Source organism: Panthera uncia (genome assembly GCF_023721935.1).
Source record: "Panthera uncia isolate 11264 chromosome B3 unlocalized genomic scaffold, Puncia_PCG_1.0 HiC_scaffold_1, whole genome shotgun sequence".
In the NCBI taxonomy this organism is placed as follows: Eukaryota; Metazoa; Chordata; class Mammalia; order Carnivora; family Felidae; genus Panthera; species Panthera uncia.
Window position 1 is genome coordinate 17,941,504 of NW_026057582.1, and position 72,089 is coordinate 18,013,592.

At 36.9% G+C, this 72,089-nt stretch overlaps 1 long non-coding RNA gene across 1 annotated transcript; it reads left to right on the top strand.

The window, feature by feature from the left end:
* Nucleotides 1-2,287: 2,287 nt before the first annotated feature.
* LOC125908979 (uncharacterized) lies at nt 2,288-11,179 on the top strand. Its single transcript, XR_007453514.1, has 3 exons — nt 2,288-2,654; nt 5,311-5,369; nt 10,836-11,179. It is a non-coding gene; the product is annotated as an uncharacterized LOC125908979 (long non-coding RNA).
* The last annotated feature ends 60,910 nt before the right edge of the window (nt 11,180-72,089 follow it).

Genomic DNA, 72,089 nt, shown 5'->3' on the forward strand with positions numbered 1-72,089 from the left:
ATGCCGTGATTTTAATGGTACCGCTAAATAAAAACAGTGCCTCCTTTTTCCATCATTATCATCATATAAAATGTTTCATATAGGTGAATTTTCCATATACACAGTACAAAACTTAACAATAAAAACAGGAGACCTTTCCTAAATATTTTGCATAATTTCTTTATAATTTAAATTTATCATGATATCATAAACTTGTAAATGTAACTATCCATTATCGTTATTTTCTAAGATACTACAGGACTGCCCTTTTGAAGCCAGAGATGCCTGTCCCTGTTTTAACAAGTCCCAAACCACTTATGTATCTTGAAATTTTGTTTTTATTTTTTATAGTTTTTTTCTGTTTTCCCTTCATTTAAAACACATTTCATATGTTTCAGATGTTTGCATTTAATATGTTTTATATGGATATAAATATATGTTTTATATTTATATTTAATATGTTTTTAGGATATACATACATAGTGTCATACATTGGATAAATATTATGCAGATTGCATTTATATATTTCTACCAACCTGGCTATAATTTCCTGCTAATCTATCTGTTATGGGATGAAAGAGCAGCAGATCAGTATGAATTGTGTTAATGATAAGAATCTAAAATGAGTGCAATTTACTCTCTGAAAGGCTTTCTGGTATGTAATGAACACAAACGTAGGACATGGTCTAAAATGTTTTGTACAAATAGTCTGGTCTTTTTAGGCAAAGGGAGACCTTATGCTTTGTTTCTTATTTTTGTTTGTATAAGGAACATGATGGAGAAATAAGTCATAATTACAATATTATTGATCCACTTTGATCTTTGTTTCTCTCTCCTTTCCTTGAATATATCTCCATTTTAAAGTAAAAACTGAGCATGTAATTTTTGCTTTTTAGGCAAGGGACTATTTTCCTCTCCTACAGCATATCAATAAGATTAATGGGGTTTCTTTTGCTTGTTTTTGTTTTTGTTTGTTTATTATTTTGTTGTTGTGTTTTACAGAATTACACTCAGGTTTGACATTTTCAGTAACATTCTTCCCTCTCCCTCACTTACACTGAGCTATCCTTAGGTCTTTATCTTCCTATTTTCCATCTTTCCTTACAGGTTTTTGTTGTTATTGTTTTAACAATGGCTATTTTCTTTTCAATTGTGAATGAATGCCTCCTAATTCTGTCTCCGATATTTTTTTTCTCCTGAAAACTGAGTCTTGATCATCTTCCATCAATACCTATCCCTCTTATTGTAAAAAATCACCTTACTATATTATCTGAAAACTAAATGATATGATCATTGTTGTGCCAAATTAAAAATTTTGGTAAACGTACAATTACACTCCAGGGAAGAAATTGCATTTCACAGACCTGTTCTAACTTCCTTGACCCATTTCCCCTCTGTACCATTTCCCTTATCTTCTGGTAAACCTCATTCTATCTATTACTACACATTTTCCTCCAGAGAAGTCCTGATGTCAATTATAAATTGTTGGAAATTTAAAATAACAATTTATAAAACATAAACTAAGTACAAGGCACTCCTGTAAGCACTACACACACATTATTAACTTACTGAGTTTTATTATTATAACACATCTAAAATAATCCTATAAATATACTCCTTGTCTTATATATGAGAAAACCACATCACAGAGACATCTACCTATTGGTCAAACATTGTTGAGTTGGATCTTACACTCGGGCAGCCTGGATCTGGAGTAATGTTCTATAAGGGGCAGAAACTAACTTCAATGTTATTGACTCCTTACTGCCCATCATGCTATGAATTAGTGATTGCAGTATTTTTAAACTTATCTTCTTCCCTAATCATATAATGAAAACTTTTGCCCTACTTTAAAAGAATTGCAAGCATCAAGGACCTCACAGGGTGGTATTTGTGGAGAAGAGCTCTGTTGATTGCCTAATATTAGATCCCATATGAGTCTACTTGTACAATGCCAGGCTTAGGTACATTTTCTAATTATTCCCTACTGCAGTCTGTGCCTGAGACAAGAAATCAGGGGTCTGTGTTTGATTCACCCATTATTCCTTCATTCATGTGTGCATTTACCTGTTCACCATTACTCCTTTATTCAGAAAACATACATTGAATGTTACCTAATCTCTAAGTACTATGGTTGTTTCTGATTTGATTAAGGGAGCTCACAGCATTTGGGAAAGCTAGAGACACAAATAGCTAGAGTGCAATTGGTAAGAGTCACAATATGAATAGGATAGAATAGAATAGAATAGAATAGAATAGAATAATAGAACAGAATATGAACAGATTGCTATGGAAACATAAAAGCGAGAGGGACTTGCTCCACTAGTTGTCTTGTTGCTCTATGGGGAAGGCAAGAGGAGCAAATCTTGTTGAATATGTTGGATTTCAGCACATAAAAATGGGATATGTATCGTATCAAGTATGCTCAGAAGCATGTAGGGCCAAGTATGTCCGGGAACTAGAAAGTGTTTAAGTGGCTGAGGTACAGGATAACTAAAGTTTAGGATACTTGATGTGAGGTGGGGCAAGTTAAAAAAGACAGGTACCAACTGCAAAGAGCTTTTGAGCAACCTAAGAGCTCTAGAATATTCCTTGTAGAGTGGGCATGACATGATCACCCCAACTCCAAGCTGTATGAGAAATAAACAGGAGCCGCAGAAATCATACAGGAGGCGGTAAGTTCCAGGGCTCACGTAGAGGTGGTGGGAATGAAAGGCAGGGAACAAATCTAAGAACCATTTAGGGCCAGAATGGTTTTAATGTTTATTTTATCTTAGAGAGAGAAAGTATGAGTGGGGAAGGGAGAGACAGAGGGAGACACAGAATCCGAAGCAGGCTCCAGGCTCTGGGCTGTCAACACAGAGCCCAAAAGGGGCCTCGAACTCACGAACCATGAGATCATGACCTGAGCAGATGCTTAACGGACTGAGCCACCCAGGCGCTCCAGAGCTAGAATTAACAGATGTGAACAGGTGTGAGGAATGGGGCAGCAGTAGGAGTGTAAGTTCTATCACATGGATTAGGAAATGCAGGGAAAGAAGGCTTTGAAATGAGATGAAGATGTGCTTAATACTTACAATGTTTAACTGGAAGCACTTACAAGTATCCCAGATACAAGAGTGCAATGCATTTCAGTCTGGAGAGAAAGAGAAAAAAAAAAAAAACAAAACGGGAATGGAAATATACATGTGAAGAGCTGTAATCAAATTGGTGATACTTGAAGCCAACAGAAATTGATAATTGCACAGAAAAGAGTACAGAGAGGAAAAGGAGAAGAAAATTGATGACACTTTGCTAGAACTGAAGTGGCAAATTGAATTTGTTTCACCAGTGACAAGTTAAGGAACATTTACCAGAATGCTTGATAGATTTAAAGGATAGAGTTTCTTTTAGTCGCACATCTTGAAATTTATTTTTCTTTACCACACTATTGCTACTAAAATTTTAAGTCAGCTATATAATAGCCTTAACATTTATTTGCTTTTGTATGAGTACCCCTCCTCTGAATATTGTTCTTTGAAGCAGGGCTCTATGAATATAAGATCTATATGGTTTAAAGCTCTCTGTTCTCAGGATGTGTTGGGAAGGAAACTTATTTTGCAATCAGTTTCAGGCAGAAAAGGAGGTACTTTTTATTAAAACAACAGCGTATAATTTTTTTTTTGAAAGCTTCTTGGACTGGGGAGAAACTTGAACTAGGAATTAAAAGACTTGCAATTTTATTCTGCCTGTGTCCGTAACTTTGCGAAGCTCACAAGTCATAGCACCTCTTTGAATGGTGCCCACAGGGGCTGTAAAACAATGTAAGCCATGACAAAGATCTTTCAGATGTCCTCGACTCTGTATTTCTATGATAATCTTTCTCCATCTTGAAATTTTGCCAGCTATTCTCCATGTTCCCTTTTCTCTAAACTTGGCCTTTATGTAGCTATCACGACACTGAGACCCTAAAAAGAATTAACTTAGCTCTGCCTCCTGCAGTTGAGTTTTAAGACGTGGCTGGCTGGTCTAGATTTTCTAATTACAAGTCAAGTTAAAGGCATGAATGAAGCTTGCACTGGTTACCGATATAGAAAACAATGTACAGCCCAATGCTCATCGTTGAGGAGTTTACATTGACTGAGACAAATTCTGTCTATGGTCTCGTGAACGACTCAACAATAAATAAAGGCCAGAAGTTTTCTCTGATCATGAGTTTAATCAATCATGATCTCACTTGATTTTAATCAGTTTCATTACTTGCCTGTAAAAGGAAGGTGGGTTAACTTGCAGTAATTTTTGTCATGTGAAAAATGCACATTTAAAACTGTTGTGTTGGAAGTTAATAAGGGAAGAACCTGGTAAGCATTTACACCACCACTCATTTTGCTTTATAAAATTTTTTAATGTCTGTTTCTTTTTGAGAGACAGAGAGAGAGAGCGCGAGCAGGGGAGGGGCAGAGAGGGAGACATAGAATCCGAAGCAGGCTCATGGCTCTGAGCTGTCAGCATAGGGCCCCAAACAGGGCTCAAACCCATGAAACATGAGATCATGATCTGAGCCCAAGTCAGACACTTAACGAACTGAGTCACCCAGGCACCCCTACTCATTTTGCTTAAATCTCACTATCTATGCCTATGTTTGCATTTGACAGGACTAGACTAAGCCTGAGCTTCGTAAAGCCCTTTAGCTTGTAGAAGACAATGGTAATAAGCAGATGTGGTAAAGAATTATACAAGGCAGGGCACCTGGGTGACTTGGTTGAGCATCCAACTTCGGCTCAGGTCATGATCTCACAGTTCCTGAGTTCTAGCCCCACATCAGGCTTGCGGCTATCAGTGCAGAGCCTTCTTTGGATCCTGGGTCCCCCTCTCTCTCTCTGCCCCTCCACCTCTCTCAAAAGTAAACATTAAAAAAGAAAGTAATTATATAAGGTTATGACATTGGGTATGATCTATAAAACTTTGCAAAAATATACACTATGAGCCAATTTATGAGTCATAATTACTGATCTTTGCTTCCAAAATCACCTTAAATATTTCAGGATCAACCAAATTTGAATTGACACTAAGCCCTTTGACATCAGATATTGTGTCTTCTTTTTTTTTCTTTCTTTTTTTTTTTTTTTTTTTGTATCTCTAGAATCTATTCCAGTGGGCAAGATATTCATCAGCATTCAAAAAATTTGCTATATTATAGAATATTAATGCTAAATTAGAATTGTTCATACTTGATTTTTCACAGATACTTATTCACTCAGTATATATTCATGTGTATTTACTATGTGTCAGGCACTAAAGATTATGCATGGGGGAGACAAAACGTAAACAGCAGAAATTTATTTTTTACAGTTCTAGAGCCTGGAAGTCTGAGAAGAAGGTGCCAGCATGATGGGATGAGAACCTTCCAGGTTAAAGATTCTCATTTTGTCCTCACATGGTGAAAGAGGGTAGGGATCTCTGTGGGTCTCTTTGTGGCACACTGATCCCATTCATGAGGACTCTACCCTTATGCCCTAAGGACCTCCCAAAGCCCCATCTCCTTATAGCATCACATTGGGCATCAGGATTCCAACACTAGAGGGTTATGATAGACCACAGCACTCACCCGCTACATTGACTACAATGTCCTAACGTACCATTATAACTGTTCAGTAATGCGATAGGTCATGAATGAGTTACATATACCCTGAAACACAAGTCTTGGTTCCAGTTGTTTTAATACAATGTGAAAAAAAACACAAAATTGTAAGAAATTAATAAAAAAATGTACTTTGTGAATCATCCTTAGGATAGACATACTGGTAGGTATCATGTCAGACCGTTAACTCCAAGCTGAATACCCATGTTTGGCGATAATGTTGACCCAAAAATCTCAGAAGTTATGCAAGGAAAATGTATATAGACAGCAACACCAAAATAAAAGTTTATTTGGGAGGAACTCCAGACAAGATAGGGCTGCTTTATACAGACTTTGTGAACTGTTTATAAAGCAATAAACATGCTTTTATTTTTTGATAAAGCAGAAGTAGTGACTTCTCAGGGGTGTGTGTGTGTGCGCGTGTGTGTGTGTGTGTGCGCGTGTGTGTGTAAGTGCATACGCACGTGCACGCAAGCATATGTGTTTGCTTCCTGTGGGAACTGGAGCTTTCTTGGTAGAGCCTCAAAATTAATTTTCCAGCATCAGGGGTTGTGATCATCAAAGGCATGTCAGGTTTATGGGCTTCTCTCATTTTATTGATTGGTTCAAGTTACACTATTTTTAAGGATTTTATTTGCATTCATAAGGAGAAGGCAAGAGTGATTTAGTTTAAAATGTTTTTATTTTTATAAAGTAACTCTGAAAAATATTATAATATTTTACTTCAAATATCATTTCATGTCTACAGAATTAGGATGAACTTTATAAATAATACAAAGATACAATATAACCATCGCAGACCTTGAAATTTTCATAGCAGGAATATCATATGTCATATATTTTATCCTCTCAAAATAGACTGAGTAGAAGGAAATCTTTTGACCGGTTGGCTTTGTAGTTCATATGCAGAATGAAACTCAATATGGGATAGATCCCTGTTCGGGAGAAAGAATCCCCTTTATACCCTCTAATAATGTAGTTACTCCAACTTAGTAACTTATGCCTTGAAAAGAAATTTAATAATGTAGGATGTCTAGTCCTCAGCAGTAGGCTACCATCCCCTATTCAAAATAGGTGAATATTTGACTAAATGATAAGAAACACAGCCAGTAAAAGTACGTGAGAATCAATTGGGTCATTTAGCTGGACCACACGTTCAAAACAAACTCCAAACCTATGTGTTGTGTTTGACTTGGTTTGTTTTTTTCCACGTTTCAGTTCTTCCAATGTACTTAGGATCAACTATAGCTGTACATCAAAGCAGAATCTCTCTTCAATAACCCAGGCATTTTTCCAAAAGTGAAGTTTAAACTTATTTTGGTGTAATCTGTTTTATATTTATACATCTTAACTTAGAAATCTCTTCCTAATAATCCAATGGAGAAAAAAAAAATGTCACTTTGACAAATGGTGTTAAAGAAAGTGGCTATCCCTACGTTCAGTAGAAGCAGTGGAAGGAATGCCCCAAGGCAGAGTCCCAAGTCCTTGAGGGGGAATGCTAGTGACGTGAGCTGGAGGCAAGGATAGTGATACATAGGTTACACATTAGCAGCCGGGGGCACAAGACGCTGACCTTGTGGCTTCCAAGACCTTGAGGCTGACATATCCAGAGCCACAGGTGCAGGGCGTGTGCTCTTTTCTCCCACCTCTGCCCCAGGGTGACTCCTACACTCCTTATAATGCATTTGCCTTGCAGTTATAGCCCCCTACCCCATCTGAGAAAGGCTGCCTTGACGGTTCTGGTACAAACATCGTAGGGTCAAAAACTCCCGCTCCCAACCTGTGGAGAAGTCCCCCAAATGATTGCAAGCTGCCTCCATTTAGAGACCACCCCACTGTGAGTCTCAGCTCCTCCCAGCCCAGAGAGCTATAACAGATACCCAATCCTTAAACAACTTAGGGCCAGTGCCACCTCCTGGAACTTGCCTGCTCTCCCACCTTGAGAGTGTACTTTTGCTTTACTCAACTGCTTTGTGGTTGCTGCTTTCCCTGTGGCTGTCTTTGTTCCAGTGGGATTGTTGGGTATTATCTTTTCGTGGGAAATCCAAGAACCCAGACCTCCATTCACACACTGCAGACTCTCCTGCTGGAAATACACATGCAAACTAAAAGTAAAATTAAATCCCTATCAGCACTGTATAAAAAAAAAAATATTGAAGATGGTTCAAAAACACAAATATAAAATTATAAAACTTCCAAAAAAAGAAAAAACAGAAAAAAACATGGGAGAAAACTCTTGGGATCTTGGGTTAAGCAAAGATTTATCAGCTATTACAACAAATCAAAGTCTATAAAAGAAAAAACAGACTACATCAAAATTAAAAACTTTTGGGGCACCTGGGTGGCCCAGTTGGTTAAGCGTCTGACTCTTGATTTCAGCTCAGGTCACAATCTCACAATCTTAGGTTGTCAGATCAAGCCCTTCTATGGCTCTGTGGAGTCTGTTTAAGATTCTCTCTCTCCTTCTCCCTCTGCTCCCCCACTCCCACCGCTGCTCACTCATGCAGCTACTCTCTCTCTCTCTCTCTCTCTCTCTCTCAAAAGAAAAAAAAATTAAGAACTTTTGTTCTTTAAGAGACACTGGTTAAAGGATAAAAAGACAAGCTGCAGATTAGGATAATATATTTGTAAATCACTTATCTGATATAGGACTTGTATGTACACTACATAACAAATTTCCAAAACTTAATAAGAAAACAAACAACTCAATTCTAAAAAATGGATGAAGGGTTTATATAGACATTCCACCACAGAAGATAAGTGGATGGGAAATATGCCCATGGCGGGAAGTTCAACATCATTTGTTACTGTGGGAATGCAAATTAAAACCATGATAAGGTACCAATATGGTGTGGTATGAAAATGGCTTAAATTAAAAAGACTGACCATACCAAGTGTTGGTGAGAATGTGGAGGTATTTGGACTCTCATACATTGCTGATGGGAATGAAAAAATCATACACTTTTGAAAATCATTTGGAAGTTTTATAAAATGTAACATTCACACTTGCCAGATGAACCATCCATTCTACTTCTAGGTATCTACCCAAGAGAAAAGAAAGCACATAGCCAAACAATGACTTACATACAAATGTTTATAATGGCTTTATTTGTAATAGCCCAAGGTTGGAAACAACCCAAATGTCTGTCAACTGATGAATGGATAAACAAACCAGTACATTCACACAATACAATACTACTTGCATTAAAAGGAATGCACCATTGATTCATACTATAACATGAATGAATCTCAAAATAATTATGTTGAATACAAAAAAAAAAAGACAGAAAAAGAGTACTTATTGTATGGAACAATTTGTATATAATTCAAAAAAATAAATATTAACGAGAGTAAATAAGTGGTTACCTGAAAGAGAGGAGCTTGAGAGACATTACGTTAAGGCATGAGGAAACTTTTTGGAGTGATGGGTAAATTCATAATTTTGATTGTGGTGATGATTTCAAACTTACAAAATTGCATATCTAATGTATGCAATGTAGGTATATCCATTGTACCATAACAGAGTTGTTTAAAAAAGTCTTGTCAAGAGTCTCACAATCAGGAAGTCTCTGAACTTCTCAAGTTCTAAAAGTGACTTTATTCTGAGATTTTTTTTTTGAAGCCCACTCTCTACATTTATTCATATTAATATTTGTCATATCCATGATATGTTTCTGTATAAATGGGGGTGTGTGTTATATTACATATATATCATTATGTACATATGTCATTTAATTTATAGACTACTCAAAACACATGGTTTTGACTAGCTGCTGGTTATTGACTCCTTTTTATTTCTAACTTGATATTTTTATTTATTTATTTTATTTGTTTTTGTAATCTTTATTTATTTTTGAGAGAGAGATGGAATGAGAGTGGAGAAGGAACAGAGAGAGAAAGAGACACAGAATCCGAAGCAGGCTTCAGGCTCTGAGCTGTCAGCACAAAGCCTGACACGGGGCTTGAACTCATGAATGGTGAGATGGTGACCTGAGCCAAAGTCGGACGCTCAACTGACTGAGCCGCCCAGGCGCCCCTCTAACTTGATATTTTTAAAAATTTTAAAAAGAACATAGTGACTGAGGCTTCTAATCACTATGTGGGGGCTATTTCTCTCCTTTCCTTCTATCCCTGGGAGAAAATAACAACTCAAAGGCCATGATCATGAACTCTGAAAAAGACCTTTCCCTTTCCACTACATGGGCCAATATCAGAGAAGTTTCATACCCGTATGAGGCCAGGTGTTACGCTGGCTACAGGATAGCAGTGGACTGGAATTCAGTTTTGCAACCCTGAGTTGTATCAAGAGTAAATGATATTAATGTAGCAAAATCTGAAAAGTAAAGATTTTGCCAATGTATACAACATAAAATTATTATGAAGGAAGCTGAGTGAAATTGTAACTGATTTTTTTCCTTTAAAAAAATACAACGATTAGATCACTTCAGTTTCATGAGTGGCTCTTAATCAGGGGTGCCCATCAAATTTATAGGGGGAGATTTTTCAAAATGCACATGCCTGAACCCTCATTTCACACCCATTGATTTGAGGAAAGGGAGACAAAACATGGAAAAGTCCCAAAAGTCATTTTGATATGAACTGCCAGTAGCAAACATTGATTTAGAAGAAAGAGATTAAAACAAAATGTGTCTCTATAACTAGATAATGGAAGGACCACAATGATCTCATCAGCTCCCATTCTGACATTAAAATAAATAGCATAACCTTGGCCATGGAGCTGATTATGCTCCAGTTGATTCAAAACTATTTAGTGTATTGACAAAGTTGTATCCCAGCCAGGTAGGAGGGAAGGTGTAAAGTATAAAAGTGCCTGAGATAGCAGACAATTTCACCAGCACTGTGTTTTTACATATTCTCAGAAGCTAGATATCTTGGACTTAAGTATTTGAGTGTTTCATTTTGATTTCAAGGAGGTTTCAGTTCTTATATGCCCTGTGAATCATTGGGGTGGGTGTATTCGATTCTGGTAAGCTCTGATATGAACACATTGCTTTCAAACTTCAGTTGCCCTGGAGGTGTAGGCCTGTGCAATGTATTAAGTTGTCCAACACAGAGATGTAGTAGACAATTTTAGAGCTTGAGAGTATTTTATATGTTTTATCTGTAATAATGTTTGCTCTCCATGGGGTGTATAACTTGACTGATAATCTGCACACAAAGTTCTATGGTAAACATGTTATTTTAAATATATTTTTTTTCTCTTTGATGTTCACAGCAGCCCTGTGAGGTATGTGTTATTAACCCATTTTAAACCTGAGAACACCGAAGCATAAGAGAAGACCAGGTGATGTTAAAGAGGAAACAAGAATGGCTCTAGCTTAACATTGGAAGGGACTTTGAGCAAGAACAAATATAATAGGGCAACGATTTTCCCATTGTTTCCATACAAAGTACTCTAATAAGAGTTTAACTCAGATGAAGTAATCATCACCGTCATCATCATCCTGGATTTTTGAACATCTGGCACTAGAGGGTTTTATTTATGAATATCTGTAATGGTTATGTGTCAACTTGAATGGCCATGGAGTGCCCAGATTAAACACTATTTCTGGGTGTGTCTGTGAAGAGTTTCTGGATGAGATTAGCATTTGAACTGATGGATTCAGTAAGGTAGAACCCCCTCCCCAGTGTGGGTGGGTGTCATCCAGTACACTGAGGGCCTGCTTAGAGCAAGAGCCTGAGGAAGGAAGAATTTGCCCTCCACCACCACCCCCCCCCCTTTTTCTTTCCTGCCTCACTGATGGAGCTAAGATAGCTCATCTCCTCTCTGTCCATGGACTGAAACTTACAACATCAGAGTTCCTGGTTCTTGGGCCTTTGGACTCAAACTGAATTACACCACCAGCTATCCTGGGTTTCCAGCTTGCAGACAGCAGATCATGGGGCTTTTCAGCCTCCATAGTTGTGAGCCAATTCCTATAGAAAAATCTCATAAAATATATCTGATATATAGATGAATCTGTTATTTCCTTGTGACTGCAAAGCATCGTCTGATTTTGTTGAGGAAGATGTCTCTATCCCTAAAGGTCAATTAAGGTGGATTAAATCTACCTAAAGGTAGATTAATGGCTAACAGTCACGTTTCTGGTATGAGAACTCTAAGGACCAACTTGGTCTTTAGACTCTAATAAAATGTGGTCTAAAGATGTCATTTCTTTCTCACTGTTCTGATTAACTGCTCATATGGATAGCTGATTACTACATTGTCTGAAAAATTAATCAGCAGCCAGTTAAACAATACCTCTGATTTGGTTTAGGAGCACTTGGCCAAGAATGAGGAAAAAAATGTGTCAAATACCTACTGGTAACCAAACCCCCATGGTCACTGCTGAAATCTCATCAGAGATTGTTTTGACATTGTCCCAAAAATCAGATACCTGGAACTTAAGGAAATGAGGTTATTTAATCTAGCAAGTTCTGTATCATGTTTCCAAACAGAGTTGGTATGTTGTATTCTGTGGCAAGAAGTCTCCTGCAGGACTGGATCATGACTGGGGGCAGATTGTGTGAGAAAATTCAGATAAAAAGAATGAGGTGGATATATAGCAATTTCTTTTTTAGCTGCTTCAATGACAGCACAATTCTCCTAGGCAGATCATGGCTTGCCTCCTGTTTCAGTTATAAATTGCTATGTATAGAAACAATCCAAAATTTAGTAGCATAAAACAACTATTATTTCTCAGAAGACTTTGGGTTGTCTAGAATGTTCTGCTGTCTCTGCACCACCCCTCTTAGGTTACTTACGCGTCTCCTCTGACCTAGTGGGTCTGTTGAGGACTGGACTCAGCTATCGTGCCAGGATGGCTACATATGTCTCTCATTGTGGTCTCAACATCTTTCTTCACACATGTTCACTCATCACTCAGGAGCCTCAACAAGACATCTAACATAGTGGCTAGGTTGTAAAACGTAGTATTCTAAAATAATTAGGACTCCAGATGTTCAGCTTGCATCACACATTATAAATGTCCCATTGGCTAAGGTAAGTGACATGGGCAAGACAACAGTCAACGTGGAAGGAAATTACACAGGGTGTGAATAGAAGGAAGTATGGTTCACGGTAGGCCACCTTACACCAATCTAACATACCTCCTGAGTGGCAGCTCTCTGGACCTTGAGCCAGATACTAAATCTTTTTGGCATCAGTTTCCTTTTTATGTAGCATAGGTTTAAAAATAGCACCTGTTTCAGTGACATACAAATTAAGTGAGTTAGTAAGTGTAGTATTTAGAATGGTGCCTGAAACACAGTAAGAGCTGTAAAAGGTTTTGTCCTTACTATCATCACCATTGTCATCATTGTTATTGTTGTTGCTGAACTTTTTGTGCAATATTTTTACCCTGTTATAGTGTTATATTATACATTAGTTCATCTATAGGGTCTCCAACCCCTGAGACATAATTCTATCTTGAGGGATATGACTGTCTAAAGAAGATGGCACACAAAAATACAGAATTCTAATACAAGATGATTTAAGAGGGATTAGAAAAAGGTGCTTTAAGGAGCAAAGGTACATTTTCTCAACTTCCCCTATTTAAAATTTTACAACTGTCACAAACTAATGCACATTTATGTCATGCAATAGTTTCACACACAAGCATAGAAATCAATTCTAAATGTGTCTAAACAAGCATACCAATATTAAGTTAATTATCAATACCTTTACCCCTTCATTTAACATGTCAGATTTCTCATGGCTCATAGTTCAACATTTCAATGTATTGGAATGAAATCTCACTCTCATTCTGAGTAAAGGTCTAAACTAAGAAACCAGAGACGACAGTGCCTCCGATCTCTAAGCAATTTGATTGTATCAGTGCTGTTAAAATCTTCCTACCGTGTCCTGGGAACAATTCTTATAATGTGACACAGGGTCTGGCCTACATAGAAGGAAATGATGAAAATAAGAGTGAACATTTATTCAACCTTGTCATGTGTAGGCTTTATCCTCAGTTCTACATGTGATTCTTATTGAGAACCCTCTGCCCTGGAATGTGGTCTTTTTTTCTTTTCCAGCTGATCGTGGTTCATTTTATTGGTGTTCACAGATCTTCACTCTCCTATCCCTATCGTGGGTATGCATTCTCACCCCAGTCTACTCATGTTGGGTTCAGCCAATGGAATGTGAGTGAACACAGCACACACCTCATCCCAAGCAGAAGGTGTACTGTCACTGTCACCAGGTGGTTGCCTTGTCTCCCTTTCTCCTTCCCTCTGCCATGAGAATGAGAGCGTACTAGATCAGGGCTGCTCCCTCAGCTTGAATCTCAGAAAGAGTAGACCCCATAGCCTGGCACTGACCTGCAGCTTAGAGCTGCAGCAGCTGTTTTCTACCTTCATGCGATATTAGCAAGAAAGTAAATAGCTGTAGTTGAAACCTCTATGATGCAGGAGTTGTTCATTAGCAGCATTACTTAAACTGAGGTTGAAATGTTGGTTCCCCTGAGTAGATTATTCAAAACTAGCCTCTGTATCTGGGCTGTACCTCTTTGAACAATGGTACTGAGTTGTAGCAGTTTTGATTTTTCTCCCCAGGACTTGGAGAGAAAAGGATCTATCCTAGTCTAACATAGCCCCTCTCCCATGAAAGCATATCTAGAATAAGGAATTTTTACAACTCAGTTCTAAGGAGACAACCCATTTTTTATTAATAGGCAGAAAGTGAAACAGGAATAACACAAACGAAGATATACAAATGACCAGTAACCACATAACCACGGGAAAAATGCTTAACATCATTAGTAATCATGGAAATGTGAATTAAAAGTACAATGAGACATAAATAGAAATCTATTCAAATGGCTAAAAAAAGAGAAAACAAACAAACAAACCAAACCAAACAAAAAACAACCTTATAATTGGAGCACCTGGATGGCTCACTCAGGGAAGCACCTGATTCTTGATTCTGGCTCCTTTCGTGATCCCAGAGTCATGGGGTCAAGCCCTGTATCAGGCTCCATGCTGAGTGTGAAGCCTACTTAAGATTTTCTCTCTCTATCCCTCTGAACCTCTCCCCTACTCGGGCTCTCTCTCTCTCTCTCTCAAAAAAAAAAAAAAGTGGTAAATTAGCTCATAAAGAATAAAGAAAATTAATCACAGATTTTTTTTAAATCCCCCAAATTGTCAAATATGTGAAATACCTGAAACTCTCATACACTGCTGGTAGGTGTGCAAAATGGAAATCTCTGAGAGTCTCTTATAAAGTTAAACATGCAGTTACGCTATCACCCAGCAAATTTACTCCCATGTATTCACTTAAATCAATGAAAATAGAGGTCTACAAAAAACACGTACAGCAATATAGCAGCTTCATTCATAGTAGTGACAAGCTACAAACAATCCAAATGTCCATTAATATATGAACTGATAAATTAATTGGATTATAGTCATACAGTAGAATACTACTCAGCAATACAGAGGAACAAAGTACTGATAGATGTAACGACACAGCTGTATCTCAAAACCACTGTGCTGAATTAAACAGTCAGACAAAAAGGACTACTTACTGTGTGATTTCATTTATATAAAATTCTAGAATGGGCAAAACTAATCTTTAGTGACAGAAAGCAGACCACTCATTTTTCTGGGGCTGGAGCTGGGCTCCTGACTACAAGGAGGCAGAAGAAATCTCTCTGGGATGATGGAAAGAGTCTTAGTTGTAGCGGCAGTTACACCAGTGCATAGATTTTTCCATAGGTACATTTAATTGTGTGTAAACTGTACTATAAAAAAGTAATTTAAACATAAAATAAAATAACATGGTTTACCAGAATACCAGAATACTGCAAACCGAAATAGCCATCACTAACTCCTAAATCTTTGCTGTGTTCCATTGACTAGGATGAATCTCTCCTATGACTAAATTGGCCATGCTCTCCATTGTCACTGAGTAAGTGAATATATCTGATTCTATACCCCCCTTCCCGCTCTTGTTCTGCCTTGTCCTTTTGACATTAATTAGGCCTTACCTAAGTATATCCTAAAAAAGTGTGGTTTTTGTTTTTTGTAGTACTTGGTGAAGGTTAAGGAAGACTCATGTAGCTCCCTATAGGCCAAGTCAATTCTGGCAAACAATGTAGTATCCAATATGGTGGTCTTCCTGGTGTCTAGTACTTCTTAATAGTGGCAGAAAGTTAAATTTCCCCATTTTCATTCAATTACCATTCTCCTCCACTTACGCTGATAGGCCCTGTGAAGTGGTTATTGGTTATCCACTTTGATTCCTATCCAGTTCATAAATTATTTATGAATAATTTTTAAATGTTCTATTTTTTTTACTTTGATGGAAGTGTTTTGTGCCAAGTGACAAATCAATGAGTTCCCATATATTATTTGTTTCCAAGTTGGCATTTTAAAGTTATAATTACTATACTAGAAAAAAATACATTTAAAAGCAGAATTCTAAGTAGAACTCACATTTAGGTTTAAAAAGCAACCACTACATAAAATAAATCCTGAACTCTCACTGAACCATAGAGAAATGGTACTTTTTATAAGGACTGCAATGTAAAATCCCAGATGATTGTATTTATATACTTATACTTGATATATATGGACAGAAGCAAGAGAACCGAAGCATTATTTTCATGGGCAACAACATTACTCTTGGTTTATGACACAAAAAACACCTACTAGTAATAAAAACATTTCAACCACAAGGAAGTATTTTTTTTACTTCATCAATCTCTAGTGAAAACTATTGGTTTCTCATTATTGATTGGAGGAAGAATCTATTGTTTTGGAGGAAAGGAAGTTATCAGCATTGGTTAGTAGAAAAAGAGTGTGCAAGTCAGTGAAAACTGATTAAAGGTTACAATATAAGGTTACAATTATAAGGTTATAAAAACATTAGGGGGAGAGAAATTCATAAGACATTCTTTGATTATAGATAGGAAGGAAAGCAAAAATCCAGTTGGCAAAGGAAAAAAATGGAATGGAGACGCTAATTTAGGTTTCACTTATATTGTGTTCTCGGTAGTCATGAAAATAGGGAACCCTTCCTATGGTAAAAAGAATTCAACAATGTAAACATACATTAGAAGTGAAGTCAGGAGGTATTTGTACTTCGGGCAGTTTCCCATCTTTGGGAAGGAGGGATATTAGGAGAAGTTTGGGAAGGGTTTAGGATATTATCAAAAGGAGTGAAGCAATGAAGGGAAATGTTATTACTATGTAACTGGCATTAATTTGAGCATGTGTACTAAAGAAAGCTTATAGTTACTGTTGACCTATTGTTCTTCCTGTTAAATTGATGGGGTCAGTAAAAATAATAAGTTATATAGTGGATATTCACTGTAGTACATTGAATCATTACCACCCAAATTTATGTCCATCTAGAATCACAGAATGTGACCATATTTGAAATAATGGTCTCTGCAGATGGGATTAAGGGGAGAATCTTGATTAGCATATGTACCAAATCCAATGACAAGTGTACTTATGAGAGACAGAAAAAGGGAAGACACACAGAGAGACACAGAGGGAGAAGGCCAAGGGATGTTGGTGTCAGAGATGGGGGTAGAAATACAATTACAAAGCAACAACTCCAGGGATTGCTTAGAAGCCACCAGAAGCTAGGAAAGAGACTTGGAACAGATTCTCCCTTGCAGGCTCCAGAAGGAAACATCCCTGCTGACATCTTTGATTTCAGACTTCCGGCCTTCAGAACTGTGATGAAATAGATCTGTTGTTTTAAGCCACTGACCTTGTGATAATTCATTACTCAAGTCCCAGGATACTAATACCACTTTTTGGTCATTCTTAATCTACTTCATCATCCCTTGTAAGGGTGCTGTAAAAAACTACATTAAGATTCATGTAAATACGGGATGCCTGGATGGCTCAGTCCGTTAAGTGTCCGACTCTCAATTTGGGCTCACGTCATGATCTCACGGTTTGTGGGGGCTCGAGCCCCGCATCAGGCTCTTTGCTGACAATGTAGAGCCTGCTTGGGATTCTCTCTTTCTCTTTCTACCCATCCTGCATGCTCTCTCTCTGTCTCTTTCTCTCAAAATAAATAAGCTTTAAAAAAAGAAAAAAAGATTTATGTAAATACATGGAAAGCATTTGGTCAGGGTTTGAAGATAAGAAGCTCTTGATAAGTCTTAGTCACTGCTTCTTTGGTGGTAAGAGCACCAGTATGGAATTAGTATTATCGTGATTGCTAAGAATTATCTGGTCAATGTATTCTAAATAGCAACATCACTTTGCATGAGAAGTTTTAGTGAAATCACAGAACTTAAGGAGGCCACCCAAGCCCTTATGTGTAATTGCAATGTTTATCTGCTCATACTCTATCTTTCAGACTTTTCCAGTGAATAGTCAATGAAATTGTGATTCTAGGAGCAGGTTGAAGTTGTCAATCAAAACTGTAGCAACACAGACCTGTCTGGTGAAACCCATTATATTGATAATGGCTGCTGTGACTTCTGCTTCTCCAGAAATATTCATTGTTTCTGAATGCATTACATAATCTCTCAGTGATTCTTTAAATTCCACATCTCAATAGTTTTTAGTTGTAATGAAATACAGAACTCAATCCACCCATTAATGAAAACCCTAACTATAGTATATGCAAATTAATGAAAACAAGGAAGAAAACAAATATGTTTTCTCCCCCATTGCCTTAAAGGGTATGTATGGGGAAAATTAATCTGAATTATTTTGAATGGATATATCTATAATAGAAAAAATAAATGGGGGTGCAAAGGAAGAACATACGATCGATGGAATAATGAACTTATAAACAGAGCAAAATTACCTCCTCTAACCACAAATAAATGCAGAAAATATTACAGATAATTGATAATCCATTTCATAAAGCTTTTTCTTGCAAACACAATACGGTTAATATGATGTCAACTCCCTAGTTTGATATACAGCATATTATAATTTTAAAAGCAATGTTATTATAAAAAATTCATTTGCTGTAATAATCAATAAATTTTCAAAGAAAAAAACAAATATGCATTAAAAATAATTCCACAGGGCCTTGCTCTTCTAATGGAAATGCTAAATACAATACAAGAAAGATTTGCTAATTAAAAGCCATTTTTAAGCTTTCAATTTCATTGTTTTCCCTATTTAATTCAGTAGGAAGCGGAAAACAGTCAAACAGTATTTTTAAAAGGAGGAACTTTAAAAAGATACCACACTTAAGAGACCACTGCTGCTGATATATTTGATGTTCAATTATTTTTCTATTTTTGTTTTCACAGGGAAATTGGATTGCATAAGCACACACACACATATATAATATATATAATATATATATGTATATATATATGTATATATATATATATAATTTAAAATTAAGTTTGTTTTGTGCTTAATTAAAGCAGATATAGCTTATATTACAAAATGGTGATTAAACTTTCTGCAGAGTCATTATGGGATTGAGAAATAACCCCAGACCTCATGTAAGCGTTTTAAAAGAGCTTTAAATTTCAGTGGCTCATGGTACTTCATCTTTTTCTTTTTTTAGTATAGCTTAGAATTCAGTCCTCCCCCCCCCCCATAAAAGCTGTTCTGAGACTACTGAGTATGGTGCAAAGAACATGGAGTTGGTGATTAGTTGGACTAACCACTAATCAAACTAATTTTATCACTAGTTTGCTCTAGGTCATTCTTGACAAAAATCAGAGAGATCAGGGCTCTGATAAATTATGTATTGGGAGATAAAACCTACTCTATAAATTTCTAGACTTATTTTAGAATAAACTGAAGGGAAAAAAATATATATGCCAGTACTTTACGAACGTGAGGTCATAATAATCCTGGTCTGTTAGGAATGAATAAATACATTTATCAGGCCGAGTTCAATCAGGAAATTGGAAATTATCCTAAGTATGTGAAGAGAGTGATTTAAACAGTATTAGAGGGTTGAGGTTTGTTCTTCAACAAGGGACTTATTGAGGCTAGGGACATAAAGGTCAAGAAAGCCACCAGTACCTTCAGGAAACCAGTGGGTACTGGAATCAGAGGAAGCTACTGGTTCTGGGCTGAGGCACATGCAGCAGTAGAACAGGTTGTCTTACAGGAGGACACCTAGAATCTCCTGGCCAACATTCTCTTCTGCTCTCAGCTCATCTGGTAGCCAGCTTCTGCATTCATTAGGAGCAATCAAAGATGGCCTCCACCTCTATGCTGCCAGATCACTGGGAAGTAACTTTCACTTTCTGAATCTAACCCAGAACCCACTGCCAAGCATTCTGGGAATGTAGTTCCCAGTCTTTTCACTGGACCTAGAAGAACAGATACAGGAAAAATAGTGTTCTGTTAACAATGAACAAGATGGCAGAGGATAGTAAACCTCATGAAAAGTTAATGATTTTGTTTTCAGCACATATCAGCAGATAAAGAAGGATTCATTGGGGCTTTGGTCCCCAAAATTACTCTGTTTGTATGGATATGGGGCTATGCTAATTTTTCTTAAGACTGAATCTATATTCTGAGTGTCTGTATATCTACTGTACTATCTTGTTGTCTCTTGTCTTCAGCTATGAATGACCTCAGAGATAAATATTACTGAAAATGTGTTTTAGCAGAACATTGCACCAAACTATGAATGGCGATGTATGATTATGCTGAAAGAACTTTAAGAGTGTTTGCAAACTTTCAAGATATTAGGCGTGTCCATAGTTTCTGACTGCTCCCAGTCATAAATGTAGCTTAGGAGGACTTCTGGTGCACTTGAGGGCCTAATATGGGCTGTAAACTTAGGTTACAAACAGGCTGTAAACTTAGAATGCTTCAGGAAGTACAGTAGAATAGTAAGAGCACAGCATCTGGAGCCAGACCACCTTCATTTAACACCCAATTTCAGGGGCGCCTGGGTGGCTCAGTTGGTTAAGCCTCCAACTCTTGATTTCCATTCAAGTATTGACCTCCTGGTGGTGGGATTGAGCCCCATGGTGAGCCACTCACCAGGCCCTGCTCTGAGTGTGGAGCCTGTTGGGGATTCTCTTGCTGTCTCCCTTTGCCCCTCTCCCCTGCTCACACACTTTCTCTCTAAAATCAAAATTAAAAAATAAATAAATAAAACCCAATTTTAAAAACATATTAATCATGTGATCTTAGGCAAATTTCTTAACATTTCTGTGCCTCAATTTTCCCATCCATTAAATGGAATGAAAACATTACCTAATTCATAAGATTTTTGTGGGATGAAACAGTTTAATACATGATAAGCACTTAAAATATGACTTTAGTGATTTGTAGAATATTGTGTCATTTTGTATTTATTATGCTTAAAAGAACATTCTAAGGGCTGTAGTTACTGTTGGTTAGACTTGTTATCATAACACAGCATGACAAAATGCAGGTCAGGTTGAATTTATATTGTGCCTACCTGTACAAGACACCACACTAATCTCATTCATTCATTTTTATTTAATTCATTTTCATGTACTGTCCCTCCCACCCATTTGTCTCCTGACCTGCTTTCACAAGAGTATGGTGGTTAAGGAACATGTCTTATGAAGCCAGATTGCCCTGTTTAGATCCCAACTCTACCACCTACTAGCTGTGTGATCCTGTACAAGTTACTTAACCTCTCTGTCTCTTCATATGTATATTGGAGATACTATTAGATACTAGTCTCTTTGCATTGAAAGTTAAAATAGAGCACCTAAAGACATGAACATAGTTGGCACAGTGTTAACTGCTCTTATTATTGTGTCCAAAATGATCCATATCCCGTACTGATATAGTTATAACTCCTAGCAATTAAACGTGGTTAGCCCAGATTTTACACAGTCCCTTGTTGACCAGTATGTGTTTGTATCCAAGAACATGCCCACTTTCCCGCTGGTTGCAAATATTTTTTTTTTCTGAAAAGTTTGTAAAAGAAAAAAAAATTAACACACAACTACACACTTTTTTCTTTTCTAATTATCTATCTTTTCTAATTTATTTTTTCTAATTATCTATATATTTGAGTGAAACTTGAAATACTTATTTATAAGATTTATAGTTTTGACGTCACTTCTGTGAAATAGAAATGAGAATATAGTCTTTTTTTTTTTTTTTTTTTGCTTCCCTTTACTTAAGCCTCTGTCTAGGTGAATTCACTTCCCATATCTTTAAATGTAAACAACACATACAAAATGTAATGCATCTAGGAATGATTTAGATATTTCCCCGTATTGTAAGGAATGCGTTTCCAGTCTCTAAGCAATATTTAAATGAGTCCTGGGAGTTCTATGAATAATTTCCTGGATTCCTTTTTTTATGGATGACTATAACCAAACCCCTTGCTAGGGCCCTAAACTCTATTTTCTCAGCTTTAGTGGTTTAATTAAGCATTAAGTTGTTTATAGTCAGGAAGCCCCAACACAAGAGGTTTCTTTCTCAATCTGTCTCTTGAAGAGAATCACTGGATTCAATCCAATAGTAATAATAAAAAATCACTAGTTATACTAATTAGCATTGTTTCTGTCATGAAGATTTTAAGGCTTGGAGTGATGCCTTGAACTTGAATAAAGTAAGATTTTTTTTTTCTTCATTGCATGTATTATTACTCTGGGAAAATTATTACAAAACCATAATCTGATATGTAGACTTTCTTGGTTAGAGAAAGGAATGGAAAGAAAAATATAACTTACCGTCTCTTCATTTTGTGGTCTATGATAAGCATTTTCCTTTTTTGGGCAGATGATCAACTAATATCATTGAGTCCTTCAATGGTGTTTAGAGAGCCTTGAATCACTACCTTTACTGATTCGTATGCTTGGCCACAAAAACTTCCAGAATTTGTAAAACTTTCCTAATAGTTATAGAGATACATTTTATTAAAACAACTCACCCTGCATGTAAGACAATATTAAATATACAGCATATTGATTAAGTAAAACCAATTGTTACTCCAGAATATCATGAAACTTCCACATATCATTGATCAACACATGTCCCTGAACAACTCATTTAATTATTAATATATATATTTTTTAAATTTCTTCAATTCATACATCAATAAATTCAACCCTTTTTGCCATAACATAAATTTACTTGCAGACTCTTGTTTTTTAATGTTTATTTTTGAGGGAGAGAGAGAGCTCAAGCAGAGGAAGGGCAGAGAGACAGAGGGAGATGCGGGGGAGAAGGGAGGGTGCAGGGCAGATAGAGAGGGAGACAGAGGATCTCAAGTGGGTTCCCTGCTGACAGTAGCAAGCCCAATGTGGCTCGAGCCACCAAGGCTCCCCAACTTGCAGATTCTTAATAGAGGAGCCTTAAGAATCCCAGTTCATGAGAAATAGCCTCAAATAATATGCTTGGGGCATTTTGAGAAGAGAACTTCCTGTGTTCCATTCATATTAGCTTCCTCTCTTTCCTGGTGGAGACACTGGGTTCCCTCCACGCTGCTCTCTCTCTGCAGATCGCTTCCCTCCACCTCTCCCATGCTTTGCTGGCTCACATTTACATACAGATACCCATGTGTACACATACTCGCACCCTACATTTTTTTTTTCTTACCAACATTTATTGGAGCTATGCCTTTATTCGTTTATTATGCATCTCCATGTCTGGACTATTAACAATGTGATGACCTAACAAGGACTGTATCTGTCATCAACTCCTGGAATCAGTTTATTTCCTGTCATTCATAAGGTCAGGAAACATTTACGTAAGAGAGTCTCTGGCTAGGCATGGATATAATAAGCGAATAAAACAGACACTGTCCTAATGTTCATGAAACCTAGAATATAGATATTTATTTTTAAAATCAGGAGAGCCTGGCTGGCTCAAGTGGTAGAGCAAGTGGCTCTTGATCTCTGAGTTATCAGTTCAAGGCCCATGTGGGGTGTAGAGTTTACTTTTAAAAAATCACACATTTCTAATAGATATAAATATAGATACGGATATAGATATATGTAGATACAGGTTTTAGTCAGATCTGGCTGCCATAACAAAATACCACAGACTGGGTGGCTTAAGCAAGATTTTATTTCTCATGGTTTAGTTCTTCAGCAAAGTCTTTCCTCCTGGATTGCAGGTAGCTACCTTCTTACTTGGCTACATTGTAGAAAGAAAAAGAAAGAAAGAAAGAAAGAAAGAAAGAAAGAAAGAAAGAAAAGAAGAAGAAGAGGAGAAGAAAGCTATCTGATATTTCTTCCCATATGGGGACAAATCCACCATGGGACCCCTACCCTCATAACCTCATCTAAACCTAATTACCCTCACAGCCTCCATCTTTAAATACCATCACATTGGAAGTTAGGGCTTTAACACAGAAATACTGAAGGGACACAATTCAGTACTTGGCAGATATAGATGGACATTTAGATTGCATGCTAAAAAAAAAAAAAAAAAAAAAAAAAAGCTTCTTTATGGATAATTACAAACTGGTAGTCACTTTAACCAAAGCAGTGACATGGTGTAAACTTGATATAATTTATATTTATTTTTTATAGTTTATTTATTTTTGAGAGAGACACAGAGCATGAGCAGGGGAGGGGCAGTGAGCGGGAGACACAGAATCCAAAGCCAGACCCAGGCTCTGAGGTGTCAGCACAGAACCCAAAATGGGTCTTGAACTCCTGAACCGTGGGATCATGATGAGCTGAAATCAGACTCTCAACTGACTGAGCTATGGAGGCACCTCTGTAATTTATAGTTTTAAAAAATTATCCTGATGAGGAATTCATCAGGGACATAAATCTGCGAATGGGAAGCCAGTTAGAAAACACTAACAGCGTTCTTGTGGCCACAGCTGGGGGCTGGAAATAGGGCTGTAACTGTGGTGACAGAGAACAATCAATTTAGCTAGCTGCCAATTGCCGAAGCAATGGGCCAGTTGATGGATCAGAGGTGGAGATGATGATGCAACAGGAACCAAAGTTGAATCTCACCTTTATGGACCGATTACCTTGATAGAGAATAAGTCGTATTATGAAGATGAAGAAATCAAGAAAAGGGGTTTAGGGAACATGTTCACAAGTGCAGTTCTGATGTGTGGGATTTGTGGTGTCACTGAGAAATATAAACAGAAGAATCAAGGAAGCAGTTGGTGATATAAGAACTGGCCATAGAGGACAGGTCAGCTCTCGAGATACACATTCCGAGATCATTCAATACAGATACTATTCAAGGCATATTGTAGATACATTAGTCAGACATGTATTTTAAAAAAGGAAGGGAGTACAAACCAGAGACATGAGGAACTCCAAAATCTAAAGGTAAGAAGGAAGAAGAATAGGGCAGAGGCAACATAGGGTGCTGAAAACTCAGGAGGAAGTCCTAAAATTTGACGTCATGTAGGTCAAGTGAAGATGTATTTAAGAAAAGGGGAGTGACCAGTTTTAATGCATTTGAAAGATGAAGAGTGATGAGGACCAGAAAATAGGCATTTAGCGACATGAATTCCATGGTGGCCTTGACAGGAACAGTTTCAGTACAACAACAGGGGACAGACACCAGCCTGGAGTGGATTGGTTTAAAGGGAGATGAAGAAGTACATATGGATCCTGACATTAATTGAATAAGTTTGGATATAACAGGAAGTAGAAAAACAAAATAATCCCTGGAGAGGCAAAATATTCACATTGCGATGATAATGATCCAGAAGAGAGGAAAGAATAAATGATACGTATATACAAGAGATTTTGTCAGAATAAAGACATCCAGAATGTTATTCAGGGCACACATGGACAGTTTCTACTGGCCTAAAGAGAAAGACACTTCCTTTATTTTAACAAAGGTGAAAAAAAAAAGCTGGTGATGCTGTTAGGTTTGTTGATTTCAAAGTAGGGAGTTAAAAGGATGCCCATTTAATGGTATCTCTTTGCTCAAGACAGATTTATCACCTGAAAGCAAAGCAGTGGGGAGGAATGGGGAATGTGAGGAACAATGAGAATGTGTGAATGATCACTACAGACAGAGTGGAGTTGGAATGATAGGCTGTGACAAGTGTTTAAATAAAGCTAATGTCACCTATCCCCTAGATTGGTCTGCAATAGCATTCAGCTGAATTTGGGCCCAAAGAAAGTATGTATGTCAGTTCTTCCAGGGGTTAGGGCAGGTGTCAGGGCATTGGAGGTGTGTTTCTATCATAGGAGACATTGGAGTTAAAATACAGTAAAACCTTGGTTTGGGAGCATAATTCATTCAGGAAACATACTTGTAAACCAAAGCACTTGTATATCAAAGCGATTTTCAAGACCCATTGGCTCAGTTGTGATCACGTGACATTCGGCCTCATGTACTACTTGTATTGCAAGACATGGTTCATTTATCAAGTTAAAATTTATTAGAAATATTTGCTCGCCTTGTGGAACATTTGTAGAACAAGTTACTCACAATCTGAGGTTTTACTATATTTTCAAATAATTGTAGTAATGGATTGCAAAGCTTGAACTGGATTTGAGAAGAATACAGTAGGAGGGAAAAGTTGGATAGGTGAATGTGGTGAGTCAATACATAATGAGTCAATGGGTTGAAGGCCTTCACACTTCCTCTCCTGACTAATTAATCCCTTGTGGCACCTGGGTGGCTTAGTTGGTCAAGTGTCTGACTCTTGATTTCAGCTCAGGTCATGATCTCAAGGTGCATGGGTTCAAGCCCTGAGTTGCGGCTTCTCTGCCTGACCGTACGGAGCCTGCATGGGATTCTCTCTCTCCCTCTCTCTCTGCCCTTCCCCTGCTGGTGCTCCTTCCCTCTCTCTCTCAAAATAAACAAATAAACTGAAAAAATATTAATCCCTGTCTCCAATCAGTTGTTTCCTTTTCTGGTTTAATAAAGAAGTTAATGAAATTACCGTAGGTGTCCTGTGGTGGACATAGAGATATGATGCCCAGATCACGTCAGGGATGGACTGGCCACCCAGTTGTAAAGAATGTCGTCATCATTTGGCTTTGGCTTTCAATTGTCAGCAGCTTCAGGATCTTCTCAGTTGTGGACAACTGCTTTGTTCAAGGTTATGTCCTTTCCAAGGCTGTCTGCATCCAAGTTCTGGCCATTTTAACACAGTGTGGGACACTCACTCCAGAGGTCCCTACCATGTTGACTTTTCAAGTTTGCAAGTGCTTTAACTTTCTCCATCTTCTAATGTTTCCTCCCTGTTATGGATTGAATAGCAACCCCCCTCCAAATGTATATGTTGAAGCTTTAAACCCCAATGTGATTTATTTGGAGATAACACCATTAAGGTATTAATCAAGATTAAATAAAGTCATTAACGGTAGAGCCCTAATCCATTAGAAATGACATCATTATGATGATGAAATCTCTCCAACACAGACAGAGGAAAGGCCACATGAGAGACACAGAGAGAAGGTGGCCATTTACAATACAAGAAGAGTGAATTTGCCAGAAACTAACCCTGATGGCATGATGGTTTTCTATTTCCAGCTTCTGAAACTTTGAGAAAATTAATTTCTGTTGTTTAAGCCACCCTATCTGTATATTTTGCTCTGGTAACCTGAGCCGACTCCTCATTCCTTTATAGGTTGATCCCTAATAAAATCTTGTACCCTAAACACTCAGTATCTGCATTTAGAGAACCAGAGCCTTCTGGCTTCAACCTCACCCTAAATAGCATCACTTGGCTAGGTCAAGAGCATTATGCTATTTCCTGTAGCACCCTTTCATAGGCCTACATGGTGAATCATTATTAGTTGGACATCTTCAACTATACTGCGGACATCTTGATGGCCGAAAGCGTGCCTTGATTTGATCTTGAAGACCTAGCACACTAAGAGTCACAGAATGACAAGAGCCAATACTTAGTGAATGGTTAAGGGGCCTTGTCTTCATCATGTCATTTGTTTGCAAATGATTTTCCAGTGCACATCCACCTCTAAACTTTTGAACTTGAAAGCAGGATTTGCTTGACCACCGATGATCTGATCCTCAGTCTTATTTCTGATCATGGTGTGTATATCTTGATTTGAGTTTGTTTTAATTTTTTATGCTACATATGACCGTGAGGTGGTCCTTATCCAACTTTTTTTTTTTTTTTTGTAAGCTGTCCTAGTCTTGCTTGGGTTCTCCAATCCCTAATAGTCTATTTGATCTCCATATCCCATGCTGCCCTCACAGTCCAGCCCCTTAAACTAAAGGAATTTCCTTTTAATGTGAAACAAGGTATCTTTTCACATGGTTGGTGAGGAAATTTTGAATTCGAGTGCCCCCAGTTACTTCTTTGGTCTTCCCTACCTAGAGAGGACAGGAGTAGTGTGGTCCTTAGGTTTAAAACAGAATTAAATCTAAGATGTTAAGAACTGTGAACTACTGGGGTGTATCTAAGTTTGGTAGGAAAGTCATTTTCAAATAAAAGAAGAACTTGGTAACATGGCTTGATCAGCAGGCAGTTACATGTGAGGAAAATTAAATAGTAGTTTCCTAATCTATTTTTTAAATATATATAAAAGACTGAACAACAAATCACCTCATATCTTCTGTCTAGTTTTCATGCATGCCCAGAGAGCTGGATAAGCATATCCTGCTAACTGATGTTTAAAGGAAATGCTTAGAACATGTTTACAAAGCTTTAATCCTTTCACTGACCACAGGTCCATAAAAACAGGATTAACTTCTCTGATTAACATTTTTTTTTTCTCTCTGCAAACGAGCATGTAGGTCTTTCTCCATATCCTGCAGGAGTTAAGTTTTATATCAATTTTGACAACATGCGGCTCTTTTCTTTGTATTGCATGTTGTGTAAGTGTGTTTCCACCTTGAGGGCTAAGAAAAAAAAATCAACAGGATGCTGACATTTATTTCCTGTTTTTCCTTGCCCTGCACATTAATATAAAAAAATTAATGTAATTAACACATCCTTGCTGCCACTCTCACTGCTCAGGGCATGAATTACTGTACCACAGGCTCTCTGAAATAACCCTCAAAGACCTGCGGTCCTTTGCATTCATTAAGCAATTGTCTTTCTCAGTGAAGGGGGATTGTGACAGAATACTTGAATCAGAATAGTGCCAATTACTGTAACAGAGCATCTGAGTCTTTTCAAAGTTCCATTAGGATATTTGATTATTTTTTATATATTCAAAGAGGTGTTGTGATTTACTGCTAGTGTTTAGCTCCTTTCGAAAAGAAATTACTCAAAAGAATAATTTTTTAAGGGGCAAAAGGTACTACTGTGTGATAACTAGCAAAATGCTCGTAGTTAATGTCTTCCTCTTTCTGAGATTTATTCCACAGATGGTACTTTTTTTTTTGTCCCCAAGATGATGCTGTATAAAAAGGATACGAGATAAGTGGGGGGAGGGGAAGCAGGACAAAAATCAACCTCAAATTCTTCTTTAATAACGGACCATAAACTCTTTTCTAAAACTTGAGCAGATTTTGGGTTGCAGTGACCATTTGTGACCTATTAGAGAGCCTAATGTCCAACTGTCAGTTCCTTTATCCAATAAAATATTTACATGTTATATGTAAAATAAAGTGGAATATGAATGTACACCTAGGAGTGTATAGGGGTTTATAGACCTTGTGAAAATAAGGTTACTGACCATGCTTGCTTTTCTAAATTTATTTCAGTGCCTGCTGCTACTAAGATATTGAATAGATTTGCCCAACGAATGAATGGAATGGAATGAGTTTTTATGGTTAGTGAATCTCTACTTTTTATGACCATATTTTTTCAAAGCCAAAAATTTTGCAAGCAAAATTAGCAGTGTGATGATGGCAAGGCATTATTAGTAATATCTCGGTTTAGATTTTGTTAGTATACTAGATAATATACTAAAGAATCGGTTTTGGGTGGGAGCATATCGGTGGTCTAAAGACAAGGGGCTGGTTGAAGTAAAAGAGACAAAGCTCACCAACGGTGATGTGCCCAGTCTTTCATAATGAAAAAATATCAAGCCTTTTTGGAACTAAATAATTTCTATTTTGTTTCTTGTCCCCAGAGGACAATACCTGCTGGTCAAGGACTTTGCCAGTAGGAGATGGCCGTTGTAACTGATTGAACCCGCCAGAAGAAAAATAATTTGTTTGAATATACACATACTTTCTTGAAACGCTAGAGGAATAATGATAGGGGCTGATACAGTCCATCTACTGCAGATTTTGTATTATATCACACCACTATAATATAATACTTTTATGACAGAGATCAAATAAGCCCCTCTTCTAATGATCAAAATATATAATGTTACTGTTAATAATATCTAAGATTAATTTCTTAACAGTAACAAAATTTCAAGAAAGAAATTAACTTACTAAATTAATGACTGGATTATGTATCTCCAAATGTTTCCCCCTTTACCATTCACATTTAGCTGATAAACCAAATTACTTTCTGCATATTCCTTTCTTTTCATTTAATTTTTTTTTAAGTTTTGAATCCAGGAATTGGTCTTAAAATATAGAAATTAAACTGGGTCATTGCAACTAAGTCATGATCAACAAAAGTTTCCAAAGGGAAAACAAAATACAAGCCAATACGTGAAATATGAAGAAGCATTCAACTTTTCGAAGTCTATCCTGGGTATGGAACCCAGTGAGTGATCAAAACCTATGATATGTGTGATGGCCAATTTTGTGTCAACTTGACCAGGCAGGCCATTGTACATAGATATTTGATCAAATGCAGACCTAAGTATCTCTACAAAGATAAGATTACTATTTAAATTAATAAAATTTGAATAAAATACAGTATCCTTCATAATGTGGGTGGGCCTCATTCAATCAGTTAAAGGCCTTAAAATAAAATATGGAGGTCCCTAAAGTACAGGGATTTCTGTCCCTAGGATGCCTTTGGACTCAAGCTTCAGCATCAACTCTTCTCTAAGTTTCTAGCTGGGCTGAACTGCTCTGCATATTTTGCACTTATCAGACCCCAAGACTATATGTGCCAATTTTCTCTTTCTCTCTACACCCATACATACACAAAAGTATACACATCTTACTGGTTGTGTTTTCCCTGAGAACTGGTCTCTGCATTAAAGGAACTTGCAGTCCAGCAGGAAGTGTAAAACTAATGTGCACATACAAACATCCATGTGAATACTCTCTCTTACTTACATACAGTATCAGAAATGTAAGTGGTATGAATGCTCATCTATCATTAAAAATATTATCACAGTATAAGAGACTCTTAAAAACTGAGAACAAACTGAGGGTTGATGGGGGGGTGGGAGGGAGGGGAGGGTGGGTGATGGGTATTGAGGAGGGCACCTTTTGGGATGAGCACTGGGTGTTGTTTGGAAACCAATTTGATAATAAACTTAATATACTGAAAAAAAATATTATCACAAAGCCCTGACCCTGAGTGAGAATATCTTTTCTGATGTAGAATGGGGTAACTCCCATGGAGGATTAGTAGTACACATGCTCTCCCAGTCATGAAAAATTTACTTATGAGAAAGTGCAGAAAGATCATCAGAGAATGTATTGTACAGTTGATGTGTCCTAATCTCTTGCAGGAAATATCAGTAACAGAAAAATCACAGTGAAGAAGGAGAAGGGGAAAGAGAAGGAGGGGGAGGAGGAGGAGGAGGAGGAGGAGGAGGGGGAGGAAGAGGATGTTGGAGGGGAAGAAGGAGACTGGAAACACATACAGATCTTGGTACCTTCCAGCTCATGGGTTCTATTTCCTACCCTTATTTTTCAAAACAACCTCACCTTTTATCTGATATGTCATTTGAAAATATCTTCTCCCATTCTGTCAGTTGCCTTTTAGTTTTGCTGATTGTTTCCTTCGCTGTGCAAAGCTTTTTATTTTGATGAGGTCCCAGTAGTTCGTTTTTGCTTTTGTTTCTCTTGCCTCTGGAGACGTGTTGGGTAAGAAGTTGCTGTGGGCAAGATCAAAGAGGTTTTTGCCTGCTTTCTCCTAGAGGATTTTGGTGGCTTCCTGTCTTACATTGAGGTCTTTCATCCATTTTGAGTTTATTCTTGTGTGTGGGGTAAGAAGGTGAGCCAGGTTCATTCTTCTGCATGTCGCTGTCCAGTTTTCCCAGCACCACTTGCTGAAGAGACTGTCTTGATTCCATTGGATATTCTTTCCTGCTTTATCAAAGATTAGTTGGCCATACGTTTGTGGGTCCATTTCTGGGTTCTGTATTCTGTTCCGTTGACCTGAGTGTTTGTTCTTGTGCCAGTACCATACTGCCTTGATGATTACAGATTTGTAGTATAGCTTGAAGTCTGGGATTGTGATGCCTCCTGCTTTGGTTTTCTTTTTCAAGATTGCTTTGGCTATTTGGGGTCTTTTCTGGTTCCATACAAATTTTACGATTATTTGTTCTAGCTCTGTGAAGAATGCTGGTGTTACTTTGATAGGGATTGCTTTAAATATGTAGATTGCTTTGGGTAGTATCGACATTTTAACAATATTTGTTCTTCCTATCCAGGAGCATGGAATCTTTTTCCATTTTTTTTTTTGTGTGTCTTCTTCAATTTCTTTCATAAGATTTCTATAGTTTTCAGTGTATAGATTTTTCACCTCTTTGGTTAGATTTATTCCTAGGTATTTTATGTTTTTTTGTGCAACTGTAAATGAGATCTATTCCCTGATTTCTCTTTCTGTCACTTCATTGTTGGTGTATAGGAATGAAACCGATTTCTGTCCACTGATTTTATATCCTGCAACTTTGCTGAATACATGAATCAGTTCTAGCAGTTTTTTGGTGGGATCTTTTGGGTTTTCCACATAGAGTATCATGTCGTCTGTGAAGAGTGAAAGTTTGACCCCCTCCTGGCTGATTTGGATGCCTTTTATTTCTTTGTGTTGTCTGATTGCAGAGGCTAAGACTTCCAATACTGTGTTGAATAACAGTGGCGAGAGTGGACATCCCTGTCTTGTTCCTGACCTTAGGGGGAAACCTCTGAGTTTTTCCCCATTGAGGATGATATTAGCATTGGTTCATTCACATATGGCTTTTATGATCTCCAGGTATGTTCCTTCTATCCCTACTTTCTTGAGGGTTTTTATCAAGAAAGGATGCTGTATTTTGTCAAATGCTTTGTCTGAATCTATTGAGAGGATCATATGGTTCTTGTCCTTTCTATTATTGATGTGATGAATCACGTTGTTTTGTGGATATTGAACCAGCCCTGCATCCCAGGTATAAATCCTACTTGGTCGTGGTGAATAATTTTTTTAATGTATTGTTGGATCTGGTTGGCTAATATCTTGTTGAGGATTTTTGCATCCACGTTCATCAGGGAAATTGGTCTATAGTTCTCCTTTTTAGTGGGGTCTCTGTCTGGTTTTGGAATCAAGGTAATGCTGGCTTCATAGGAAGAGTTTGGAAGTGTTCCCTCCATTTCTATTTTTTGCAAATGACATGTCAGATAAAGGGTTAGTATCCAAAATCTATAAATAACTTATCAAACTCAACACCCAAGAAACAAATAACCCAGTGAAGAAATGGGTGAAAGACATGAATAGACACTTCTCCAAAGAAGACATCCAGATGGCCAACCGACACATGAAAAAATGATCAACATCACTCATCATCAGGGAAATGCAAATCAAAACCACAATGAGATACCATCTCACACCTGTCAGAATGGCTAACATTAACAACTCAGGCAACAACAGATGTTAGTGAGGATGCGGAGAAAGAGGAACCCTCTTGCACTGCTGGTGGGACCGCAAACTGGTGCAGCCACTGTGGAAAACAGTGTGTAGGTTCTTCAACAAATTAAAAGTAGAACTATCCTACGACCCAGCAATTGCACTACTAGACATTTATCCAAGGGATACAGGTGTGCTGTTTTGAAGGGACACATGCACTCCCATGTTTATAGCAGCACTATCAACAATAGCCAAACTATGGAAAAAACCCAAATGTCCCTTGATGGATGAATGGATAAAGAACATGTGGTATATATACAATGGAGTATTACTCGGCAATCAAAAAGAATGAAATCGGGGCGCCTGGGTGGCGCAGTCGGTTAAGCGTCCGACTTCAGCCAGGTCATGATCTCGCGGTCCGTGAGTTCGAGCCCCACGTCAGGCTCTGGGCTGATGGCTCGGAGCCTGGAGCCTGTTTCCGATTCTGTGTCTCCCTCTCTCTCTGCCCCTCCCCTGTTCATGCTCTGTCTCTCTCTGTCCCAAAAATAAATAAAAAACGTTAAAAAAAAAAAAAAAGAATGAAATCTTGCCATTTGCAACTATGTGGATGGAACTGGAGGGTATTATGCTTAGTGAAATTAGTCAGAGAAAGACAAAAATCATATGACTTCACTCATACCAGGACTTTAAGAACCAAAACAGATGAACATAAGGGAAGGGAAACAAAAATAATATGAAAACAGGGAGAGGGACAAAACAGAAGAGACTCATAAATATGAAGAACAAACAGAGGGTTACTGTAGGGGTTGTGGGAGGGGAGATGGGCCAAATGGGTAAGGGAAATTAAGGAATCTACTCCTGAAATCATTGTTTCACTATATGCTAACTAATTTGGATGTAAATTTTAAAAAATAAAAAATTAAATAAAAAAAACAACCTCTAAGAGGTATGAAAGATTCCTAATAGAAAAGAAACAGCTTTTTTCTAACCCTTGCTCCAGAATACTGAAAGATTTAGAGAAAACAGTTGTTATGCTGAATGATCTGACAAAATAAGGGGGAAATTTTGTAACATGACAGGTTGGCATTGTATCAGTAGGGTTTGAGATTATTTTCTAAATTGGTAATATAACAAATTGTCAGGTTTTCACTTCAAAGTCTTTGTTCTAAGAAAACTGTCTCAGACTGGGTCAGGTTCATGGAAATTATTTGAATCCTTTCTCTTCTAAGAGATTGGTTTGTTTCTATTCCAAAGGGTAGCTAACATTTTTTAAAAAGTGATTTCTGCCTATTGGTAACACTTAGCTCTAGAATTAGACATTTTCTTACTGGTTTCTTAATTGACTTCCTGTTTGACATTGAGTTAGTTGCATATTCTTAGATAGAGAACTTGAATTAGTCATTGAGCATCTGTGTCTTTTTTGTTGCTTTGTCATTGGATTACCCATGAAAGATATTGTAATGTCTACATTAAGACAAATGTGGAATCAAATATAATTATCAAAGCATGTTGATATGTAATAAGTGATAAGAAATTATAAATTTGCTATTGATAATTGTTATTCTGTCAATTTAATTGAATTCTACTCACCTTTATCCTATAATAGAGAAATACAGTGAGTAGGACTTTCATGATCCTAACATATACATAATTTAACAGTACTCTGGGAAGTACCATCAGGGTTTCCCGAATAAGTCCTTTCTATTCTCAAATCTATATATTATGTTACCCCAGAGAACTTTGTTTTAAGAAAGAAGCTTTAAAGCTTCATGATCTCACCATGTCTGGTCAACCCAGAATAAAAACAACTGGAATAGATACGGAAATAATACAAAAATAAACTGATAAAAACAAACATTGGCTATTAAGCTATGCCACTGTGGCATAGATTCTTACAGTTGGCTTTTCTTTTAGTAATAAAAGTTCCTTATTTAAGCTTTGACTACGGAGGCATCCACTTCAAGGATGGCCATCTCAAATAAACACACTGCCAGCCACAAGGGTCTGATACACTGACCATTTGGGTCACTTGTGGTTTTTTTCTCTTCCTGTGCTTTAATTTCCCATTCTTCCATTTTAAATTTTCCAATAAGGAGTGAACCCTAAAACCCTACGTCCCACTCTTGACCCCAGTAAAAGCAGGACCCCTGGCCTGCGTTCTCTCTCTTTCTCTCTCTCTCTCTCTCTCTCTCTCTCTCTCTTTTCCAGTTTTCTGATGGCTATTACTGAGGGCCTTTTGCAATCATAATAAGGACCACAAGATCTGGTCCAGCTCCAATACTGGATCTCAGTAGGCTGAGACTGAAACAAAACAGACACCTCTTTTTAACAGGAGAGAGAAACATGTTAATGTGATTATAAGATAGGGATATGGGTGAAATGATGGAAGAAGTCATCTTTTTATTCTTGTTCATGTTCTTCCTGTTCTTGGTTTTCTCCTCTCTTCCTCCTCCTCTTCCTGCATTTTCTGTTGTATCTACTTCAACAGACAACAATTTAAGGAAAGATTATATTCCTTTTTCCTAAAAATCCCTGAAATAAATATATTTATTTACATATTTGTTATAAAAATATAAAGAAAAAATATGATACAGTGAATAAATTTTGGGATAAAATAGGCAAATATTTCAAATGGACCACTTAATAATTGAGACAAGTGACTTAAACTCTTGGGGCCTCACTATTCTATCTGTAAATTGGGAATAATACGCTCTTCTTCATAAGTTTGTGATGAAGCCAGAGTGATCACTCACATTTATAATGAATGAAGAAGCAATAAAAGGAAACACATAATTTTACATGAAAAATCATTTTGCCTTTCATTACTCCACATTATCTCTTTATGTGCTTTCCATGTTTTTTTTTCATATTACATGGTGATATGAAAATATTTAAAATATTTAGAAAGAATTGTTTACCTTATTATTCTTTTATACAAGTGCATTTAGTATATAAGGTGATAGATTATAATGTTGTACTCTGATTAGCCCATGATTATGTTAGAGTAAAAACCATAATAGAGTAACCAAATAATTAGTTACTTAATCATCAAAGGTAAATTAAATTCATGAAATCTAAGCAACATAGACCAAATTGAGATTTATATAAATAAGCTGAGGGTACACTGATTAAAGGATTACCAGATGTTCCTGTAATAGGTTAATTATTTATTATTCTGCCATATATAATGACTATGAAGCCGGTAAATGATGCTACATCTTGTTAGCTGAGTGGTATTACAGTTGATTATCAAATTAAATGTCTTTATTTTAATGAGTTGCACTGGAAGGGTATGTGTACCATGGGATCAATTATTATTGTAAAATAACCATTAATTACTTCCAAAGTACTAATTCTGAGAAAACTAAGGATTAGGGACAGACTTTCGTCTTAACTAATCAATGTTAACATTTTCACATTTATAGGAAAATTTTGACTTAATGTCCCTTAATCTGGATTTCCTTCACGTAGGAATAAAAATTAGAAACACTGCCAATGCCTCTTAGAAAACAAGAAAATATTAACCCAATAGTGTTTGTGGTAACATTTTAATATTTCTCAAAAACAACAGTTTTTAGGGTCCCCAGCTGGCTCATTTGGAAGAGCATGTGACACTTGATTTCAAGGTCACAAGTTTGAACCCCACTTTAGTGTAGAGATTACTTAAATAAATAAATAATTTTTTAAAAACCACCAGTTTTGAATCTCTCTTTTTTTTTTTAAATGTTTAATTTGTTTTTTAGAGTGAGAGAGACAGAGTATGATCAGGGAAGGGGCAGAGAGAGAGAGGGAGACACAGAATCGGATGCAGGCTCCAGGCTCTGAGCTGTCAGCACAGAGCCTGATGTGGGGCTCAAACTCATGAACCGTGAGATCATGACCTCAGCTGAAGTGGGATGCTTAACTGATTAAGCCACCCAGGCATCCCTTGAATCCTGTAAGTACTGATCTTAATAATTAGACAAAAAGCAGAACTATGCTGCAAATTAGCAATTGTTTCCAAACTTGAGGACAAAGGGGTCCAAAGGATGACCTTGTCTAAAGAGTATGACCAAGACTTGGACTGGGTATTTTCCCTAGGGCTTGCCACGGGGCAGTGGTCCTGGTTCTGTGGAAAATTCAGTGCTCTGGAGAGCACGTCTTAACATCTCCCCCGAACTAAAGTCATAGTGGTGGCTTTCTAAAAGAATAGTTAATAGAGATTGATTGCCTACCAGAAATTGAGAGTGACACCTTGCCCAAGAGAGATGTCCTAAACTGCAAGGTATGTCAATGTCTGCTTCCTCTAGTCCCTCCCTGAGGCAGAGCTGAGCAGAAGGCAGGGTCTTGGAGACATTGTGAGTACTGATGATCATAAACACCAGGGCCTGCTTCTTAAACTTCCTCCGATTTCCATTTCTGCCAAGACCCGGTTCAGAACACCTCTAAGAACTAGCCCACTTGACTACTATTCTGCGTTTAGAAAACATCTAAAATGAAGTCCAGTGAGTAAAATGATTGGAACCAAACTGGACAGAGATGGAATGAGCTGCAGAATAAGATCGGTTTGCAGAGGAGTGATCGAGGATTCATGAGGACAGAGGTGGAGTGGAGGGGAAGAATTAAAAATCATTTTTTAAATAATAACTGAAAACTTTCCAAACTTGATGAAAACCACAAATCTAAATGCCTTACTCTGTTTGGGCTGCTATGACAGATACCACCAACTGGGTAGCTTAAACACAACAGAAATCTCTTCCTTACAGCTTGGAGACCAGATGTCTGAGATTAGGCTGCCTGTATGGTGAGCGTCCTCCACAAGGTCCTTCTCCTTGTGTCCGCACATGGTAGAAGGAGCTAGAGAGCCTTGTGGGATCTCTTTTATAAGCCACTCATCTGATTCATGAGGCCTCACCTTCATAACCTAAGTATTTCCAAAGACCCCACCTCCACCCCCACAACATTGGGTATTAAGATTTCAATATGTTAATTTGGTGGGGGGCGGGGGGAGTGAAACTTCAGACCATAGCACTGCATAACCAACAAGCACCAAAAACCCTAAGAAGAAGAGCTAGAAATAATATCAAATTGTCGAAAATAGTGAAAAAAAGAGCATCTTAAAATAAGATACCCCCCTTGAAAAAAGGGACACATATATACAGAACAAAGGTAAGAATGTCAGAAAATTTCTCCCTAGAAACCATGCAGGGTAGAAAACAATGAAATGGCAGCTTTAAAGGACTGCAAGGAAGAACAACAACAAAACAAAACAACAACAAAAAAAAAACCACACCTTTGTCAACCTAGCATTCTACACCCACAAAATACCTTTCAAAAATAAAGATGAAATATAATAATTGATTTTATGTATCAACTTGACAAACTAAGATGCCCAGTTTGTAGTCAAGCAGCAGTCTGGATTTTGCTATGGAGGTAATTTTTAGATGTGATTATCATTTAAAGCAGTGGACTTTGTGTAGAGTACACGCCATAATGTTGGTGAGCCTTGTCCAACAAGTTGAAGGTCTTATGTGAAAAAACTGAGTTCCCTCAAAGAAGGGATTGTGCTTCTAGATGGACATTAGACTCAAGAATGTAACATCAGTTCTTCTCTCGGTCTCCAGTCTGCCTGGCTGCTCTGCAGATTTTTGAGTTGCCAGCCCTCACAGTTGTATGAGACAATTCCTTGACATAAATTTTTCTCTCTCTCTATATATATATACACCCCAGAATAAAAATTGACAGAATTCATTGCAATACAATTAATGTTAAAGGAGTTATTCAGAAAGAAGAAAAATAATACCTGATAGATACATGGATCGACAAAAACTAGGATAATCAGAATTAATAAATATATGTATAAAGTTGCATAAAGACTCCAGACCAAAATAATTATTAAGATTGGTTCTTTTTCCATAGCTATATGTACACGGGTACTTTTACCGTGGCAGTAACACACAGGCATTACCTTAGATGTGACTAGAGAGACATATGGGATATGATTTGGACATACACAGAGTGGAGTGGAATGAAACCATGGTTGATGAAGTGGGGCAAGTAGAAAAAGGAGGACAAAGGGGTCCCACGTCTAGTTGAGGAAGTGTTTGTTTAAGACAAGTGAGACATCCAAGGTATGACTTGAGAAATTTGAGGTAGATCACAGCTTTACCTAGAGTGGATTAAGAAACTCTTGAAGAGGACATCCTTTTTTGGATGTGAAAAATATTTAAATTGACTCCATAAAGATCGTACAAAATTTTGATGCCCTTTCCATTTCAGTCATTCAGAATTCAGGCCTTAGAACAGTGCTGCATAGAGTAAGTTTTTCCTAAGTATTTAATTAAAGAAATGAATACGTCACACCCAGAAGTTATGGGTGAGATGACCCATGAGTTTAGATGGATGAGTAGGCATCTCAGGAGACAACTAAGGAGATGGGTCAGAAACACAAAGCCAACAGCAAGTCAAGTCACTGGTGTTGGGTGCCTTTTTCCCAAGTGGATCTTTTTTTTTTAAGAGAAAGAGCTTGAGTGCAAATGGGGGAGGGCCAGAGGGAGAGGGAAAAAGAATCTTAAGCAGTGTCCAAGCCCAGTGCCAGCCTGATGTGGGGCTGGCTCTCATGACCTTGGGATCATGACCCGAGCCAAAGTCAAGAGTCGGTCGCTTAACTGACTGAGCCACCCAGGCACCTCTCTGCAAGTGGATCTCAACCTCTGCTCAGGAAAGCTTAAATTGATTTGAGATTATTCATGCCCCCATCTTCCAGTGTGCATGCATGTGCACATGCGTTCACACACACACACACACACACACACACACACACACTTTTGCAATGGTTGCATGTAGCACTTCTGGAATTTTTTAAGTTGATAAATAAGTAGAAAAGATTAGAATTTGTGGGGATTAGCAGGATTAGGAGGTGAGAAGTCTGTGCAAACTTGAGACCTAAAATAACCTACAAGATGTTGGAGCAGTCACTGTCCATGTTCCATATTCCCTGCTAGGAGACTGACTGGTTACTGGAAGGGGCAGAACTGGGCAGCGGCCCTGATGCAGAAGACCAAAGCGTCTCGATGGATTTGAAAAATTATCCCTACAATAAAATTTAAGCAAACTGATTATTTTAAAAATACAAGCGAGCACTTCTGTAAGTGAATTTCAGCAAAATATAATGTTAATACCAGCGGCAGATCTTTTTCCGTTACCTTTTAAAGAAATGATGATGAAGACACGGCTACCTGTGTTGTCATCTCCAGTCTTTGGCTACTTCTCCCCTTCTTTGTCCCATTTCTGGTAGTAAGTTGTATACTCAGTTTAAGCATATCTTGTATATGTTTATGAAATATTTATATATAATATGCATTATTTTACATATCAAATAGGACATTTTATATAGTTATAATATGACCACATATCTATTATATCTATTTATATTCTTTTTTATGGTTTAAATTTTAATGCATACACTAATGTATGTATTTTTCTGTACGTGATTTTTTCACTCAATAACCTTTTTATAACTGAACCTCTAGTGTATTAATTTGAGCTGCTGCTTTACATTCTGTTTTTCTATTATACCAAAATGTATCCATTCTTCTGTTACTAGACATGAAAGACCTTTATAATTAAAAAAAAATTTACATTTGTTTATTTTTGAGAGACCTAGAGCCACAAAGCATGAGCAGGGGAGGGGCAGAGAAAGGGAGACAGGGAATCCGAAGCAGGCTCCAGCCTCCAAGCTGTCAGCACAGAGCCGGATGCAGGGCTGGAACCCACAAACCATGAGATCATGACCTGAGCCAGAGTCGGATGCTTTACCGACTGAGCCACCCAGGCGTCCCATACCTTTATGATATTTCTAAGATTTTATTTTAAGGGAGAGAGAATGTGTGAGGAGACAGCCGGGGGGGAGGGGGGTGGGGGGAGAGAGAGAGAGAGAGAGAGAGAGAGAGAGAGAGAGAGAGAGAGAGAGAGATGTAGGCAGGCTCTACACTCAGTGCTGAGCCGGGTGGCGCTTAATCTCACAACCCTGGGATCACAACCTGAGCCAGGACCAAGAGTGAGCTCAACCGACAGCCACCCAGGCACCTCTGAAAGACCTTTACAATTAACCCATTATTTCCAGTACTGGTATGATCACTTTTTAGTCTGTTTTCTTGTACATGTGTTCAAAAGTTTCTCCAAGATATACGCGGAAAGTAGAACTGATAGGTTACAAGTTGCACGTTATTCACATAGTTAATTTTACTAGATATTGTGAAATGGTTACTAAGTGTTTATCCCATTTCCTTACAGCAGCTTGTAAATACTGCTTTTTTCAATTCTTACTGAAACGTATTGTCAGACCTCTCAGTGTTTGCCAAGCTTTGGGATATGAAATGACATCTCATTGTTTGAATTTGCCTTTTGCGGGGATGAGAATAGATATTTCTCATTTTTAAGTTTGTATTGTATTTTTAAGTTTGTATTTTTAAGTTTGCTCCTCTTTGATTTGTACCTTTATATAATTTTCCCATAATTTAAATGAGTTGTGTCTTTTGTTCTTATTGATTTCTAAAGGTTTGTCTCTATATAGATATCTATATTTTAGAAGACACCTACAGAGAAAATATCTACTCTCAATTTGAAGTTTGCTCTCTAATTTTTTACAGTGTACTTTAAGTTCAGAAAAAAAAATAATTTTAATGCAGACAAAATCCTTTCTTACCTCACCGTTCTAAATCTATGACCATATGTTTTTATTAGTGTTTAAAATATTTTAGGGGCGCCTGGGTGGCGCAGTCGGTTAAGCGTCCGACTTCAGCCAGGTCACGATCTCGCGGTCTGTGAGTTCGAGCCCCGCGTCAGGCTCTGGGCTGATGGCTCGGAGCCTGGAGCCTGTTTCCGATTCTGTGTCTCCCTCTCTCTCTGCCCCTCCCCCGTTCATGCTCTGTCTCTCTCTGTCCCAAAAATAAATAAAAAACGTTGAAAAAAAAATTTAAAAAAAAATAAAATAAAATAAAATATTTTAAATGTGTATATTTTTATCTACTCAATGAGTGGTTGTTATGAGGTTAAATCTTTGTTTTTTTTCTTATCGATAAGCAATTTTGCTCCTACTATTGTTTGAATAGCCTATGTTTCCCTGCTTCCTAAGGTCACATTTATCCCATAGAAAGAGTTGGTTTCTCTTATCTCTATTCTGTACCATGGGTCAATTTATCCACCTCCAAATCACTCAAAAATTTTGTCTTGCTATTTGCTTTGAAGCCTCCCACTTTTTCCTATTTCAGAATAGATTTACCTGTTCAAGGCCCTTTTCTCTTTCATATAAATATTGCAATCTACTTGTCAAGTTATATTTCAAAAATCCCTTTGGATTTGCATTGATATTTTATTGAACTCTGCATAATTGCATTGCAAGGAAATCTTTGCAGTATTGCATCTTTCTATATATAAATATGGTAAGTTTCTCCATGTACTTGAATCTTATTTTTTATGTTATTCAAATTTTATAATTTTATCTGAAAAATGGTAATACTTTTCTGTCATTATTCCTCATTCTTTTTACAGCTCTTTGTTGTTAAAATTTTCAAAATTGTACTTTCTAATTTCTGTAGCTAGTATATAAGAATTGTTTAGTTTTTTTTGTTGTTGTTTATTTAGCGTTTATATAGCAATCATGCTGAACTCTGTTCTTGCAACAGATTCATAATCCCCTATTCATAATTCTGAAATTCAAAAAGCTCTAAAAACTGAGAGTTTTTAAAAGTAAATTTGGCACTCAATCTTATTCCAAGGCCAAATCTGATCTGAACAGATGTGAGGCTATTTACAGTCTTTGTCTCAATTAGCGTGAATATTCATAAGTTTTGTTGAAAACATTAATATATTTGATTATGGGATGCTGCTCCCAAACTGCAGGCAATGTTATGTAATGTATGTTTATGGACCTTTTTACCTTTCTAGAACTCAAAAATTCTTAATTCTGAAACATATGGATCTAAATATTTCAGTTAAGGAATTACAAAAGAAATTGATTAGCTTGTTCTTGTAGATCCTCTCAGATTTTGTTTAGGATATCATATTGTTAATGATTAGTAACAATGATATTTCTCTCCAAAGGTTATACTCTGCTATGTTTTTCTTGTCTTACTGCACTGGCTGTGTTTTAAACATTGGTTGTACAAATGAAGCAATGCTAGCAGGTATAAATAAATATAAATATAAATATAAATATAAATATAAATATAAATACAAATATAAATAGATATGTATGTAATGCAAAATTTATATTTACGTTAAGGATACTATACTAATATTTCTCTATTTATTTTAGCACTCTTTGGACAATCAAGTAAATTATTTTCCATCTTTTTTTCTTAGTATTTTAATAAATGTGTGTTTCAAAGTGAAATCACTTTTACATTTAAGTGAACAACTCAACATGGTTATGTATTATGTCTTGTATATAATTGTAGATTCAATTCATAAATATTGGCCTAATCTTTTAAAGTTTATGTATTTATTTGAGAGAAAGAGCATGCATGTGTGTGCACAAGTGGGGGAAGGGCAGAGAGAGAGGGAAAGAGATGTGGTGCTTAATATCACATCATGATATTAGTCAGATCATGTCCTGAATTGAATTCAAGAGTCAAACACTTAACCAATTGAGCCACCCAGGTACCCTGGCCTAACTTTTGTAGTATACTGTCTTTATCTGGTTTTGTTATTGATATTATAATAATCTCAGAAAACAAACAAGGGAAATTCAATTTTTTTGTATTTTTAGAAAAATTTCACATAGCATTAGATGTTGAAGAATATTCATTTCAACAATGATCTCTGTTGAGGTAGGTGTTTTCCCCCTCTCTTTTAATAGGTATATTTTTAAGTATTGACTATTTTAACCTATTTCACAGGTTTGTGAAAGGGGACTGATTCATCTGGGACTGATTAATTTTTAAGTTAATTTTGGTAAGTTACGTCTTTGGATACTATGCATTTCATTATGGTTTTCAATTCTTGGGCATAAAGTTCATGATATTCTCATATTCTTAGCCTATATTTTATCAGAGCTATATACTTTCCCATTTTTATAATTTTTATTTGTATTTTCAGTCTTGTGTCCTTAACACTCTTGCCACTATGTTGGTCTTTTCAAAGAGCCAGTTTCATTGATCTTCCTTACTATTTCTTTCTTTTCTGATTCTGCTTTATTCATTAATTTCTATTCATCCTGATCACTTCTTGAGTTTCTTTAGAATTATCACTTTTTTAAAGTTTGTATTGTTCAGTCTTTTCCTGTGGTTACACTAACTTGTCACTTTAAAAAAAAGTTTTCCAATTTGATGGTGGATTTATCAAAATTTCATTTTGGTTTTGTAAATATTTATCTTACATATTTAGGCTATGTTATTAAATATATTCAAGTATAGAACTGATTGATTCCTGACATATATTACATTTATATTTATACAATAATCTTATTTTGCCTGAGATGTTTTTATCTTACTATGTAAATATATTAAATTCATTATATCAAATTAACAAGTATTTGTATATTATTAATAACTCAAGCTGACACTTTTTTCAGATTTCAAGTTTACCACTGTCTTTTTGTTCTAGGATTCCATCCAGAATATGGTATTAGAGAGTCATTAATTCTCCCTAGAATTCTTTTGACAATATCAACTCCTGAGGCTTTTTTTGTTTTGTTTTGGGTGACTTTCACAGTTTAAGGAGTACTGGTCAGTTATTACATAGAATGTCTCCAAATGGGACTTGTCAGATTTGTCACGTGATTTGACTGGGATTATGAGAATTTGGAAGACCACAGAAATAAAGTCAGGTTCATCACATTATAGCAAGGACATATGCTATCAAAATAATCTATGACTGTTGATGTTAACCTTGATCACCTAGACAGGGTAATGTTTGACACCATGTTTCTTTATTGCAAAGTTACTCTTTCGTCTTCCCCAGTTCCATACTGTACTCTTTTGAAATAAGTCACTAAGAGCAACCCATACTTAAAGAGTGGGAAATTATGGTCTACCTCTTTGAGGTTGGAATATCTGTATAAAATATTTGGACATCTTATGCACAGCAGATTTGTCTCTTTTCTCCTATTTATTTATTTATTTATTTATTATTTTTTGTATCAATGTAGAGTCATCAATATTTATTTTACACTTTCAGTTGTAAATCCAAAAGCAGTGTATTTCATTGCTCAAATTCCAGTTTTGGCCATTGAGAGCACTTTTAGTTGAATCCTGTGTCCCTTTAACCCATTATCGGGGTGTGTGTGTGTGTGTGTGTGTGTGTGTGTGTGTGTGTTTTGTGCTCTTTTGTTTTGTTTTTAGCACTTTCTTACTTTTCTGTCACTATGAGATACTCCAGGATCATCTTCCAGTTAGCTTCTTGTCCGAGTCCTAGAATCAACCATTTCTCCAAAAGTCAATGCTTTCTTTTTTTTTTTGTACAATGAAATTAAAAACCAAGACCTGGATCCCAGACAATTTCATTGCTCTGGAGTGCTGCTTTGCCCTCTTGACTGTAGAGCAGAAAAATGTATGTGTGTATTCTAACCTGTGTTTAAACATGTATCTCCTCATACTTTTATGTACAAACATCCCTGTCTGTAGAAATCCAAACATGAGTTCATCCTGCTATCTCAAACTCTAATTAATTACCACACGGACCATTTTAGCCTCCTCCTCTTGCTTATCTATAAACTTCCATTCTAACAATGAAAGAAAGTTCTGGCTCCCACAATCTATTATCTATTTCCTTAATTTTCAATATCCTTATTCATGTATAGCAGTATCAGAATTGCTAACCCTCATCCCCATGAGAAACAACTTTATTGACAAGAGTACAGTACTGATATAAAGTTTCTTTTGACTTTAGTCTTCTAACAGTTTCATTCTTTGTGCTGTAAAATTCTACGGGTTTTGACAAATCCATAATCATATATCCACCATTGCAGTGTATACAGAATAGTTTCACAGACCTAAAATATCCTGGTGATTTAGGCATTCAACCTTCATCTCCTACCCCTGAACCCCAGGATTTTGATATAATGATATCAAAATATTGATACTGGATCCACAGTTTTGCTTTTTTCAGAACGTCGTATAATTGGAAGGGTAGCCTTTCCAGAGGACTTCATTCACTCAGTAACATGGATTACAATTCAGTCATTTTGGCTTGTTAACTATGTATTTGTATTGCTGAATAATATTCCATTATGTGGATGTACACATTTGCTTTATCTATTCATCAATTGAAGGGCATCTTGGTTGCTTCCAGTTTGGGGCAACTATGAATAAAACTGCCACAAACATTCTTATACAGTTTTTTTGTGGGAGCATAAATGTTTTTAAATCAGTTGGGTAAATACCAAGGAATATGATTGCTAGATCATAAGGTAAGAAAATCATATGTTATGCTTTGTAGGAAACTATTAAAATGCATTCCACAGTGACTGTAGGATTTTATATTCTCACCAACAATGAATGAGAATTCTTATTAATCCCCGTCCTAGCTAGTAATGCACGTTGTCAATTTTTGGATTTCAGCCATTCTAATGGATGTAGAGTAGTACCTTACTGTTGTTGGAATTTGTAATTCCCTCATTCTCAACAAATAATGTCAAGCATCTTTTCAAATGCTTATTTGCTATCTGTGTATTTTCTTTGGTGAGGTATCCAAATCCTTCTCCCCACTTTTTTAAATTAGGTTGTTTTTATATTGTTAACTTTTAAGCATTCTTGGTATATGTTAGATACAAGTCATTTATTAGATACGTGTTTTGCAAATATTTTCTCTCAGCAGTTTGTCTTTTCATTCTCTTAACAATGCATTCACAGAGCAAATTTTAATTTAAAATTTAAAGTTCTTAATTTTAATGCATTCCAACTTAACAAGTTTTTCTTTCATGGATTGTGCTATTGATGTTGTATCTAAAAACTTATCACCAACCCAAGGTCACAAAAATTTTCTTCTTCGTTTTCCTCTTCATATTTAGGTCTACAATCTACTTTGAGTTAATTTTTGTAATAGTTATTAGGTCTCTGTCTAGGTTCTTTTTTTTAATTTACGTATAGACATCCAATTGTTCCAGAAATATCTGTTAAAATTACTCTCCATTCTCCATTTGATTGCCTTTGCTCCTTTTGTCAAAGAAAAGGTGACTGTTTGGATCTATTTCTGCACTCTCTTCTGTTCTATTTATCTACATGTTTGTTCTTTCACAAAAAATATAATGTCTTGACTATTGTATTTTTATATTAAGTTTTGAAATTGGGTAGTCTTTGTTCTTCAGTATAATATTGCCTATTCTAGGAACTTTTGCCTTTCCATATATACTTTAGAATTAGTTTATCAACATCTACAAAATGCCTTGCTCGGACTTTTTAGTGAGATTACATTGATATTATGAATTTGAATCCACAAACTTGGAATCTGTCCTCATTTGTTAGATCTTCTTTAATTTCTTTTTTTAAACTTTTGAAAAAAAATTGTTTATTTATTTATGTTGAGAGAGAGAGAGAGAGCAAGGAATGGATATGGGGCCTTCACTGTGAAGGATGACGGAACCCAAAAAAGTGTCTGGGTTCCTCTAAGACTGGGAGTTTCTCACTCACGTTAGTCTATACTTTTCCTCCAGCAATTTGTCAAAATCAACACTTAAATGGTAATTCCTACCAGTTTCTGGCATAGTGACCTCTCCTCTAGATAAGCAGTTCTTGGCTGTAATTTTGTGAACTAATCTCTCCAGGTTTGGGATGATAGTTTGTTCTGCAATCTCAACTCTAAGATGGATCCAAGAACAGTTATTGTTATTTGGTTTGTTCAGGTTTTTCTTGTTGTTAGAACAGGGTAATGATTCCAAGCTCTTTATGTGCCAAACTGAAACCGGGAGTCTACTTTTGTTTTGTTTTGTTTTGTTTGTAATTTTTACTTATACAGATTTCTTTGTCCACTACTGTTCTTAATATCTCATTCTTTTCATTCTAGTTTAATTACTTTCTTTTGAAATTCATGATTTAAAGTTACTTTAATGATGGACTTTCAGTCATATTGTCTTAGTCTAACTTTGTGAAACATACCTTTGTTTTCTTGTCATTTTGAATGACAGTTTAGATGGGTAGAATTCTAAGAAAATTGAGTTCTTTGAGCATTTTGAAGATATCCGACTCCCTTCTGGTTTCTGTTATTGTTATTGAGAAGTCGGCTGTCAGTCTAATAGTTATATACTTTAAGTTAATCTGTTTTCCTCTGTATAGTTTCTGAAATTTTCTCTCTTTGCTTAGTACTCTATCCATTCTCTAAAATATTTTAAATGGAAACCAGTCTCATTTATCTTGTTTTGGGGCTCTTCTTGAATCTATCAGATTTATGTTATTAATCAGTTTGGGGAGAAAGTGACCTAGTACTAGTTTTAATATGGTCAAATGCCAGTTTAGACTCCATTATAAGGATGAAAAATCTCAGCATCTGGGAGATAAAGTAATTTGTGTAAGGTCACAAAGCTAACAAGTAAAGAATATATAACTGGAATCCATGTCTCTTTAATTGGTACAATGCTCTAATCTTTTTTTTTAAAGAAAATCTCATTTATTTTCTTTATTTTTAAAAGTTTTTATGTGAGTTCCAGCTAGTCAACATACAATGTAATATTACTTTCAGGTGTACAACACAACGATCAACACTTCCATACAACATCTGGTGCCCATCACAAGTGTCCTCCCCGGTCCCCATCACCCATCTGACCCATCCCCCCCACTCACTTCCCCTCTGGTAACCATCAGTGTGTTCTGTATAGTTAAGTCTGCTTCTTGGTTCACCTCTCTTTTTTCCCTTTGCCCATTTGTTTTTTTCTTAAATTCCACATATGAATGAAATCACATGGTATTTGTCTTTTTCTCACTGACTTGTTTCATGTAGCATAATACACTCTAGTTCCATCCATGTCATTGCAAATGGCAAGATTTCATTGTTTTCTTTTTATGGCTGAGCAATATTCTCTTTTTTTTAATTTTCTTTTTTCTTTTTTAAAATTTACATCCAAATTAATTGGCAGATAGTGAAACAATGATTTCAGGAGTGGATTTCTTACTGCCTCTTACCCATTTAGCCCATCCCCCCTCCCACAACCTTTCCAGAAACCCTCAGTTTGTTCTCCATATTTATGAGTCTCTTCTGTTTTGTCCCCCTTCCTGTTTTTATATTATTTTTTGTTTCCCTTCCCTTATCTTCATCTGTTTTGTCTCTTAAAGTCCTAATATGAGTGAAGTCATATGATTTTTGTCTTTCTTTGACTAATTTCACTTAGCATAATACCCTCCAGTTCCATCTACATAGTTGCAAATGGCAAAATTTCATTCTTTTTGATTGCCGAGTAATACTCCATTGTATATGTATACCATTTTTCTTTACCCATTCATCCATCAAGGGACATTTGGGCTCTTTCCATACTTTGACTATTGTTGATAGTGCTATGTAAGGTGTAAATAGTTTGTGAATAAATACTATTATCTGGAGAGTTCAAATAAATACATAGATAAATCATGCCCTTTTATTGTGTTTTCTTTCTTCTCTGTACACTATTATTAGTTTTCTGCATAACTGAATATTTTTTATGCTTAGAAAGGACTAAAGGTTTCTTTAAGCTTTTATAGATTTCATTACAGTAATATTCTGGTAGCTGGTATTTAAAATATATCTGTCACATATGATCACGCAGTAAAATAATAAAGTATTTTATGTTGATAATGAATGCATACAATCTAGTGATTTTGTGCTAGAATAGCAGATTCTAGTTCTTCAATTTTTAGAATTGATAATTTTTGAAAAATGAATGAGTGAAAAGATCCTATAAGAGCACAGAGTGATCTGCTTCAAGAGCCTCTAATGGTATCATTTAGTTTAATCAAAGATTACTTAGCTGGGCTGCTCTCTGAGTTCCAGAAGTACGAGTTCTTCTGATTGATCCAATCCAAGGTCTGAGAACTTTGGAGATTTTTCATTTCTCCAGCTTCAAAATAAAACATTTAAATGTGCAGAGTAAAATAATTTCCAAGTACATCTTAAAACTGTGACACCTTATAAATAGGTGGGAAGAAGCTTGTGGAGCCAGATATCAGATGACTGTTTATCTGACATCTTTTTAATGGTTGGGAGAAATGGAATAGTAAATACAATCTTTTATTAAGCGTGGCACCTAAGGTTTTTTTTTTTATGGTTGAAAATCTCTATTTTTATAGAAGGCATATTTAGTGGTTCATGCACAATTTGCCAACCTCTATCTAATATATGGATCTCATTTTACTGTTGAAGAATCATGAAGAGATGTAGGAAAGTTAATGAAAATGCTCAAGGCCACAGGGAAGACTAATGTCAAAATCCGAGATAAATGTTTCCAAATTCCTAGGAATTCCATCTCTACCCTGAACCTGTATTCCTCTGTTTTCACTTAAAATACACAAATATATGCAAATATGTGTTTATGCTGATGCAGCATAAATCATATATCTGACACAAAACTAAGTTTCTTACTTACCTTCAAGTCATTTATTTTGCAAATAGTGAAAAAGAAACACTGAATAGTGTTAATCTGCCCCTACACCAATCATTGAATGAGAGAAGATATATTTTCTGAATAAACAAATATGTGTATGCCTAGGTGTCTGTGTGTGTGTTCATGTGTGCGTGCATGTGTATACATATATTCTGTAACATTCATGTAAATATAATTATCATGGGTCCCTTGTTGATCTCATGCTTCAGTTAACCCCAGGGGGGGGCATGTGGAATAAAATCTACCTTTTAAATGGTGATGTAAGTGACCCAAGTTCTTTGATAGGTCTCTTGGCTGAAAAGACTTCATGACAGAAACCTCCTATTAGAATTCAATTACATTACACTGTGCGATGTTAAAAGCACTTCATCACAGCACACAGAGCTTTTCCAGCTCTGCCTAAATGCAACTTGGTACTTGCCTCTCCTTGAGTCTTTTGTAATGTGTGCCCAGAGGAACCGTATTGTGGAACACTCAAGACTCAAACGTATTCTCCTCAGTTCCTTAAAAATCAAGTCCCAGCCTCCTTAACAAGCAATCTGACAAGGCATAGTATATGCTCCCTGGGTAATCAGTCAAGCTCACACAGAAACCATAAAGGATCGAGCAGGGCTGCTGGGGTGACTGCTCCTAATGAAGAGCCTCATTGTTCTCACAATGAAGGTCCAGGAGGCCCTCCTAGAAGAGGCTCTGAGGAGGTCTAGGACAAGGTATGGGGAGGAAGGAGACCTGGCATAAAACATAGCTGTCCTTCTAACCTGAAGAGGACCCCCTTGCAATGCAAAAGATGTTAATGTTGATAAAAGCAAGACAAACAAATATACCTCACATTGCTGCTGCTACCCTATGCTGTTTTGGTATGCTGCTAGTTAGGAGATTATAAATTCATTCAGTTCACCTTTTGGACTACATCCAAGCAAGCTATCACAAAACATAAGAGACTGGCTTCTTTTTACCTGATAAATACCATTTGAAATGAAGTGGGCTTTTAAAAACACAATTTCAAATTATGAACGTCAGGTTTTATGATTTTTAACCGTGTGCTCAAAGAAAATACATATTTAAGATTTGAGGTCTTCTCATGCCACTAATGGAACTTACTTTTCATTTTTCCCCCCTTGGGGCAAAATGACAGGTTCATAAAGGCAGAGTTTAATTGAACTTAACCATGTAAGTCTGCTTTATAGATATACTAAAAAATATGCAGCTTGACAATATCTAGAAAGTACCTAGGATGGAAGTAAAGGAGATAGAAGTTGCAGATGTACTCAAAGAAGATTTTGCAATTTGTAGGCTAAATTTTTGCAAGAAAAAAGTCACATATTATGTGTGTAATTAAAGGGGATGTAAAGCCAAAGAATTCATGTAGCACATAAAAGTCTCTTATATGGGTAGGTGCATTTTTACTGCAGTTTTATCCAGTAAATTATATCATAAAGATAACAACTGTCAAAGGGGTTACATCTTTCAATAGGATAATATTGTGTGATTTTAATCACTGATGAGACTCTTATTGTCTAAAGTAGCTTTCATATACTCAATGAATACAGTACTTGGGATTTGCTTAACCAATTAAGTCACCTATTTATTCATTTAGCTATTGAGTGGCAGTTCAAAACTGAATGGGAATTAATGCAAATAATTAGCACTGTGCTTACAAACAACAACAAAAATATTAGCCCTGCTGGAAATATTTGAAATAACGTTCATATTCTATCCTATCTGTGCCAGCATGTGATGGGATAACATTCATGAAGTCTTGGGAGATACAGCATTACATGTAATATTATAAAAATTGGAAGGCAAAAATAAGAATGGCTGAAGCAGGTTAAGGTAAAGGTTACTGTGAATAAAGATTATATAGTCACAAAAATAAATAGGGGATTCATTTATTCACTCCTTAAAATGCATTTATCAAGTTTCTAACTACGGACAAAGTATTTTCTCATGCGCTAGAGATTATAGATGAGTAAGGTAGTGGTCTTTTGATTTAGGAAATTTAACGTTTATGGGAAGGGATATGCACATGTTAACAAATACATTGAAATAAATATTATGGATACTGTTACAGACACAGGCACAGGCAGAGTGGCCTACACAGAGGAAAATAATGTACTTTGCTTTAGAGAATCAGTAAAGATTTCATGACAGAGCTGATAGTTAAATCGCATCTTGCCAGGTATGAGTTCTCTAGGTAGACCATCGTGACTGGGTAGTCAGGGAGAGATGTCCCCTGGCTGAAATAGGATCACCATAGGGGTTCAAGGAAGAAAGGACAGAAGAAAGGAATGTGTTACTAAATATACTCTCTACGCATCAAGTAAGGTTCAAGACTTTTGCTATACAATATCTTGTGTAATTGGGTTTTGGCTTAGTGCAATGTGACATGTGTGTGGGCTTATATTAAAATCCATATTGAATTCCAATTGTTTTCTCCACCCCCAGTGAGGAATATGATTCAGGAAACAGTGTGAATAATAATAATGTGAGTTTATAGCTAAAGGTCAAATTACTATGTTAACTCAGCCTTTGTCAGCAAAAAGACACTTTAAAAAAAATTAATTGCCACCTATCATTTGTAAACCAGGCTCAAAAACTTGAATTGATGTAGAGCAAAAAAATATCTATAAAGTGAATTTATATCAGGCATGTTATGAGATCTTACATTATGACTAAAAGAAAAGCTGCCTAAGCATTAAACGATTTAATAGAATTAATTAATTAATATAATTTTATTTCACTAGGTCCTAAAGTTTTAGTTGAAATTCATATGGGTTTAGAGCTGGGGTCACAAAAGGGGAGATAAGAGTATGGTAATGTAGCATTTATTTATGGCTGAATAACAACCCAAACTCAGTGGTTTATGCAGCAACAATTCATTTATTTTTTTATGATTCCATTGGATGGCTGGATGGTTTCTCTGTTGGACTCATCTGGGATCACTACTAAGGGTGCACTTTACTGGGAGAGGAGAGGACATAGGCAGAGGCTGTCAAGGTCATTTTGGTTTCCCTCCTTACGGTTTTTCCATGTGGCTTACTTGGCCTCTTTCATAGCATGCAGGTCTATAGGCAGTGGTCTGCATTCCGAAAGCATGAAAACAGAAACTACAAGAGCTTATAAAGATGCGCTCTGGAAGCCACACAGCTTTGGCTGCATTCTAGTGGCCAAAATTAGTTAGGGGGACAGGCCAAATTCAAAGGCAGATGAGGATGGTAATGTCTTCGGTTATGAGAATGACAAAGTCTTATTGTGAAAGGCATGAGAGAAGGGAGCTATCATCATAGCCATTGTTTTTTTTTTTTTTTTAATTTTTTTCCCTTAAAATTCATTTATTTTTTGAGAGAGAGAGAGAGAGAGGAGAAAGAGGAATCGTGTGCAAGTGGGACAGGAGCAGACAGAGAGGGAGACTGATGACCCGAAACAGGCTCCACTCTGACAGCGATGTGAGACTCGAACTCAAGAACTTCGATCATGACCTGAGCTGAAGTCGGATGCCTAACCAACTGAGCCACGCGGGTACCCTCCTCATGACCATTCTTGAAAATAATCTGCCCCTGCTGGTTAGTAGAGTTAGCTAAAAATGTTAAATGCAATTTGAATGGATTTAGGGAGTGTATGGATTCCCCAGTTTTCCATCATATTCTCTTGTCTTATACCAGCAGTCTTTCATCTATCTGTCCTCAAAAGTCGTAGTTTTCTATTCCTCACTTAGAGAATCCTGATTTACTTATTAGAATTCAGGAAGATGGAAATGGTATAATAAAGTGTTCCTGAACTCTTCATTTTAAAGTCACTACAGAACACTTACCTGTTTTCCTCAAGTAGAGACTGATTAAACAATATTTAAAATTTTTGACCTAAAAAGAAAAAAAAACTGAAGCAAGAAGTCATTTCCCCACAGTGAAATTTGTCTAGTTAATATCATCTTTCAAAACAGAGGTCTCCATAATGTATAACAGGGGGAGTAGATTTGGAAACGCAGACTAACTGGTTGGAGAACAAGATTAAATATGGCACCAGGGGATGGAGCCATGAAAGTCAGGAACCAGGAAAGCTTTCACTGACTGCAGAAGTTTATCTGGCAGCCGGAGGAGCAAGTGAGAGTAAGAGTTCTCTCATAATTAAAGTTTCACGGATGGGCCACAGGGTCCACAAAGAAGTTAGCCTAGATAAACTCACGGTCTTGAAACATGAGTTTGACGCATTTCTGTGTTTGCCTATTGGCTATGACACCATTCTATTTTGTCTGTTTGTAGGACAAGTTAAATTAAGCTTGAAATTCTATGACAAAAATCTGGCTCAGAAGCATTTTGTAAATATTATGACAATAAGTCTGTAGCAAAATCACTGCAGCCGTGTTCACAAAAAAAATTATTTAAATTCTACAAAGAGTAGGTAACTGGCTCAGTGAAGATAATGACTTTAAATTTAGCATGCAAGTCTTTGCATGTAAATTTGGAGCAATCAGATTATTAATGTGTTGAGATTTCTATCAAATAAACTGTTAGAAAATATCATGACCTTGATTTTATAAAATTCTGGGGGGGGGGGGGGGGGGGACAAGCGTTTGTACATTCCAGGAGCTAATTTAATTTCTAGGACTCAAATGGCATAGTATCCTGTGGTTTTAATACAGTCTATTTATTGGTTTCCGACAAAGTTGTTGTGTACACATTTTGTAACAGAAAGGCTTTAAATATAATCTCCATTGTAAATATCAATTTGTAAGAAGGCAGTTATGCATTGAGATTTTGTATTTTAGCAATCCTCATCTCCTGGTTTCATTTGATTAAACATGTGAAGGAAATTCAATCTGTAGGGACTCAGCATTTTACAAAATTTATTTGATTTTGAAATCAAATCATCATACATTTCTGCTAATATGACCCAATAGAAGCATGGCCTAATATAGTGATGGTGAACTTCATTCAGTCATAAAAATAAGAGTTTGAAATATATATATGGCAGGGGAGAAGCAGAGAGAGAGAGAGAGAGAGAATCTTAAGCATACTCCATCCTCAGCAGGGAGCCAAATGCGAGGCTGGATCCTACAACCCTGGAATCATGACCCGAGCTGAAATCAAGAATCAGACACTCAACCGACTGAGCCACCCAAGCACCCCTAAGGTCACTTTTACTGTGAGAACTCTGCAATGTTTCAGACTCTTAGTTTGTACTTCTTTTCAATTTTATAATGCTACTACTTGTCCTTGAGGTTTAAACAAAGCCCTTTGCTTTTGTTTGTTTTTCTTTTTTATTTAAAATTTTAAAAATGTTTATTTATTTTTGAGAGAGACAGAGAATGAGCAGGGGAGGGGCAGAGAGAGAGAGAGAGAGAGAGAGAGAGAGGAGACACAGAATCCAAAGTAGGCTCCAGGCTCTGAGCTGTCAGCACGGAGCCTGATGCAGGGCTCCAACTCGCAAACTGCTAGATCATGACCTGAGTTACAGTCGGACGCTTAACCGACTGAGCCACCCAGGCGCTCCTCATTCATAACCCTTGATAGGCTCTAGGCTCTGAGCTGTCAGCATAGAGTCCAAGGTGCAGCTGGGACTCACAGACCACGAGATCATGACCTGAGCTGAAGTCGATTGCTTAAACAACTGAGCCACTCAGGCCCCTAAATAAAGTCCTTTGCTGCCAACCGTTTACCTGTAATATAAAGTCCAAACACATAAACATGAAAACATAGGCGGTCTTAACTTCTAATCATTCTAATTTTTTTGCTGCCCCAGGTATAGCTTCCCTGGCATGTGACCGGAGCAGTTTAAGTTTTGATGCTTTGAGTCGCTGTCTTCGGATGCTTATTATCATTAATTTATGTTTTATAGGCGAAATTCAGGGGATAGAGGAGCATGTGTCAGGGTCTTGGATTGTGGGCTCACACGTGGCCCATCCATCCCCTCCTCCACCTCCAGAACATGTTCTCAGGCCCCCTTCCCCACACCCACGTGGTGATCTCTGCCACTCTCAGCTGGGGATGATGACTGGATTACAATACCGGAGCCAGACTTGCATTTCACTGCGTTTGGCTTTGGCCGGGGAGTGTCTTGGGTTTGGGCTTGAGGAGAGTAGAGAAAGGTAGGGGTCCCACACACTCCCCATGGCACTCCGCGAAAGGAAGCTGTCCCACTTGGTCAGGCAGCACCACGGGCCACATGCTCTATGACATGGCAGATGAATTGGTGGGAAGTTTATACCCACCCTTGTCTAGGTACCCGGCGCCTAGGGTACATTCTAGCATGGAAGTTGTGATCCCCTGGGTAGGTGGAACAACAGACCCTGTGAGGACAGGAAGTTCCCTCCCCCCCCCCCCCGACATATTTCCTTGGCAAGGGCCTACAGTTCCATTTCACACTGAGGTCTTCAAATTATGTATCTGGCCCCCACCCCTCTGCCTACCTCCAGCTATACCGAAGTTCTCTGAGTTTCTCACATACACCACCTTTGCACACTGGCAATATTCTTTTACCTGTAACAGTTTTAGCACATTTGAATACCTGGAAAATTTCTATGCACTCTTAACATAACACAATTACACATTTCCTTCTGATAAATCAAACATCCCCCACTTATATACCTCCAAGTAGATTTAGGCATTCCTTCCATGTTGTTCCGGGATGATTGGTGTCTCCCACTCTTTGGCATTTAGCATATTGATATAGGTGTCTGCCATCCCCTTTATTTGAAGGGCAGCGCCTGTTTTTTTCTATAGTTCCAGAATCTAGCACATGCGGTCAGATAATAAATATTTGTTGAAAACCAACATTTATCCTGAATTACAATACTATATATTATTTATAATATCTTAGTATCACGTCAAATAAGTTTTCCTTAATCTATGGCTCTCAGGAAATATTTTGAACATCTATCAAGTATATTTAACTTGAAACACAATCTCTAGAAAGTGGTATTTTTCCATTCTAATTTAAGGAACATTTCACAAACATACACACAGGCATGCATCTATACACACAAACACTGAGGATGTCAAATACTTGACCTTGTTAAGGGCAAGTAGAGGAAATTAGCCAATTCATGTATTGTTTTTATTCTTTTTATTTTTAAACTTAACTGTCTGTTTAGCTTAAACAATAACTAACCTTGAATAATGTATGTAAATTTAGACAAGTGACTTACATAACACTAAGGGTAGACTTGAGAAGTGAGTTGTGAATTCATTTTCCATTTTTAGTATTGGCTTTAGTCCAAATGAGCTTCTCTGTTTCTAATGGTTACCTACATATATCAGTTCTATTTCAAATTTATGACGAATATGTAACTTGAAGTCAAGCTTTATAGACATAGGATTTTCAAACTTCAGTTATTTTAGGAATGCAAACACAATTCTTGCTATGTGTTTATACCAATTGTATGATTAAATAGTTAACATATTTTGTTATATAATGTACATAACTTGTCTTATTTAATGATTTTAAGGGAAACACACACAGTACCCAGTATGGAAAACCAGTATTGTTCCCAGAAACTAAGGTAAGTGTATGGATAATTTCATTGTAATCATAATAATGGGATACATTTAAAAAAATGAAATGCAAATGCGAATTTTTTTAAAGCATGCCTGAAAACAAATTCCTGAATAGGAGGTACTTTTTGTAATTAGTCAGTCCTAGAGGTAATCAGTTCAATATTATTTAGTTTAATAAAAAGATTTGGTTTTACATCAGTTAATCCAATATTCTTAGAGCTACTGCTGTGTTCTGAACCCTATTCTAATCATCGATAAGATGATTTTGCTTTTTACTTTTGACGCTCATCAACGTGTGGAATTCCAAATCACCTGCACATTTGTGTATATGGATTGTATGGCAAAGAGAAAGTTCTGCTCTGCAGTTCACTTGGCCTCCCTAAGCACGCAGCCAGGGTAACTCAGCAATTTCCCATGCAGTGAGCCTGGGCCCATCTCTCTGAATTCAAGTTAATGAAATGTGGCCAAAATGATACAGACTGACTTCAGGCACACTTTACTTTTTAGAAACATCTTCAATGTCCCTCCAGATCTTCCTCTAAAAATTTTAGAGACCACCTGTTCCAGAAGCAATAGCTGAAGCTGGAGGGGAGCTGCCCCAAATGCGGCACAAGAAATAAATCTTTCTAGGGAGAAGCCAATGAGATTCTAAGGTTTATTTATTACTGCAGCCTATCCCAGCCTATCCTAATGTACTCAAAAAGGCAAGTTATATTTCACAGCCTTCTCTGATAAGGACAGATAAGGCAATGAATTCACATTCAAAATGGCGTAAGCGAATGCTGTTCAAAAACCTTGCTTTTAGAAAAGGGGATATAGTTAACGGTGTTGTAATAGTGTTGTATGACAGATGGTGCTACACTTGTTAGAGTTGTTGAATCGCCATGTTGCATACCTAAAACTAGTGTAAAATTAAGTGTCAGTTACACTTCCATTAAAAAAAGGAAGGATAGAATAGGAAAGAAAGAAATGTGTGATTGCCAGAATATATTCTTCTGGATGCCAAACTGTTTATTGACACGGCTGTCTATGGGATGATATTTGTTACTTACTAAACACTTGCATAGATTTTAGAATATTCATAATGAGATCATTAATTATGTTGTAAGTGTATATGCATAACATCTTGAAAATATTCTCATTGGGGCGCCTGGATGGCTCAGTCGGTTGGGCGGCCGACTTCGGCTCAGGTCATGATCTTGCGGTCCGTGAGTTCGAGCCCCGTGTCAGGCTCTGTGCTGACAGCTCGGAGCCTGGAGCCTGTTTAGGATTCTGTGTCTCCCTCTCTCTGACCCTCCCCCGTTCATGCTTTGTCTCTCTCTGTCTCAAAAATAAATAAACATTAAAAAATATATATTCTCATGAATCAATGATTTTTTTTTTCAAACAATATGGGCTTTTTTTTTTTTTTTTTACTTTTTTTAGTTGTTGTTAATTAAATAAATGAGATTAGAGGCCATATTCACAGGGTTATTATGTGGGTTTATTATGTCTAAAGTAATAATGAAATAATAGTGATGATTCCAGGTTATTAAGGCACACATATTTTTTTTTAAGTAGGCTTCACAAGAAACGTGGGGCTTGAACCCATGACCCCGAGATCGGGAGTCACACGTTCTACCAACTGAGCCAGCCAGGTCCAAATTAACCACTGGACATGATTATGATTTCCTGAGTTCAGTTGTGAGCGATAGCCTCCAGTTATTTGCCTGTAGTAAATTAACAAGAGTTAATCCTTTGGTTAATAAAAATCACCCCTATAAGCATTTTGGATTCTTCTTCTTTTTATCATTTATGTCAGTTTATCAACCAGTTATATGATCTACCCAAAGTGAGCTCAGAGGGATTGGCCTCTGGGGCTGGCTAGCTCTGCTGTTTAAAGCAAAGTTCCTAGGAAATTGACAGTAAGTGATCAATATCTTTAGTCTACTCAGAGTCCAAGGATGCGCCGCTAACCCCAGAGAAATTTTCTCGTTCACAAAGATGTCCCGTGGACAATAGGAATGGTCAAGGCAAATCCTGGGAAGCTTAAGTGTTGACGTAAAATTTAAGAGTAAAAAATTTCATTACCTCTTCTGGGAAAAACTGAACATGATATTATGTACTTTTCTATCATTGAGTTAATAGAATTAATTTTTGTCTTTGTAAAAATCAAATGTATAAAAGTGAAGAAAGTAAATAATAAAAGGTCCCCCAATTATAATCTCATCACCAGAGGTAGGTAGACATTGCTAACATTGCTGATCTGCAACAGATATGGTACCTTAATGCTATCATTTTATTCGTATTATGTATACTATTCTTAAGTTAATTTTTTTCTAGTAAAAAATTTATCATAAACACCAGTCAAGGCAGTATATATAGATTTGCTTTATCTTTTTAAAAGACTGCTTAGAATTCCATTGTATCAATACACTGTGGTTTATGAAACCTGCTCCCGATTGATCAACTTGTGTCTCCAGGTTTTTGCTCTCTCCAAAAAATGCTTCAGCGAACACATTTTTATATACATCTTGGGAATTTTATACCAGAATATCTGAACCTTTTCAAGTGGAACTTCTTGGCAAAAGAGAATGTATCTTTTGCATTTTGACAGATACTGCCAAAACAGACCATAATTTTACATTCAGCCAAATTAATTTTACTGGTGTCTCATTCCAGTGATTCTGCCTTCAGTGTGTTCGTGTAGGCAGCCAGCTGTGGATGGAAGAATTTGCTGAATCAACCGATATCAATTTACATTCAAGGCTGGCTGTGATAGCTGACATCAAATGACCGAAACCATTATCACGATTTAAACGAAGGAATTTAAAGAACTCAAGAACCAGGGATGCTAGACTTACCTGTCCCAGGTATGCTGTCCACTGACCTCTGAATTATTTGACTCGCAGTATTTTCTCTTCTTCCCATTTTTTCAAGAATTGTTAAAGTAGCCCTGACACACTGGAATTGACACTTTTGACCATTTTTTTTCTCAGCCAGGAATCCTGGTGATGAAGGTGGCAGCTCAATGGCAACCTCAGTAAGTTTGAGAAGCATCAAATAATGTCTTGGTCAAGCAGGGCCAGTTAAATGGTATATGCAAGTGGATGATCATTTATTATCAGCAGAGGAATGACTCTTAAACATGTAGAGATTTTTGGTAGATCTTATGGATTAAAGTTTTCTTTTTTTTTTTAATTTTTTTTTTCAACGTTTTTTTTATTTATTTTTTTTTGGGACAGAGAGAGACAGAGCATGAACGGGGGAGGGGCAGAGAGAGAGGGAGACACAGAATCTGAAACAGGCTCCAAGCTCCGAGCTGTCAGCCCAGAGCCTGACGCGGGGCTCGAACTCACAGACCGCGAGATCGTGACCTGGCTGAAGTCGGACGCTTAACCGACTGCGCCACCCAGGCGCCCCTGGACTAAAGTTTTCTTAAGGGAAAAAATATATTCAGTAGGGCTGTACACTAAATTTTTTATTTTTTTTTCCTTTTTCTTGTTTTAATTTCAAAAGCAAGACTTGGAAATAGGTCCTTTGATTCAAACGACTCATTGGATCCTACAGTTTCTAACCATGAATTGATTTATCACCCTTAAATTCCTGAGTAAAACTGGCCTGGGAGTGGTTGTGAAAGCAGTGGCCTCTAATATTACAAGATCACCATGTGAAACTTTTTTGTAGCCTTTTTTGCTAGGACCTGTAACTTTTTACCTTGGTGTCTGTTTTTGAAGGAAGAGGAAAATAACAAAATGAAACAAACAAACAAAAAACAACTACTAATGCCCGGGGCAATGTAATTCCTATGTCCAGAACACAAATGTAATTTGATGGAGGTCAGGTTCACTTTATAAATCAAGCTCTGATTATAAATGAGCTTTTGGTTTAAGTTTATCTGACATAAATTATCTCTCCAGTTTCTAAATATTATAAATCCTGATATTGGGTCTTATGGACAAAGGGTAAATTAAAAAACTTGGAAGTCTGCTTACTTCCACCCTACTCCAACGAGGTCAAAGATATTCCCATAAGAACTGAAGATATTAACACCACTGCAATAGACTGGTTTCCCAATATTGCTAGAGAAAAAAAACTGTTGGATTTTCAAGAATGATGGAGGATTGCTGTGAGTTTACCGGATAGTGAGTCCAATTGGAGATAATGTTTCTGATATCATCAGTTGAATAGAGAATAGCAATATATGGCCATGAAATTGGAACGCAATTATTCATATTATGTTTCCATTTTTTGATTCCATTGTTTTCAAACTCTCAGATGTAAGTTTCTTTTACAGCTGAAACAGGAGTAAATACTTCATTCTTCACCCTAGCTGTTAAGTCAAACTGTGTTGGTGAAATAAATCTCACTTGGCCATGCTATATAAATCTTTCTATATGTTCCTAGATTTTGTTTGTCACTGTTTGTTGAGGATTCCTATGTCTATAAGAGATATTGATTATAAGAGATATTGGGCTATAGTTTCCTTTCCTTTGGCTATTTTGCCTGGTTTGGGTATCAGGGCAACATTAGTCTTATAAATGAGTAGAGAACTTGTTCTTGTCTCTTCTTGTGAAAGAATGACATTAGTTATTTTTTGAATTTTAGGTGAAATTAATCAGTGAAGCCATCTGGTCTGGGTTCTTCTTCTAAGTGGGATGCTTTAAATTACAAATTTGATCTTTTTACTTGTTAAAGTTTTATTCAGATTTTCTATTTCTCCTTTCTTGAGTCATGTTGGTACTTTGTATCTTTTTAAGATGCTAAGAACTTTCATCTAAGTTATCTAATTTGTTGCCATACACGTGTTGACAGTACTCCCTTAAAATCCTCTTTATTTCTGTGAGGTTGGTCATGTCCTCTCTTTCTCTCTGTATTTTTTTAAAGTTTAGTTATGTATTTTGAGAGTGAGAGAAGGTGTGAGTCATGGAAAAGCATGGAGAGAGAGGGCGAGAGAGAGAATCCCAAGGAGGCTCCTCTCGGTCAACTCGGAGTCTGATGCAGGTTTGGAACTCACAATCCATGGTATCATGACCTGAGCCTAAGTCAGGCACTTAAACGACTGAGTGACCCAGGTTCCCCAAACTCCACATTTTTATAAGTTAAGTCTTCTCCCTTTTTTTCTTGGTTGGACTAGCTAAAGACTGTCGATTTTATAGATCATTCCAAAGAACAAATCTTTGCTCATTGATTTACTCTGTTATTTTTTTTTAAATGTCTACTTCATTTAGTTTTGTTCTAATTTTATTTCCTTCTTTCTTCTTGCTTTGTGTTCAGCTACCTCTTCTTTTTCTCTTTTCAGTAGCTAGCTTATTAGTTTGAGATTTTTTTTTATTTATTATTTTTTTAAATTTTAGGCAGAGAGAGAGCAAACGTGTGAGTGGAAGACAGGGACAGAAGGAGACAGAGAGAGAGAGAGAGAGAGAGAATCATAAGCGGGGTTTGATCCCATGACTCTGGCATCATGACCTGAGACAAAATCGACTGCACCACCCAGGTGCCCTGAGATCTTTTTTTTAAAATTTAGGTGCTTGCAGCTATAGATTTCTACATAAACACTGCTTTAGCTGCATCTTCTCAGTTCTGAGGTTTTATCTGTATTCTCACTTATCTCAAAATATTTTCTAATTTCCCTTTTGGTTTACCCTTTGATCCACGGGTTATTTAGCAGTGTGTTTAATTCCCATGTATTTTGAATTATACAAATACCCTTCTGTTGATTTCTACTTTAATTCTATGTTGTTGAGAATATACTTTGTATTATTTCAACACGCTTAATTTCATTGAGGCTTGTTTTATGGCATAGCATGAGGTTTATCCTAGAGAATGCCCCATGGGTTCTTGGGAAGAATATGTATTCCACTATGGTTGGGTGGAGGGTCCTATAGATATCTGTTATGTTTAATACTGTATTCAAATATTCGATTTCATTTATGATATTCCACATAGTTCCACCCATCATTGAAAGTGGGGGTATTTAGGTCTGTAACTATTATTTCAAATTTCCCATTTCTCCCTTAAACTTTTCAATTTTGTGTATTTAGAGCTCTGTTGTTAGAGAAAGAATTTATTATTACCTCCCTAGAACACGCTTCCTTCAGATATCCACACTAATCTCTTCTTTATTTCTTTTCGACTTCTACTCAAATATCACCTTACTGGAAGACTTTTTCATGATTAGCCTAACACTGGATAAAAGAGCAAGAGAGGTGACCCCAATACCCAACTACTTTATCATTTGTCAATTTTTATCTAAAGTACTCAAATCTTCCTCATAATATGTAATCGTTTCTTATTGTCTGTCCACCGTCCCACCCAGAATATAACCTGTAAATCATCAAAGACTTTGTTTAGTTGACTTCTAAATCCCTGGCATTTAGGCCAATGCTTAGCTTATAGTAGGTACTTGTTAAGTATTTGTTGAATTAATAGAATGAATTAACTAGAGCAGCGGTGACCAAACTTTTTCTGTAAAGAACCAGATAATAAATATTTTAATCCTCTGGGTCATAAAGTCTCTGGTCTCTGTCACAAGTACTAAACTCTGCTAACGTATTTTGAAAGCGGCCATAGGTGATATATGAACAAATGAGCATGGCTGTTTTCCAATGGAACTTTGCTTATAAGAAAAAGACAGTGGGAGAGACTTGGCCCACTGGTTGGAATTTGCCAACCTCTTGACTATAGGATAGCAAGTGCAGGAAAGAACTCAGCAACTGGCAATGACTTTAAGAACAACACTTTGTCATTGTCTATAGACAATGGACCTATAGATTCAGAAACTGGATGCAATTATTGTATTGTGGAAGGGGTCATTACCTTGTAGTTGTGCCTAAAAGCATTGGGTTATGTTGGGAATTAAGAGCTTTGGATAGATGTCCCAAGAATGTGGGCATATATGCCTAGCACACATGGATGTTTTTTTTCATTCTACAAATATTTATTGATCACCTATTTACTTGGCATTCTCCTAGAGAGTGGGAAACATGTATTAGACATATTGGGTTGGAGTATGTTAAATAAGCAGTTGGGGATTTATCTCATCTAGCTTCCTTTTTCAGAAAATTTGCTCACACCACAGTTTGGGCAATGGTTCATGTCATTTTGCCTCCCTGGCAGTAGCTGGTTAGATTGTGAGGAATGAATACTGGGCAACAACCCACAATGTGAGACTCAACATAAAAAGATGAGCTGAGACAGAATTTTTACTCTTAAGCAAGTAGAAGTTGGAGGCCTGGGGGATCAGAAAGAAATGGAAACGGAGACTGAATCATTTTAACAGTGGACGGTTGGAATGAATGTTTGTCAACAGCTAACTGAGAAGATCCTAGAGCCACGTGGGGTCCACAACCACACTTCATTCCTGGCCTCACTTATACTTCCTTGCTATTAAACTCTACCAGCCTAAATTTTATTACCTGAGATAGTTCGTACTCACAATTTCAGTCAAAAGTTCAATCTGCATCTGTAGCAAGCATATCCTGCTGTTGTGTTGTTGTTGTTGCTGTTGTTGTTATTGATTTTTTAGCATAAGTAAGTGAAGGAAGGATTTTTTTCAGAGAACTTAGCCTTTTCAGAGTTTTTCTTTTCTCCTTTCTTTCAGAAACATGAATTATTTTCCTTCTCAAAAGGGAAATTAAGAATTAAAAAGAGTGGGGCGCCTGGGTGGCGCAGTCGGTTAAGCGTCCGACTTCAGCCAGGTCACGATCTCGCGGTCCGTGAGTTCGAGCCCCGCGTCAGGCTCTGGGCTGATGGCTCGGAGCCTGGAGCCTGTTTCCGATTCTGTGTCTCCCTCTCTCTCTGCCCCTCCCCCGTTCATGCTCTGTCTCCTTCTGTCCCAAAAATTAAAAAAAAAAAAACGTTTAAAAAAAAAGAATTAAAAAGATTATTTTGCAGCGGAAATTTTTCTAAGGTATTATTTTTACACATAAGGAGATATAAAATGAGAACTTATACTTCGATATCACCACACAATTGTAGGTGGCTTGGTGGTTTTGAACATTTGGAAACTATTAATACAATTGATAGGAAAAAAAAAAACCTAAACAATTCATTGTTAAGATTTGATAATAGGTCTTCTAATGGATAAGACAGTATTAAGCTGTTTAGCAATATTTCCACTACTTTGAACCAATCTGTTATCTTATTGTAATTTATTTTCTGAATTCCTTCCCATTGAATCTTGTTCTCAAAATTGTTTTCAGGTTTCTCAATCTCTTGCCTATCCATAGAGACTTTCAAGCAACCCTAAAAACAAAACATAACACTATTTTGTGCTTGGCATTATGAGAATTTCTTTCTTTATATATTTGAGTGCATGGGTATTTGTGTATATAAATATGTGGGTATTCACACATGCCATCTTATATTAAAATATAAGAGCATCTGATAAGCAGTATAATATTTTCATTACAGAAGAAAAATATGCATTATATGCATTGTTTTGTTAATTAATGAGTGCGTTTCTAAATTCCAGACAGCAATAGGGCCAGCTAAGTGAGTTAGGGAAAGATTATCAGGAACTAAGATAAAAGCCATAACTTAGATCCAAATTATATAAAGCTCTCTAAGTCATAAAATAGGTTGATTTTTACTCTGAGATGAGAGCATTTTAGGCAGAAGAGGGACCCATCTTTTTAAGAGGCTCACTCGGGCTGCCATGCTGAAATGGCTGGAAGGTTCAAGGGTTGAGGCTGTTATATTTATTTGGGCATAAAATAATGGTGGTTTGGGCCAGAACAGTAGTGATGGGAGGTTGTTAGAAGTAGATTTGTGTCATGTGAGAAAAAGAAGACCTTTGTCTTTTTTTAACTTGTATGTATCCTTCCAGTGTATCTTCATGCATGTACAAGTAGATGTACTTCTTGTCTCAATTTATTTTACAAAGTGCATTAGGCTGCATACTTTGATGTGGGCATTTATTTATTCATTTCATTTATGGATATGTTTGGAGCTCTTCTCATGTCTGCATATAGGATGCACAGTCTCCAACTAATCCCTAATAACAGACCTTTGAGTTGTTTTTAACTCTTAGCTACTAAACCCAGGGCTTTCATGATTAGCCTTGCACATGAATCATTTCTGTGTGTGTACAGGTCTATCTGTTCGATCAATCTTTTGGAGTAGGATTGCCAGGTCAAAACATTCATGCATTTATAATTTGAGTTATTAATTCTCAAATTTAATATTTGGAAAAGCTTCTTAAAAAGCTCCTATTCCTATTCTTTAAAATTAAAAAAAAAAAGATGGGTTTCTGTAAGATCTATGTAGTTGAGTGGTTGGGTTTGTTTGGTTTGTTTGTGTGATTACTCTGAAGAGGCACAAATAAAAACATTTTGGAGCTCAACATCATAAATATATGGATTTTTGTGGTTGGATTTTTTTGTATTTATTTTTTCTTGTCTTCATTTTTATTTCTATAATGTTATCACTGTGCTGAACGTTGTTCTGTCAAAAGCTTGTATAACAAGCTTTGGACTCCAACTGTTAGCCAGGCTAAGTGTAAATCTGAGCTCTATTTGTCTATAACCTTAGGGAATTTACCCAGACTCTCTGTGACCTATTTCCTTAGTGGTAAAATGTGAAAAATAACCACCGTTATCTCATTGGGTTGTTATGTGGTTAAGCAATTTAAAATATGTAAAAGCATTTAGAGCAATACTTGACACAGAATGAACATTAATCGAGTGTTAGAAGGTTTTAGAAGTCACTTTATCAATTCTAATGTTTTTAACATTTATTTATTTTGAAAGAGAGAGAGAGAGAGAGAGAGAGAGAGAGAGAGAGAGAATGCCTGCACAAGTAGGGGAGGGGTAGGGAGAGATGGAGAGAGAGAATCCAAAGCAGGCTCCACATTGTCAGCCCAGAGCCAGACACAGGGCTTGATCTCATGAACCATGAGCTCGTGACCTGAGCCAATAACAAGAGTTGGACGCTTAACCAACTGAATGAGTGCCACTCACTTTGACAATTCTGTGAAAGATGTAAGTACAGTAATAATAATATTACTTTGTCTATACATATCCAGCTTTCCTCTAGACAGAAGAGTGCCTATAAATACATTAAAATTAATTAGATTCAATTCCTTTAATTTATACATAACTTCCTCACATGCAAAGCGTTTTAAGAAATAGGACTAAAAAATTGTTTTTGGAAAATATCTTGCCTAACAAGACAGCAAGATAGTAATTTTTTAAGGTACACGGACAACCTACTGAAGTCATACAGAATTTTTAAAAAAGAGGAAAAAAGATTTATAATTGCATTAGATAAGTATTAAAAGTTTCTTAAGTGGAGATATTTATATTTTTAAATTAAATTGACATATGGGTTTGATATTGCCATGGGCTGGCAGATGGCCACATTTCTAAGTATTATGAAAAATACAAAGGTGATTGTTGGATATTTAAGAAAGTTGACAGAGAATCAGTTCAATTTTTTTAAACAACCCTGCCTTCAAAAATGATTTAAGGGCTGCCCATTATTTCAAAAATCAAAAGGACATGGCAATTAGCAGTCAAGAAAGGAGACGCCATTTGGGGTATAGAAGGAATATGAGAGGCAGTGATGTCACAATGCTTGATGAGAGTACTCATTACATGGGTGTCCCCAGTTTATGGAAATTCATTTAGAATATTCATGATGTGTGACAATTTAGAAATACATTTTTTAATATTAAAACAAAAGGCTCAGCATGGTTAATTCATGCTGCTGAGAGAGCTAAATGTTCCTCAGAGACGCCTCAGGCTTTACACTGGACAATGGACTGGGAACGTTTCAGGTGGTGATTTGTGACTTTTCATCCCGGCTTTGACCATAGCAACTTTGTTGTTTGATATGTCAGCGTTCTGAATATATTCCGTTAGAATAAGGATAACTGTGTTAGTTTTCTAGGACTGTCCTAATAAACTACTACAAACCAGATAGCTTAAAACAACAGAAATTTATTATCTCACAGTTCTAGAAACTGAAAGTCTGAAATCAAGGTTTGCACGGGGCCATGGTCCTCCTGAAGGCTCTAAGAAAGGATTCTTCCTGCCTCTTGCAGTTTCTGATAGCCCCAGGTGTTCTTTATCTTGTAGCTGCCATGCATCAATCTCTGCTTCAGTTGTCATGGAATATTCTGCCCTTGTTTATCTGTGTACACTTCTAAATTTTCCTTTTCTTGTAAGCCCACCAGTCATATTGGATTAACAGCCCACTCTAATTGAGTATGACTTCATCTTATTTTGATTATATCTGCAAAGACCCTGTTTCCAAGCAAATTCTCATGCATAAATACTGGGGATCTGAACTTCATGTATCCTTTTGGAGGACACAGTTGAAACCAGGATCATATCCAATAAGGCTTCAAAGACACTGGATTAGAGAATACAAAACCCACAGAGTCCTCAGGCTTTTCTATCCAGTTTTAATTTTAAAAAATACCCTGGTATGACCAAGTGCACTTAGCCCTACAGCTCCAATGGAAAATAAGCTGCCTTAAAATGTGTTGCCTCGAGGTACAGAATCAGCTGTCCCTTTCTGTTTGATGCCTTCCCCAGAAAAAAAAAAAATGCTAAGCCATACTCAGCCCCATGGGCCCTGTGATGGTGCAGCAGCACACTTCTTAACAAATTAGGGTAGACTGGTAGTTTCTCCTTTCCTTCACCAAACATGCCTCTTTGCCAGACTCATCATCTGAGTCCTCCTGTCTGAGAATATGACTTGATTTGGTCTCCCAGATACTGAATTTTGCCACTAACCTTTTAGAAGTCCGCATTTTCCCCCACAACAAGATGAGCCAAATTCTTTGCTAGCTCAGTTGAGATCTGATTGCACAACACACTTGTTATTTATGTACAAATCAACAGCTTGTTCCCCTTCACTGCTCACCCCTTCAATGTGATTTAATATTTCAGCACTGGACAGAGGATTATAGATTTTGTTTCATCTTGAACCGCATAATTCATTTTCATATATTAGATCACAAATGATTGGAAAACAGATTCTAATTGGCAGGTAGCCATTTATGTAAAATCTAGTAGGAAATGTTAAGCTCTGACACCTTCCCCTTGAAAAGGCTTTTGAAATAAAATTAAAATTCATCATTCAGAGTTGAATGTTTTATACTGCTGGGAGCTAATTACCACACGCATCTCAGAAGTATGTGCTTATCTCTCTTCCAGGCCACTTGTCTTAAACTGTAGGCTCTAGGCTTCACAATTTGTGCTAAATCCTCCAGTTGCCAAGTGGGATAAGGGCTGTTTGCACAAAGTGTATTCTCAGGGGACTCTAGTTTGATCCAGGTGAGTGAAAATGCACCTGCTCCTTGCTAGCCCTGGCGGGGTCTTTTCCTACTGGAGTGGGATTAACGGCTGTCAACTCCCATATTTACCTGGGAGAAGAGAGTTGTGCATCACCAAAAGAAATACGAAAACCAGGAAGTTGTTTGGCCAAAAAGCCGGCCTGGAGAAACTAAACTCAGCCCTATGGCTGGGCTGGAGTTGACGTTTCAGTCATGCGAGGTGGGGAATATTAAGATGAGCCTGACAAAGCCCAACCATCCTTCTCTCCATTGTGTCCACCTCTACCCAGTGCAACTGTTACCTCTTAGTCTAGACAGATCATAGTGATAGTCTGTCACTAGAGCCTACAACAGGCATATTATCTTAGTTACCCAAGTTCTTTCTTGGGAAGAAAGCCACACACTATCTCTCTGGAATACTAGGTTTTTGTTTTTGTTTTTGTTTTTTCCTCTTCTAGGGACAGCCCATTTTCCTGACTACACGTCCACCATTATCTTGAATGGTGGCACCTTCTCTGTTGCACCTATTTATTTAGTATCCAATTCATTATCTGCCTGCTTTATGCTTACCCTTGATTTGGCCTTACATGGTAGGTTCAGATTTTATCTCTTTCTTTTAATTACCCTTCACATTTCTTTAATATCACTTCTAAAGTATTCACGTTTCCATTTACTCAGCTCCCATTGGACCTCTGACTTCTGAGCTTTTCTCCTATTCTTCCATTATCCACTAATTCAAGGAAGTCAGATACTCGAGACTCGTGTGGCTATTCCTACATCAACATGCATGGTAGACTTTGCTCATCTGTCTACACCATTGTTGGTTTCTGACCTGACCTGAGCCATAGAATCCATAACTTACTTTTCAGACAACTGCTGCCAATTTATCAGAGTTGGCCCTTGAGATAGGAGCGGTTTACGATCCCTGTCTTTATCTGGGCTTGTAGCCAGACTCCAGGTCCTCGCCCTAGGTTCATAAGCACTCAACCCTGAATGAGTAAGTGCTCGATAAATATCGGTTAAATGAGTAAAATAATGAATGAATGGAAAAGTGCCAATATCCTTGAACTGCTTATGTAACTGCCAGATAGGAATGGAAGTGCAGTTCCAGTACTGACCACTATGTGGCCTTGAGAGAGTTTCCTATCCTTGTGGATTTATCTGTAAAATGGGCATAATAGTGCTCACTTTATAGGATTGTAATAGGACAAAACCCAGATGATATCTGTAAAGCTGTGGGCACAGTGCCTGTCATGCTTTACATGCTTAATACATATTGGTCCGTGTTATTGCTGATTTTATCAAATGACTTCTATTCATTAAAACCTACTTTTTTCACAACATTTCTTTTCTATGTGCATCTGATTTAGTTGTAATGGTTCAATACCATCCCTTTAAGCACTGGAAATAATAGGTTTGCCAAGTACACAATTTTGTCTCCTAATAGAGGGGGCAAGTTGCCGTCTTTTAAATGCCCAGCAGAGAAGAAACCACCCTTGTCAAGCTCTGGTCCTAAGAAAGGGTTTATCTGGAGATACATTCATAGGAAAACTTTGGCTAATGCTACACTTAATCATTTGAATATGGTTACTCTCTGGGCTGTTTATAGAAGCATATTTCTGATATAAGTGTATATTTTGTGATCTATAGTTAGAAACGAAGCTCACATTTTTCTTTGATTTAAATTTCAC